General features: G+C 37.5%; 3 protein-coding genes across 3 annotated transcripts; 2 read left to right on the top strand and 1 right to left on the bottom strand.

Annotated features, from left to right (window-relative positions):
- The first annotated feature begins 565 nt into the window (after window positions 1-565).
- LOC111471943 (probable carboxylesterase 18) lies at window positions 566-1,775 on the top strand. The gene has a single exon (XM_023117622.1). It carries the CDS (start codon window positions 628-630, stop codon window positions 1,654-1,656), a length of 1,029 nt encoding a protein of 342 aa, XP_022973390.1. The 5' UTR covers window positions 566-627; the 3' UTR covers window positions 1,657-1,775.
- Window positions 1,776-15,591: 13,816 nt separating this feature from the next.
- On the top strand, window positions 15,592-17,432 carry LOC111471970 (RING-H2 finger protein ATL7-like). The gene is made up of 3 exons (XM_023117654.1): window positions 15,592-16,291; window positions 16,374-16,456; window positions 16,783-17,432. Exons 1-3 carry the CDS (start codon window positions 16,052-16,054, stop codon window positions 17,051-17,053), a joined length of 594 nt encoding a protein of 197 aa, XP_022973422.1. The 5' UTR covers window positions 15,592-16,051; the 3' UTR covers window positions 17,054-17,432.
- A 506-nt stretch (window positions 17,433-17,938) lies between these two features.
- Window positions 17,939-33,373, bottom strand: LOC111471969 (single-stranded DNA-binding protein WHY2, mitochondrial). The gene is made up of 8 exons (XM_023117653.1): window positions 33,243-33,373; window positions 30,559-30,674; window positions 30,053-30,156; window positions 29,851-29,943; window positions 27,859-27,953; window positions 27,598-27,671; window positions 27,053-27,141; window positions 17,939-18,318 (listed from the first exon to the last, which is right to left on the bottom strand). The coding sequence occupies exons 1-8, from the start codon at window positions 33,269-33,271 to the stop codon at window positions 18,199-18,201; spliced, it is 720 nt and encodes a 239-aa protein (XP_022973421.1). The 5' UTR covers window positions 33,272-33,373; the 3' UTR covers window positions 17,939-18,198.
- Between the last annotated feature and the right edge of the window lie 27,575 nt (window positions 33,374-60,948).

Raw genomic sequence — 60,948 nt, 5'->3', positions numbered from 1 at the left:
ATAAACAAGGAGAGAAGTTGTGTGGTACCCTTTGTACTTTCCCCTTTTCGCTTCTAAATTTAAGTTTTTTTGGCATACTCTTGTTCAAATTAGCCATCAACTTATGAAGATTTTGTTCACGAATCTCTTAGAATCATGAATATTTTTGGTATATTCTCCATTCAAATGAATCTAGATTCATTTGGTTCATCTTCCTATTGCTACATTCTTTCCTATTGGTACATGAATCATCTGAATTCATATTTGAGTATTAGTGTTGTCTTAATTCTTGTCTAAGAATTAGTATTATTATGCTATATAAAGAGATGTGAAGTCAGTCATTTTGAATTTTTCTAAAAGATAAAGTTGTAAGAGAGACTTTGTAGTGTGAGAATCTGAAAGATACAATGTAAACACTTTGATTATAACGATTGACTAACACATGTGGATGTATGAGCTTTTCTCCGAACCACGTAAATTTTTATGTCTGTTTGCTTAGTTTCTGTTTGAGAGTATCCAAAACTCCAAAAATGAGCTCGAAAATTTGAATGAAGCTTTGATCATTCATCAATTTTGAAGGTGAAGGACCCACATGAATGAATTCCCTATAGAACACACAAATACACTCATAGCCTAAAACAAACCAAAATGTCGTCTTCCCCTAAAATTCCAACCTCAACGCTCCGTCTTCCATGGAAGCACCGTCTAATGCTTCGTCTCGGTACTATAGCCACCAACACCTTTTGCCGATCCGATTTCACCATCAACCGTTGGCTCACCGGAATCCTTGACCGGAGAACCCCCCCCTCTTCCAAACCAATAGACGGCGTCTCCTCTTCCGATCTCCTCATCGACAAATCCCGCAACCTCTGGGTTCGAATCTTCACCCCCATCGACGATGTTCAATCCCTGCCGGTGATTTTCTATTACCATGGCGGCGGCTTCGCTTTCTCTTACGCTGATTCATCTCTTTACCACACCACCGCTCACCAATTTGCCAAACAACTACGCGCCGTCGTGATCTCCGTTAACTACCGCCTCGCTCCGGAGTTCCGATTCCCGTGCCAATACGACGACGGATTCGACGCATTGAAATTCATAGACGAAATCGATGATGGGACATTACCGGCGAGCGCAGATTTGGGGCGTAGCTTCATTTTGGGGGAAAGCGCCGGGGGGAATCTGGGGCACCACGTGGCAGTGAGAGCGAGCGAGTACGCTTTCAAGAAACTGAAATTAATTGGGTTTATAGCGACGCAGCCGTTTATCGGGGCAGAGGAAAGAACAGAGTCGGAGATTCGGCTATGCAATCAGCCGCCGTTGAGTCTGAAACTTACGGATTGGTTTTGGAAGGCGTTTTTGCCAGTTGGGTCAGACCGAGACCACGCGGCGGCGAATGTTTTCGGGCCGAACGGAAGGGATATTTCGGGAGTGGAGAAGTTTCCGGCGACGGTGGTGTTAGTGGGAGGGTTTGATTTGCTGCAGGATGGGCAGAGGAGGTATTATGAGGGGCTGAAGAGAATGGGAAAGGAAGTGAAGATGGTGGAGCTTCCAAACGCCATTCATGGCTTCTTTTGCTTCCCCGATCTGCCGGAATATTCCTCCATGATTCAGGCGGTGAGGGATTTCATCGCCGCCCAATGGCAAAACTGTAAAAAGAAAGGACTCGTAGTTTAATAAATTTCATGTGTCGTCGCATTACTGTCAGTGCACGTTATCCCTATTTTATTTTATTTTTTATTATTATTACTTTCTCTTTGTTCTATAATATTGGTGGATCCTCTCAATTATATCTCCATTTAATTTTTTTTTCAGTATTTAATTAACATATTAAGATCTTAAAAGTTATTGTATCACGAAAATTATTAACAATTATTATGTTTACAAAATTTAACGTTATTTATTACATGAAAAGTATTATTGACAATCTTGCATATAATGCAAGATAAACGTGGAGTTCTTAGTTGTTACCTTTTTATTTGTATATTTTTTATTTCATGATTATTTTCATGAAATAATCAAAGTTGTATATCTATTATTTTTTATTTTATGGTTTTTCTTGATGAATTAGATCTGAAATTAGATTAAAATGTTTTAGGAAGTCGTTTTTGTACTCCTTTTGTGAAGAAATTCAGAGGTGAAACTCATTAAAAATCGAAGTTCCAATTGAACTTCAAAAATGGTGAGTTATGAATTTTTAGCGAACTTTGAACGCATTTATTTCTCTCCATAGTCGTCAATGAAATAAAATAAAATCTATTTTTGTTGGAAATCTAGATTAAAGCTTTAGTTTTGGTGAACCAATTGAGTTAAATTGAATTACATCTAAAAAGATACAAACATTGGAAGAAACTAGGAAACACATAAAATAGTGAAATATTTGGGAAATAATTCATGAAACTCAAAAAAGCACGTGAAACGCATAGATAGGGTAGGAACGAATGCGTCAGGCGAAGTCGTGGGTATGTGTTAGGTGGGTGGTGGGTGGGGGGTGGGGGGATGTACGCATCGGGTACTAGCGACGACTGTGTCGACATACCAAAATTGTGAGGAATTATGTTCGCAAGGATTCGAATGCACGCAACAAGGGTTTGAGGAGCAAACAAGCGAATGGTACGTGTTGTCAAGGTCATGCTTGTCTAGGGTGTGTTGCTCATGGGTGCATCTCATGCCACATCGAACTTTTTTTTTTTTTTTAATTTCATGTTGTATTGTCTTACTATTGTATTTTTTGTTTGTAAGTCTTCTTAGCGAATTCATTTCTAGGTATGCTAGACCTAAATCGCCTCAAAATGAACTATAGGGGGGTGTGACTAGTTGTCAACTCATCTCCCTGATTTTGTATGAGCGTTCAGTGAAATCACGTTTAGGCCTGCCAGACGGGAATCACCTCAAAATATACTATAGGAGGATGTGACTGGTTGTCAAATTCTTCTTACCCGGAAAGTTATATGTTATTTAAGCCATTGTGTTGTCTTTTACTTATAGTTATATAACATTGTTTTCAAATTTGGCTTGACTCGCTTGGTGTTGGAAGTGAGTGTTGCACAATTGCAAAGTTCGGTGCCAAGAAAAGTGTGATTGTGACAAGTTGTATTAGAGCTTTGTTAGTTTCTTGACGCATTGAGACCGAAACAATGTCAACGAAAAAATCAACACCCAAATCACAAGCCGACTGACTTACCTTGATAGAGGAAAAAATGTTGTTCCTCAAAGAAGTCCCTAATACTGCTCGCTTCCTAGAACGATGAGTGACAAAATTGAATGAAAAAGTCGAGAGAATCAATACAATGGGCAATCACCTAGATGGGTGTCGATAAAAGAACTGATGTTTAGGGTGGTCATGCTAGAAGAAAGAGTCACCCAAAAAAGTAGCTCAAGATCTGTTGGTAGCCCTGAAAACTCTGTCGCACACAAGGAAGGACGTGACAAAGAGCTTGACAAGTTATAAAAGACCATGATGAAGTTGTTCAATGAATTAACTGATGAATTCAAAACAACGATTGATTTCATCAAGGGAGAGATAACTGTATGAACACCCGAATGAGTATGACAATGTGGGTCGTGGAGAATCTCACCCCAGGGCAAACTTATGCAAGACTTAACAAATTGAAGTTCCTGGATCCAAGAGCCTTTAAAAGGAATCGAGATGCCAAAGAATTGGAAACTTTATCTTTGACGTAGAATAGTACTTCAAAGCTAAAAGAGTCTGCATCGAAGATATAAAAGTTACGGTAGCCACAATACATCTTGTAGACAATGCAAAACTTTGGTGGTATTCGAAACTGAACGATATTCAAAATGGGTTATGCACCATCGACTCATGTGAAGACCTCAAGAAAGAGTTGTAGACTCAATTATTTTCCGAAAATGTTAAATTCATATAAAAAAGAAAACTGCGAGAACTGAGACAGACTGAAGGCATAAGGGACTACGTTAAATAGTTCTCAACTTTGATGCTAGATATCGGGGATATGTCGAAAAAAGACAAAATATTCTACTTTATAGACGGATTGCAACCATGGGCCAATACAAAAAAAAAAAAATATGAACAAAAGGTTGAATACTTAGCCACGACAATCGTTGGTGCAAAAAGACTCCTAGACTTTGGGCAGAAACTAGTTTCCAAAGAAAGAATAAACAAACCCAGCGCCAGGAACAAATCATATAAGCCACTGAGTCAGTGGAATGAAGGTCCCACGGACCAAATGGAGGCAATGACCGATCAAATGGGGGAATGGATAGACCTCCTCAGAATACTAATGTTGGACCATCTTGAAGAGCCTATCCTCAAAAGAACTATTCAACAACACCATTACAGTATCTGTTGTGTAAAGACCCCTACAAATAGCCCTAATGCTTTCATCGGGTGTCCCTCAGTGCACTCCAAGTGTCTATACAAGAGAGCAAAGACACGAGGGTCGAGCTAGCAATAGAAAAAAGGAAAGACCAAGACAACCTGAGAATGGGTGCGCTTAAGTTCCTGTTAGCCATTCAAAGGAAGGTTGACCCGAAGAAAGTAATGGAGAAGGAGTTGATGTTCATAGATGCGACAATAACTCCGGACCAAGCAAGAGCACATTGATAGACTCAGGCGCGACTCATAATTTCATTGTTGACCAAGAAGTTCGAAGATTGGGACTCACCATAGAGAAGGACACTGGAAAAATGAAAGTTGTTAATTCTGAAGCCCTACCAGAGTTTCTAAAAGAGTCCCTTGAAATTAGAGGCTTAGTTAGGACAAATGGATCTTGTCATTGTTCACATGGATGACTTCGAATGGACTTCGAATGGACAAATGGTACTTGGAATGGACTTCCTTCTGTAACACAAAGTCATCCCAATTTCATTGTCGAAATGCCTAGTGATTATCAATCGCAATCCCATAGTAATCCCTACAAGCATCAAACAACCAGATAATCTTAGAATCATCTATGCTATGCAATTGAAATGAGGGCTCACACGAGAGGAGTCCACATTTATGGTTATACCTTTGATGGAAGATGTGACCACTGCCGAAACTATTCTGAGTGAAGTTAGGGATGTCGTAGATAGTTATGCTGACATAATGCCAGAGAGCTTGCCACAAAAAATACCACCTTATCAGGGGTATTGATCACGAAATTAAACTCCCTAGGGTTAACCCTCTAGTGAAGAATGCATATTAGATGGCTCCCCCAAAGCTAGCAAAACTGAGGAAGCAACTAGATGAGTTGTTGGCTGCAGGATTCATCTTCCCCGCAAAGGCACCCTCTGTTTCCCCCCGTACTATTTTAAAAGAAGAAGGATGGGTCATTACGTCTGTGTATAGACGATAGAGCTTAAAACAAGGCGATTGTACGTAACAAGTACCCCGTACTGATAATATCTGACCTGTTTAACTAGCTTCACAGGGCCAAATACTTCGCAAAGTTGGACTTACGATCAAGTACTATAAAAGTATGCATTGCTGAGGGAGATGGGCCAAAGACCACGTGCGTAACAAGATATGAGGTCTTTAAATTTTTAGTAATGCCCTTCGACCTGATGAACGCCCCAACTACATTTTGTGCGTTGATAAACTAGGGTTTCCACGAGTATCTGGATTAATTCGTCGTTGTATACCTCGATGACATAGTTGTATAGAGCGCAACACTAGAAGAACACAAGATGCATCTGAAGCTAGTGTGTGTCAAGCTACGACAGAATCAGTTATATGTCAAGAAAGAAAAATGTGTCTTTACATAAACATGCATAAACTTCCTTGAACATGTCATGATGTAGACAAATCAGCATGGATAACGATAAGATAAAAGCTATCCAAGATTGAAAAACTCCCACTTTAGTATTCGATATACGATCCTTCTTGGATTGACAAACTACTATAAGGGATCTTTGAAGGGTTTTCACGAAGAGCCACCCCATTAACAAAACTCCTAAAGAAAGACCACCTTTGGTTGGGGTAAAATGAATGTGAAAAGGCCTTTGAAGATTTGAAGACAACCATGACCAGAGGCCCTGTCCTTGGCTTGGTAGACATTTCGGAGCCCTTTGAAATAGAGATAGATGCATCTGACTTTGCTATTGGCGGTGTCCTTATCCAATAAGTCCACCCCATCACCTATGAAAGTTGGAAGCTCAATGATGCAGAAAGAAGGTACACGGCCTCCAAAAAGGAAATACTCGCCATCATCGATTGCCTTAGAGTCTGGAGACAATATCTTTTGGGATCGCGCTGTTGGGATATGGAGCTTGAGAACTATTTATAATAAAAAAAAAATATGTTAGATATTTTATGGGTGGTTAAATCTTTTAAAGCTATATTTAGTAAATTGAAACCATATATATATCTATGTACTTTCTCCATTCTCTATTGTTATACGAAGTTATCAATATAACCTTTAGCCAATATTTCTCTCTGCACTTTATCTCCCCTATTTCTTTGTGTTCATCTTGATCGAGCGTATGCGTTGTTGTGCGATCCTAACAACTAGTATTAGAGCTAGGCGAAATTCACCACGATCTATGAAGATGTAAAGTTCAAATATTGCAATTGAGAAGTTCGATGAATCCAATTTTAGTTTCTAGAAGATGCAAATTGAAGATTATCCGTACCAGAAAGATCTTTACGACCCTATTGGTGGTGAAGCCAGATACCATGACTAGGAGTAGTGGAATCTCAAGGATCGTCAGACCTTAGGGTTGATCAGTTGACGTTGTCCAGAAACGTGTCGTTCAACATCATCATGGAGAAGACGACATCAAACATATTGAAGGCATTTTCAAATATGTACGAAAAACCGTCAGCTATGAACAAGGTGTATTTGATGCGGAGGTTGTTCAATCTACAAATGTCTAAAGGTGGATCTGTTGCGGATCATATAATTGAATTCAATATGATTGTAAGCCAACTGAGTTTTGTGGAAATTAATTTCAAAAATTTCAAACATGAAATTAAGGCACTGATTTTGATGTCATCTTTACCCGAGTTGTGAGATATTGTTGTTGCCGCGATCAACAGTTCTCGAGGATTTGAGAAGCTGAAGTTCGATGAAATTTGAGATGTAGGTCACAACTATAGTATTTGCAAACGAGAAATTGGAGATTCATCTGGTGGTGTTCTAAGTGTTGATGAAAAGGGAATAAGTAAATCGAAGGGGCTAAACAAGGGCGACCAAAATCAAAGAACTGTGAAAACTATCCAAACAGGCCAAACGTAACGTGTTGGAATTGTGGAGAAAAAAGTCACTTTTCGACCGATTGTACAAGACCAAAGAGGAAGCAGGATCACAAATCAGAAGATGATGATGATTCAATAAATTTAGCAGAAGACATTGGGGATGCTCTAATCCTTAGTGTGGACAGTCCGATTAAATCCTGGATTTTGGATTCAGGTGCATCTATTCATTCGTCTCCAAATAAAAAGTTGTTCCGAAATTTCAAGTCTGAAAATTTTAAGAAGGCGTATCTTGCCGACAACAAAGTCTTGGAGATTTAAGGAAAGGGGGATGTCTGCATAAAAACTCCAGCAGAAAATAAGTGAACATTAAAGAATATCAGATATATTTCAGTCTCAAGAAGAACCTGATCTCTATTGATTAGTTAGATAGCACAAGTAATGCAACAGAATTTAGGAAGAGTTCGTGGAAGATTGTGAAGGGTACTATGGTGATAAAATGTGACACAATATCTGGAACCTTATACACCATAGGGTGTATGAACATGACTGTTGTTGCTGAGAGTGCTTCAAATTCAAGTCTATGACATAATAGACTTGGACATATGAGTGTCGAATGAATGAAGATGTTTGGTGCGAAAAGAGTTTTGGAAGGTCTGAAATTTGTTGATATGAGTCATTGTGAGAAGTGTTTTATGAGCAAACAGAAACGAGTTAGCTTCACAAGGATGTTAGAAAGTTGAAGAGTTCAGTTAGAAATAGTCCATACACATGTTTGAGGACCATCCCCAATTCCATTACTTCGCATATCAAAGTTTTACGTCACCATCATTGATGATTTCAGTAGGAAGTTATGAATTTATTTCATGAAACACAAGTCAGATGTGTTTGCCACCTTCAATAAGTAGAAAGTTGAAGTTGAAAATAAGATTGCCTTGAAGATCAAATGTCTAAGGTCTGACAATGGAGGAGTTCTATGTCACCTTCGTTGATGATTTCAGCAAGAAGATATGAATTTATTTTCTGAAACACGGGTAAGATGTAATAATAGCCCAAATAAATAAATAAATAAATATAAAGAATTACTTAAAAAAAAATAATAATAACAAAAAAAACTTACCGACCTCTCTCCACTAACCTCTCTTCCCAATCTCATTCTCTCTCCTCAACCCACGATATAAGCACAAAAGTAAACAAAAAAAAAATGTTAGATTGAGAGATTTTGATATATTATTACCTTAAAATCCTATCTGAGATTTCTTTTTCGTTATGGATATAAGAAATTAATTTAGTATCAGATTTTTTTTCTTTTATCCAATATTTTACCCGTCATGTAATAATAAAATCTTATTTTCACGTATTCAATTAATTAGATTTTTGTTGGCAATTCAATCTCCCTTCTTTCGTGACATATTAAATCTAGTAATTGTGCATACATAATTCTTAGACATTATTTCATACATGACATGACATAGAGAATTTGTGTATCATAGATTTTCTTATTTCAAAACATATCATGACATATCATAGCATAACATAACATATCCTGACATGTCATAACATAACATAACTTATCGTTATATAGCATGTCATTTTGATTATATTATAATATTATTTGGCATATCATATATCAGAATATACATAACATCACATATCAAAGTATACCACATGTATGATATGTGTAGGGACCATTGAGCACGTGTCATACACATAAAGCAATTCTTCCTACCAAAAGAATAATGGATCCATTCAGTTGGTTGACCTTGGTGGCTTAAGTTGAAGTTACTAATGGTTCTTCTATCGACCTGAATCTATTATCAAAGTCCAATTCAACCTCAAATCCATCATCTTGATAAAGGGTTTGTTGATAGGCAGACCAGAAATCCATCATCTTACAGTGTCTAGGTGATTTTGGTCTTATCTCGCATTTTCAAGTCATTCGGGCTAATCCAATTCCCTAAGTGCACTCATGTCTAAACCTTTAATCACTATTTACGATTCTAGGGTGTTTAGTTTACATGAAACGTACTAAACTAGGTCAATGTGGAAATGGTTCTTGTTGTAACACTAAAATCTTAATTTGGTTCATTCATGCATGATTTGTTAGGGAGATATTTCTATCGATCACCTAAAGTATATAAAACATAATCTATAAACATTCATGCAAACTCAAAAGGGAGATCACATCCATCAATCACCCGAAGTACATATCACAACATCCCATCCTCATTTCTAATATAACGGAAAACATTAAAAATAGGCATGCACCTTAATTCTCATCCTCAGGGCATTTCGGTAATTTTTCATAATACTGATAACATTCTCATCTAAATTGATCATTATGAGTTCTAATCATGCATATTCTAACCACCTAAGGCAAGATAGAGTCGCATGCTAGTAGGTCCTAGCGATCCCTACAAGTATTACTTAACACACATAGCATTCTCATCTAAATTGACCAGATATGTTTGTTTCCTATTTAAAGTTGTAGAGTTAATCCATCTTTCGCATAAAATATTTTCATCTCTGATATACAATTAATCCAAGAGAATGTTTTGGAACGGATTATATTGATGTTCAAGATCAAGAGTAAAGAAAACTCATGATTCGAATCATTCCACAAGAGGTTTGATCAATACCACTTAAATGACTAATAGTTCTAAACACAATAATTTACAAAATAAAGCTTAACTTTCAACCAACCTAAAATAGAAACTCTATTCTTTTCAATTCTAATAACATGAATCACTATTTATAGCTTCGAAAATAAACCTTATAATATCTTATGGTTAATTGAAAATGTGTAACTTTCATGGTCATCAATACCATAGTGACCACTAACTAATTATGAGTTATAATTTAAAGAGAATTCTCTACCTCTTAAAAAAAGACAATAAAACCTTCTTAAATCTAAATCATCTATATGACATGATTAATATAGCTTATTTTGTATCAATCTCATTCCGTCATCATTGAGAAATAAGCAAGTCCAAAATTGGCCGTCGAAACTCCGCTTTCTAGTATGATTCTACTTTAACTTTTTTCACGGAAGTTGTGTGAAATTCTTCCAAGAACATCGTATCAAAATTTGAGAATGCAATTCCTCTTAAATCTCTCATGTCTAAAAAAAATCGATGATGAAAAAAATTCAAACCTTATCTCTCATTCTTCCTCGATTCAATATGGTTATGAATGGTTCAAGTGTCCAAACTAGATCTTCAAAAGGTTTGGAGAAGGTTTTGTTAGACCAAGAGGACCAAGAGCTCTCGAACGGTTATCTGTTTTAAATTTTTCTCTCAAACCGTAATTATATCTCTTCCTTTTCCTTTTTTTCCTCGTTAAAATCTAATTTCGGCCCTTCACACACCCTTCATTAGGAAAGGGAGTCGAAAGGACCATTTTCCTCTTTTACACCCTATTGAGAGTCGGTCTTTAAAATTCTCAATAAAATTTTGAAATTCCGAACTTTCAAGATAGAGAAACACAAAATTTACGTATGTGGGCGCCCATAGAATAGCATTGGAGAGGTGGAATGGAATGAAGTAAACTACCAATACTCCGCCCACAGTTAAACAACAACTCAATTTACGAGGTTAGCTTCTCATGACAAAACAATGGACATAAGTCTCCAAGCAACCATCCTCTGTCTGGTTGTGCGTTTAAGGATGTTACGTGGTGTGGTGTTTTTCTAAAGTTGCCTGCCTTTCACTTCAAACAACCCACTTTACAAATTACTCCCAAATAACCTATCTCACTCCAATTCAATAGATGAGGTAACAATGTATTCTTACGATTATTCTCATTATCCCTCGTTTATTTGGATGTTGCATATCTATTGGGTTTTGCTTTCGTTCGTCTCCGAACTATATCTTATAGAATAAAAGGAAGCAAAAGCAAGATCGATCGCACTCACATACCGACAAATAGAAATTAAAAGAAGAGAGACACAAAGATTTACTTGGTTCGGAGAGAAGAAGTTCCCCTACATCCACGGATAGTAGCCAATCACTATAACCAAAGTGTTTACAAAGTATATCTATCACACCTCACACTATAAAGTCTGTCTTACAAAGTTCCTCCAAATTGCCTCAAAACAATGCTAAACAAGTATTTATATAGACATAGCAATACTAATTTTCGTACATGAATCAAGATGATTCATATATCAAATGAGAATATGAATAAAAAAGGTTATGAACCAAAATAAATAAGAATATGGATCATGATTATGTGAAAATTATGACAATACATCTTCCAGACAAATTACAACAAAAACTTCGAAGAAAACTAGGGATTGGGTATTTTAATTAGCACATTTTAGAACGACAAAAACACGTAGCAAACGTTGGAAAGGTCGTGTTGTTTTCGGGACAAAATTAGGTGGAATTGTAAGTCAAAATTATCTTCTAATCTTTATTTTAATAACAAGGTCCTCCATATATAAATCATTATCTTTCTATATATGGACATGCCACATTGCAATATTCAACCCAATAGAGAAAACAAAAGAAAAGGAAAAAAACAAAAGATTTTTGAGTATTGAAAGCATATACCCAAAGATCTCATTATCTTCTTCCCTATGCCTTTCAAATGTCAAATTGCAAAGGCTTTATTGCATAAACCATGCTTAAAACTCTGGAAATTAATATAATTTGCCAGTAGGTATAATGTTTTGTTGCTTCCCTCTCTTTTTTTCCTATTAAAAAAATACCTCCATAATAATACACGTTTCATTTTAAATTATCGAGGGTGTATCTTAACAAGTACTAAACCTTTGAAGCGTATTTAATAACTTATTCAATATCCAATCTCCTTTATTAAATTTTAATTTTAACACCGTTTCGATCCAATTACTCAACCTAAACCATAAAAGTTCGATTGAGTTGAATTTTAGGAAACCAAAAAGTTTGGGTATTCACATATGACATTTGTTTATTAGGTCAACCCAACTAACCGAAATAGGGTTACAACTTAGCCTTACTCTACTTTTAAGATTACTATGAAAAATAACAATGTTTAACGTTTTATGATATCTTAGTTTTAATATAACAACTCAAGAACCCAATCTAACTCGAAAAGACTGGTTTGGGTTTCAATTTCGAATTAGCCTAAAAGATTTCGCCAACCTAACACAATCTATATAGGTGTCGTGGGACTAAATTTAAACGAGCCGACTATGGTATATAAGATTTGTAAACTCATTGGATGGATTATTAGAAAATATAATAAGATTTGAAGGAGGAGAGAGAAGGCAGCTAAGTTGATGTTTGGATTAGATATTTAATTAATGGCTAAAGAATTGGTCCATTCTAAATATTAAAACCATTTCCACATTTCATTTAGGAAGACCCTGAAAAACATAGTCAACAATATCACATAATATTGATTTAATAATAATCAAAGAAGGAAAATAAATAAATAAATAAATAAATAAATAAATAAATAAATAAATAAATAAATAAACAATGTTTATCTTCAATGCCTTAATGTTCTTTATGTTCCTTCCATATTTGGCCCTTTAGAACTCTGCCCCTTCGCCGCATACTATCCTCTTCTTTCTTTATTTTTCTACCTTCTAATTTGACCCTTTAGTTTCCAACGCCCTTCAACTTTTCAAATTATTTAATAACGTTTTTTTTTTTTTTAACCCGAGTAAGTTTAAATTATTTTATGCCAATTTCTATAGTATAATTTTAATTTATGATTGTTGAACTGCTTCGTAGAATTAAAATTTAGAGATCAGTGTTAAGCTAAGCTAATGTTAAGGGGTTAGAGTAGCTTCGGCCAAGGCCAACCAAGTAAGTGACTCTACCGTAGTTTAGTTATAATTGTGTACTGAATGATGATACGTGTCTGTGGCTTCGCATGTGTCATATGACGTATATGCAAACTGTTATGAAATGATATGTATATGAGATGTTACGCGAATTTTATGATGTATGCGGTAAATTGATATATTATGATATGATATGTTGAAGGCATGCTCGAGTTATGTTATGTGACTGTTACAGTATATGATATGATATGATATGTGCATGATGTGAATTGTTACGTGCAACGACATGAAAATATTAGGATATGACATATGTGCAACATGAATGATATATGATATGATTGACATGCAAATTGATAAATTTAATATAATAGGTCCCACTCATGATATGCATGTGTTTGCATTTAACTCCGATAGGGGGTCACTTACTGAGTATTTCTTAAAATACTCAAGCCACGTGCTACTTCTATTTCAAGTAAATACAAGGTATCCCGGTGCAGTTGGTGACAACATCGCAATTTGAGACTATGACACAAGCATAGGGTAGTTGTATTTTTAAAATATGAATTTATACTCTAAATTCATGATATAGGATGAACTTAAAGGGAATAGGAGCATGTTTAGTAAACCATCGATAACCGTAAAAATAACAAAAATCTCCCTATTAGACATTCTACTACGTTTTATGAGTCAAATGAACTCCAAATTACATGAAATTTTATGTTGTAACTATTTGTGATGATTTGAATGATTTTGACATTTTTGGGTATGAGAATGATATGCACGTTTTGAAATAGAGTAAATATGATTTATGTGAAGTCTAGGTTGTATCCTTAGAGCGTGAACTATAAACTTAACACCTATGAATTAGCTATAATGGTCTAACCAAGCCAAGCACGTTGATTTACTGACAATAAGCTTAATACAATGCCCAAATATTTAAATACCACTCCATGAAGTAAACTCAACCTTATCTAGTATGTGTCCTAAGTCATCCTAGACCTACTAGCTACTCGATGCACCACGATCTCATGTATTCCTCACCTCAAGTAGTGGAATATCCTACTGTGAATAACATGATGCCAACTTATGACCATATTACAAGGGAGGCAAGGAAATGTTAGGACCTAAATGCCAAATCTTGATTTCAAATCTTAATCCAAATCTTGGGCATGAGATACTATGTAGGAAAACGTCGGAATTAAATCCATATTTTGAATCCTAGACATGGATATTACTAGGTTACTGTTGTTAGTACCAGTCAAGTGATCTAGCAGTCCATCCAAGAGAGTGCTTTAGGTTCATGATTTATTGGGCGGAAAATGAAGTTGACATTTAGAGAGGATTCATGCTCCTTAATTGCATCATCGACATGATCAAGAGTCTACAAGTAGGCTACTTACTTACGGAACATTTTATATTCACTCTAATTCTTTACTATCTTTCAAGTAATGACTAGATGCAGGTCGAGGACTAAGCAGTCTGGAGTAAGCACCATAGAGACAACTTAGATTTGAGTTCTCCTATGTTATTTTTGTGCATTTTTGTTCCAGTATTATCCTTATGTGTATCGTTCTCCGTTTTGTATTTAAATTTAAATAACTATATTTTTGGTGTATATATACACATCGTATATGTTTTATGTTTTCAAATTCTAAAGTCATTCCGTTAAAAAAAACAAAAAATTACCATATTTTCATAACTCTCTCTCTCATCAATTCACGTCATGATCCATGCTTCAAAAGAAGGAATTCAAAAGTTCAGAGATATACATTATATATATATATAATATGGCCCAAGCAAGCTACTCTGTAACACATGCGTGTGTCACAGTGAGGGCGAGCATTTCGAGACGAGTGTCTAGGACGACTTCCTTTGAAATGAGTTTTTCAAGGACAGTACTGAACGACACGTGTGTGCCGATATTGCGCTCCAACCCACGTGTCAGAGGTTGAATTATGCACCCGCTATTTGAAACGTATGTCGTAAATAGTTTAGTAGGACACTTGTGAGTCTGATGCTCGAGAGAATCCAAATGGATGAATGTTCGGGATGTCCCAATGAGATGATCGACATATGGGCCAGTTCCCAACAGATGTGTTCGAGCAAGTCAAGATGGTCGATGTGTCCCGAGACATGGGACGACATCACGATGCATGAGTTGTGTTGTTCAGAACCGAGATGACAATGTTGTACGTCATATATTAGGAAAAAAAGGTTTTTTTTTTTATTATTATTAAAATGTCCAAAAATACATATTATTATCTTTCAGCATAAGGCATGCGGCACTTATAGACGATTAAAAGCATATACCCAAAGATCTCGTTCTCATTCAAAGGCCAAACTGAAAGGCTAATTAAGCACAAACCATGCCGTTGAACTAAGGAAATGAATTTAAATGAACTGTTAGCTATGAATGTGTTGTTCATTGAAGAAAGTCCAACGAAGCAAGTTCTTATTGCGATTAGATATTCCATTTTTGTTGTCATTTGCTCAAAGAAAATGACAAATTCTTCCATTGAAAATATTTAAAACCATTTCAATGTTCCATTTAGCAAGACTCCCAAAAAGATATTCAACCCATGTCGGATATTATTTGGTTTAGTATTAAAAGGAGAAAGAAATGATGTTTATCTTCAACCCCTTCATTTTCATTATAATATTATACAAAATCCTATACTTATAAGCCTTTGTTAGCCTTCTCCTTTTTGCATTCCAAATCCTTTTGCTCTTTCCACCTAACTTCCTTCCCCATTTCGCCCTTTACATCTTTGCGGCCGTTCAAACCCAACACTGCCCCTTCGCCGCATACTCATTTCTCGTTTCTTTATTTTCCTCACTCTGTTCTACTTCTTCTACTGATTTTGTTCTTATTTGGGTTCATCTAATTTGTAATTTCCCTCGTTGAAATCCTTAAATTCGTCCAGATTTGCTAATGCCTCCATTTTTCTTGCTATGATCTCTTGATTTCGCTGTTGAGCACATTTTATTCGGGTTTCTTTTTGTTTTTCTGGATCTGGGTATTGCTGATTATCGATAATATAGCTGAAATTTTCTGTTCTGGCTTCTGGGTTTTTTCCAAATCTGTAAATTATTTCTGGGTTTGTGAGATCTAGCACATTGGGCCTTTATTTTTTGTGAACATGGCTTACGACCATTTGGATCCATCAAAAGGCTATTCAGTTGCTTCTGGGCCAGGTCCAGCTTCAAAGCCTGCATCTGAAATGAAGATCTATCAGTTCTTTGTTTTCTGTATTCCAATTGTTGTCACATTCATTATTCTCCTCCTTTTCTATCTCCTTTATCTTCGTCGCCGAAGGGCTGATTGGAGCTCCATCCGAATGCGAACCTCCACTGCAGTCAACAACAATGACATCTCAACAGTATGGTCTTTTTTTTTGTGTATGTTCTTTGCTTTGTTCTTAATTATTAATGATTTTGATCGTTCCCTTGTTGTTGGAGCAGGCTGAAGTTGGGTTGAAGAAGGAATTCAGGGAGATGCTTCCCATTATTGTGTACAATGAGTCATTCTTTGTCACTGACACACAGTGAGTGGCTTTTTTCTTATGTCTGGTTTCTGTATTCTGGTTGTTTGTTGTCCTTATTCTTCTGATGTCTTGTTTGTGAACTTAGAATGAATTGAAGAGCAAGGGAACCTGCACTAGTTTCTTTTTAAATGAATAGTATCACTTCACTTTCTAAATTGATCGTTGATTCGTTTAGTTTTCGTGTCGTCTAGTTGATCTGCTTTCAAAGGAAAATTTGAAAATCACAAGATTATGAAAATGTGCTGTTTGAGTTTGGAATAATGAAGAGAGTTAGGTGTTGATGATAATTAAAGGGATATTGTTTGTGTGTTTGTGTGTTGCTGTAGATGTTCAGTCTGTTTAGGGGAATACAAAACAGAAGATAAGCTTCAGAAGATACCATCATGTGGGCACGTATTTCACCTTGAATGCATTGATCATTGGCTATCCAACCACACTACTTGCCCGCTCTGTCGCCACTCTGTCCTTTCTCCGTTGCCTCAAACGCCACATGTTCAGATCGATATGGGACTCGAGTCATTGAATGAACAGCAACACGAAGAAGCAACTCCTCCAGACAGTAATCAAGCTTGTCAACATACAACATCTCCGGTGTAAGACTACATTGGAGAGGGGGAAGAATCATTCATTGCTGCAGTAAAAAGGGATGCATCATTGGATAATTCATCGAGAGGAGACGACCCGAGGGAAAACTTGGTACATAAATAGCTGTTCGATTGCAAATTATCAATGCCATTGACCCTCTTTTTAGGACCATCACAACTTCACAGTACTTTGTTCCATATCCAAACAGAGCAGGAAGCTCTTGTTCTTTCTTAGCAACACCATTTAGCAGAATGGTTAAATCAATTCTTTGTTTTTGAGCTCATTGGGACCAACCTGGCAGAACAGACCCTACAAGACCAGACATGTAATCTATGTAGTCATAACATATATATAAATAATTTCCAGATTGTGATAAGGTTTTATTTGACTATTTGTCTTGGTGTTGTTTGGAACTGTCTTTGTCACTACAGAAAGATATTTTTTTTAAGTTATTATTTTTGGAGAAGAAGTTTCCTTGTTGGTGTGGCTAATATATATCTTTTAAGATATCAACAGATTAAATAATGGGCTTGTCTTTGCCTTACTGCCCGCCCATTAACTGATGGAGACTTTTTGACTTAGAAGTTCATATTATCATAATGTTATCCATTTGACTTCAGGTTTAGATTAGCATACATAGAGTCCATTTAGAACAATGGTTAAACATCTAGCTGACCTCTTTAAGAAGTATATAACGCTCGTGTGAATAGTTGATTTGCGTGTTCCTGTCCTATGTAGGTATAAACTGAATGAACCGTAACCAAATACTCAAATTTGTGCGATTGATACTCAAGTCATAATTTGTAAAGGTCAATGATATCATGCTTTTCTGTGTGAAGCAAATAGTTCAGAAGCTTTTTGAAACACGTTTGAAGTATCTATCATGTAATTTCATTATTGGAAATAGAAAGTTCCTCTTAGATACTTATACCAACAACGATTTAGTATTCAACACGAACTAGTGTTTCTGATTCGAAAGAGAGATTGTACGAACACATCCATCACTTGTGATAGTAGGGAGCCAACAAAATGAATGGATTTGTGTAACCAATTCTAGCTCCGAGAATCCATAGTGGATTGTGAAGAGTGTAACGTAATCAAATAAACTTCTAAAAGCAAATAACATTATCAGTATTCAGCACATCTTCTATGAAGATTCATCTTTCCCACTCTAAACTCAATCCTTCACGATTCACCTTATTTGGTTGAAAACCCTTTTCCATGCGAAGACTGGGTTTTGTCAGCCGATCCCAACCAAGAATGTGAGGCAGGGCAAACTATGAAAACGTCAAAACAATAAAACAGAAATAAGTTATCAAATGAATTAAACCCAAATGATGATTAGCACAGACGGAAGAAAATATCTAACAAAGAAGACACATGTACACTCCAATCTAGTAGCAATTTGATGAACACAGCCAAGATAACACGAGTTTGATTTTAGAATTTTAATATTGGGGTTTTAGTTGAGAGTTTATTTGAGTAGAGACAACAAAAAAAGGAAAAAAGGAAAGTCAAACCTCAGTTCTGGGGTGTTCAAAATTATGGTTTGGTTTGATTTTTTTTCGTAAACCCAAGTAGGTTGGTTCAGTACTCGGGTTGAGGGCCTTACATATCAAGTTGAACCAAACCAACCCAATGCCATTTTATTTTCTATTTTGTGCCCAGCAGCTCATTATGTTTAAGCTCAACATATCTTTAAGTAATTAGGTTTAGGTTGCTGGTCTACCTCTCGGCCATTGCTACGTCGCGCTTGCTCATGTCTCAAAATCACCCTCTAACTCACCACGCTGCTCCTCTCAGTCGCTCTACCCCACTGTTGTGGCACTCACAGTGTCGTTCAGTTGACTGTCGCTCTGCCCTTTCTTGGTTTCTATCTCCCCCCAACACCGGTATTGATAGTGACCACTAACAATTCTAATTTTCTCTCAGACCCGGCATCAGTGACTACTCTTTCATTGGTTTCTTGGTTATGCGTTTTTCTTTAGCCTTGCCTTTTGTTTTAATTTGTTAGGTATAGATGGAAATGAGTGATTTCAAGGATGACACACCAAATATTAGTTTTCAAAGGCATGTTCTAATTCTAAACCATTAGAGAGAGGGGTTAAAAGAATTTTGTAATGCTACATGTCTTAAGTTTGAGCTTCCCTTAAGAATAACAATAACTGAGACTAGCGAGTTTCTTGCAACTTATTCCTACTAGAAGCACTTGCTGGCACCATTCTGACCACACCTACAGCATGCGATTTCTTTGACACTTGAACCTAGATTCGCATTGGTTGTGGCCAAAATCACCATTTCCAGCAAGCCCCATTTGATATCAGGTCTTGAATCACCTTAGTTTAATGATGCACGCTCCATTTAGGCTTCAATCGAAGTACCAGTGATCAGTAAGGCTCGGGTTCGCATAATCAAACTCCAAAAGCACTAGCCAGTACATATTCAATTCTGTTTTAGAGGTTTGATAAGTGTTGATACTCCTTGGACACTTTTGGATCCTCTTTAGTGTGTGGTTTAGTCTTTTCAGCTCCGAGAGCATTTTAATTGCAGTTTCAGATCAATTTGAACACTCTAAAACGCCTTTCAGCGGAGGGATTGAATCCATTCTGGGTAAGTTTAAGGCAGTAAAGTTCTGTTCAAGCCTTACTTAATTTTAAGCACTTGAGATCGTTTTTTAATCCTCGGATGCTCTTGGTATGTAGCTTGGGCACTTCTAACAATCACCTATAACTTGGTAAGGATTGGATGGTAAGGTTTCATTTAGAATCACTCCTTTTGATTATCAAACTCAATTCCAACCTCTAGGCGGTGTTTCTCTAGGTTGGAACACCATTGATTTAATTTTGGATTGATCTCTGTAGTAGTTTCTACCTCATTCGTCTATTCAAATACGTGGAGCTGCTATATGTTTTCTTGTCTACTATATCAAGCGAAAGATATATCTCTCCATGATTTGTTATGTTTATGTTGAGCATGATGAATTGTGTAATATTGTACTATGGTTGTGTGATGATAGCATGATGTATCCTTGGGTTATCTGAGTTATGCATCATATGTTTGTTGTGAGCGTGTTGTTTTTTCCTTTTTGGGTATAAAACATGGTCTAAGAGCATGCCTAGGTAACATGCATTCTGGGGAGATTGTGAGATGAAGGTTAGGACCTTGTGAGTTACAAAGATTTGACTTCACAAGAGGGTCTAGACCAGCGAGCATCAACTAGACGTGGACATATAGAGATGAGCAAGACCAGAGAAGTGTCAAGGTAGCGTTGCTACATGAAGGTGGCTAGTGAGAGTTGGCTAAACTGCAGTGCCAACAAAGGCTGTGTGAAACGCTCTGACTTTGCTTCTAAATGAGGGTGAGGCCAAGGTGGCTCTATTTGGGGGGCACTCCCTAGCTCATGTGAGATATGCCGACGCCAGCTAGTTTGGCCATCGGCTGAGTCCGAAAGATAGGTGAAGGAGGTCCCAAGTGGGATAGCTCACAACCATGTGGCAAGTTGTTTTGTCGTGCTTATGCTGCGATTTTTGGAGATCGAAGGAAGGTCTATTAGTGGAAGTCCATAAGTAGTGTGCAAGTCCCATATTTGTTCTGATGTACGACGATTTCCCAACAAGTCAATTAGCAGCAATCTAGACTCCGCTTTCGTAAAAGTTGGTGCCACAAAGAGGAATTTTGTGATTGGCTTGCTAGACTCACCCTGAAGGGTGTACCGTTCAACTGCTCAAAGAATGTGTACTGGCTACGAGAAGTGCCAATGTTGAAGTTGGGGCAAGGTTGTCCCCAAGCGGACCACAAGGCGTTAGTAAGATAAGCATTTTGATAAAAGAGTAGCATAGAGTTGATATTTGTCCATCAACAGTTTCAGTGGGTCAAGTTGACAGCCAATCCAGAGTTTGGATTGTCATCGAGGACAATGTCGAGATTAAGTGGGGGAGAGTTCACAATCCATGGAGTGATTGTGCCCACGAGAGAGTCATCAAAGACGATGACTAGTTTAAGTGGGACAGAATGTCACAACCATACTATGAAGAAAGTAATTTATGACCCTCACATGCTATCATGACAATGTGGCAACACAAAGAGGTGCCCAATAGGCCACGCGAGGGTCGAGACAAGACAGGGCCGTAATGCAACCGAGAAGGATGGAGCATCATCCAACACACCATATAAGGTGTACATTGAAGCCAAGAGTGTCAAAGATAAACAAGCAAACAAGAGTGTCAAAGACAAACAAGCAAACAAGAGTGTCAAAGATAAACAAGCAAATAAGAGTGTCGAAGATAGGAATGTTGAAGGGCCGAGTAAAGCTTCGGGCCTTAACCTTGAAAGTCGGAGTTTTAGAAGAAATTTGGGTATGCGGTTCTGGAGTCAAGTTCATCCATATGAAATATGAAAGCTCACCAAATTTGGTGTCGATTGGACACTGGATGGATACTCCACAACACTATATGACCATTTTCAAAAATCATGTCTACACTTGTCGGTTGGAAATGTGATATGAACTACGACCAGAAATTTTCATACCTCAAGGTCCAATTACAAGGACGAGAGCCAAGAAGCTACAACAAACCTTGTACACTTATATTCAAGCTAGGGTGAGTTCATCAAAGAAAATTCTAGAAGACATTGGAGATCTCCATCATATGTTGTGTAAAGTTGAGCTTCAAGAAAGAGATGCATTAAATACACTTTAAGTTTCATTTAATGAACCCAGCTAAATTTATGAAACTAGTCCACAGATGACTAATAAGCACATTTCATTCATTGCACTATTTAGTTATAATTTAAATATTTGTTTCTTTTTCATATAAGAAGTATATTGTAACGTACCTAGGTTACCATATTCCACCCTTAACTAGCCATTTTAATATGGAAGTTATGGGTATTTCTACCATATTCCACCCTTAACTACCATTTTAATATGGAAGTTATGAGTATTTCTCATTTATCAGCAGTTGTAAAAGCTATATATGGAGGTTACGAGTATTTCTCATATATTAGCAGTTGTAAAAGCTATATATGGAGGTTACGAGTATTTCTCCTTTAGTAGCCAATTTAATTTGAAAAGCTATATATGGAGATTATGGATATTTCTCATTTATTAGTCCATTTAATTTGGGAGTTATGTGTCATATAGGTTAAAGTTTAAAAGCTATATAAAGCCTTTTCTTTGATTAGAGCATCAGGTTTTGGAATTAAAAAAAAATAGAATTTTTATTTATTTTAGCTTTGTTGAGAGCTAAGATTTTTTTTACAAATTCGTGTGTTTAGAACTTGCATGCTAGAGTCATTCAAGTGGTATTGATCAAATCTCTTGTGAAGCGATTCGAATCACGATTTTAGAAACGAGTTTTCTTTACTCTTGATTTTGATCATCAAGGTAATCCGTTCCATACTTTTCCTTGGGTTGATTCCATATTATTTGGTATCAGAGCTCTAGGCTCAAGATCGGATATATGTTTCCTTGCATTTATCTCTTTCGATTCTCATCTATATATATATTTTTTTCGGTTTGTGTAGTGTGTTGACATTTTGTCTAAACAATTATATTATTTTTATGCTTTAATTCATGTTGATATATTTTATAAAGTGTTAGATCTGTATCTCATCAACACTTTGTTTTCTTTAAGATCTTCTAAATCAATTTTCTTGTTGGTAAATTGATTAGATTTTGCCAATCAATCCGTTAAAGAAAGAAAGAAAAAAGAGAAAAAAAAAAAAAAAAAAGCTTATTGATGTTAAATGTTTCTTTTTTTTAACTCTTGATTATTATATGTAACTCAAATGATATGGAATCAACCCGAGGGAAAGTATGGAATGAATTACCTTGATGATCAAGATCAAGAGTAAAGAAAACTCGTTTCTAAACTCGTGATTCGAATCACTCCACAAGAGATTTGATCAATACCACTTGAATGACTCTAGAATAGTTCTAAACCCAAGAATTTGTAAAGAAAATCTTAGCTCTCAACAAAGCTAAAAAAAAAATAGAAATTCTATTTTTTTTTTTTTTTAATTCCAAAACATCACGTCTCTAATCAAAGAAAAGAAGGCTTTAGAACTTTAACCTATATGTCATATAACTCACAAATTAAATGGGCTAGTAAATGAGAAATACCCATAACCTCCCGCTAGTTAATGGTGGAATATGGTAACCTAAGTAGGTTACAATATATCCTAACTCCTATATGAAAAACAAACAAATATTTAAATTATAATTAAATAGTGCAATGAATGAAATGTGTTAATAATCTTTGGACTAGTTCCATAAATTTAGCTGAGTTCATTAAATGCAACTTAGCATTTACTGCATCTCTTTCTTGAAGCTCAACTTTACACAGCATATAATGGAGGTCTCTAACGTCTTCTAGAATTTCCTTTGATGAGCTCACCATAGCTTGAATATAAGTGTACAAAGTTTGTTGTAGCTTCTTGGCTCTCGTTCTTGTAATGGACCTTGAGGTATGGAAATTCCTTGGTCGTGGTTCATATCAAAATGCCTCAAAATGTACCTTAAGGGAAGACATGTTGTCAGCTCTCCACTATACCCCAAGCCCTGTGGTCTAAGCAAGCTACCATGTGGCACATTCGTGTGTCACAGTGAGGGCGAGCATTGTGAGACGAGTGTCTCGAATACCTTTCTTTAAAATGGATTTTTTAAGGACAGTGTCTAACATCACAAGTGTGCCAACATTGCACCCCAGCCCATGTGTCGGAGGTTGGATCATACACTTGCTATATCGTACGAAATTTGTAAATGATATGGCATGGACATGGAAAGGTTCAATACCTCCATAGGATGGATGTTAGGAATGTCTTGACATTATGAACGACACATGGACCCTTTCTTGATGGCATAACTAAGCAAGCTAGGATGGTCGACACCCCATGAATTATGATGGCATCAAGACATGTGGGGCCATGCTAATTGTGAATTGAGATGACATTGAGATGCGATGTTGTGTTGAGAGACTTCAGCCCCATGTAGAGGCATGGTCGAGTCGAATGACTTGGCCTAATGTAGAGGCAAGTCGACTAGAATCGCAAACAACTGAACATGTACGTACAAGCAGGGTGTGTGACTGAACAAGCTTGGATTCCATACAAGTTGTGTTTAGTTGGCGAAGACAAACCTCGCCTAAAGGTCCAACGAAGCCACAAATCCGGGCAAAAAATGAATGTGGAACTTGAGTTCCATCAAGGCTGGTCGTGAGTGTCAAGGTCATGATGCCACGCGGTTGAAAAATGCATGACCGTGACACCCTACACCTATGTCATTTCATGGTTCTTCTAATAAAAATGTGATTCGGTTACATCACTTTTGCAGGGTCATCCTATTTAAAGTTTTGAGAATTATGTTTCTAAATTCCTTTCAAAGAGTTTTCAATGTGATACATGTGAATTCACCAAATATACTCGTATATCTTTTCCCATAAGCCAAAATAAAAACTCTATCCATTTGATTCATAGATCAATATGGGAACCCTTAACCGTTCCAAGTATTTCTGGGGCTAGTTGGTTTCTCACATGACTATTTCTTCTCAAACAAAAATCAAAGGTTAGTAATATTATTCCTACTTCCACTCAAAGATTCAGACTCAATTTGGAGTCAATCTCAATCCAACTTTATCCCCATATTTTCAATCTCAAGAATAAGGCATTATTCATGATTTTTCTTGTGCTATTACACCGCAACAAAATGGAGTAGCTGACAGGAAAAATGGACACCTTTTAAACACTAACTGACCACGAAAACATGCCAACAACTTACTTGATTAATCGCCTCCCATCCTGAATAATCTAAGCCCAAAATAATTTCTTAACCAATTTCATCCTTACTTTCAAACATCAAATGGTCTCACACCCCGTATATTTGGGTTTATGTTCATAACACTCAGAGAGAGGTAAAAACTTAATCTGAGAGCAATAAAATGTGTTTCTAGGATAGTCTTCAACCACAAAGGGGAACTAATGTAAAAACCCTACATCTAGAAAGTTTACCCTTAAATTGATGTGATATTCTTCTCTAAGGTCTCTCTTCAGATGTAGAACATGGAGATTGAAGAGAGTCCTTGCGGAACTATTGAACCCCTGGATACACTAAATGAGTTGTTATTGAGTCCATGCCTACTATTGATTCTAATTATAAGTCTACTTCTACCACTGCAAAGTTACCAACAGAACCATACACTCCACCTCCATTGCTCTCGAGTATATTCTTGAAGAAAAGTCATTTCAGAATCGACACAAGTCCAAACAACCAACTCTACTCAAAATGAGGATGTAACACAAGTACCAATAGATGATAGACCCAGCTTTTCGAAAACCTACTAAAGAACGCACAAAACAACACTTACTCCCTATCAAACTATATCTCTCTTGAGAAAGACTATCTCCATCACACAAGAGTTTTATGGTGAGTCTAAATTCAGTTGTTATACCTAACACAGTTCCTGAGGCTTTATCCAAAAGAGTGGTAGGATACCATGAAAGAAGAACTGCATGCTCTAGAAAAGAATAACATGAGGGAGGTTGCAGAGAGGCTCAAAGAAAAAAATATAGTTAGGTGTAGGTGACTTTTTACGGTACAAGGTTGATGAAAGATTAGAAAGGTACAATGCAAGGTTAGTAGCTAAAGGATACACTCAAACTTACGATATAGATTACCAAGAGACATTTGTCCAAGTTGTGAAGATGAACACTATAGAAATATTGTTCAAATGGAAAAAGAACTTGAAGAAAAGAAATTTTATTCAAATCGAACAATTCTCTTGCATTGGAAATTCACTCTGATGCTACCTATGATGATTCAATAGTGGACAGAAGATTTGCTACGGGGTATTGTACTTTTCTTGGAGGTAATTTAATAACATGGAGAAGCAAAATGAGGTGGCTAGATCATCTATCAAATCAAAATTACGAGCTATTGTACAAGAACTATGTGATCTCTTATGGTTGCAAATAATTCTTGATAACTTACAAATTAAGTGAGAAATTCCAATGAAGATGTACTACTACAACAAATCAGCTATCAATATTGCACATAATCCTATCCATCATGAAAGGACAAAGCATATTGAAACTGATCAATATTTTATAAAGGAGAAATTAGAGGAAGGGATAGTACGCAACAGTTATGTGTCCTCTCAGCTTTAATTAGCAGATATACTAACAAAAAAACTTCACAACTCTCTGTTTCATGAGTTAATATCCAAGCTAGGAATAGATGATATATGAATGTCCTTGACTTAAGGCATAGATGATATATGAATGTCCTTGACTTAAGGCATAGATGATATATGAATGTCCTTGACTTAAGGCATAGATGATATATGAATGTCCTTGACTCAAGGCATAGATGATATATGAATGTCCTTGACTTAAGGCATAGATGATATATGAATGCCCTTGACTTAAGGCATAGATGATATATGAATGCCCTTGACTTAAGGCATAGATGATATATGAATGTCCTTGACTTAAGGCATAGATGATATATTAATGTCCTTGACTTAAGGCATAGATGATATATGAATGTCCTTGACTTAAGGCATAGATGATATATGAATGTCCTTGACTTAAGGCATGAGTTAATATCCAAGCACGGTATGGATGAATTATATCTATTCCTCAACTTCGTGTTCAAAGAGGGAAAGTAATATGGGAAGTAATTGAACCTATCTGTATCTAAGATTTACTGTTTCCTAATATTTAGGAATTCATTCAGATTAATATTACTTAGTATCTAGGGAAATATTTAACGTTTTTTTTTCTTTGGGGTACTAAAAGACATTCCAAAAGCATATAATTCAAAGTCTGTTCTATCCACTAGGCTGCTGTTTCCTATATTTACTGTTGTTTTTTTCTTTTCTTTTTTTTTCTTTTTATTTTTTTTTAATGACAAGATCTTCTATTAGATATCAACTCTGCTATAATGATGCTGCATCTAAATACAAATCAGTATATTCTGATGATCTAAAAGATAAATTAGAGAGATGCAATTCATACACTGCAAGCTGTCTTCATCACAGAAAATTCGCCTGCTGTGAAGGGAACACTCAAGAATTCTTTGGTACTTTGCGTGTTATTAACAACATCTGCAGAAAAGGGAAGAATATAAATTCAGCTGAGGATAAGTTCTTCATAGAAACAGTGACAGAAAATAAGTTGATCAAGAAAAATAGATTTAAAAATGAATAACCAAGCATCAGTACAGACAATCTATAAAATTGGATGATTGCTGAATAAGGTCTTATAGATTATAAAGATAAGCTCAATGTTTCGAAATCTAATCAGTAGAGTCACGATTTGCTTTGTCAAAACTCCCAACTGCCAAAGATCATGAAATTGAAAATTCCAACAACCTTTATTCCATATAAAATTGAGGAAGCAATAAACAAAGGACAACAAAAAAGGTACTCACGCACACAAAGCGTTCAGCTTAAAGCAAGCAAGACATTTTAATCCGACAGTGCATAACAAGTCAATATCTGATCTTTCAAATGAATTGACTTTAGCAGTGAACTTTTCTCTTTAATGTTTTGTATCCTTACTCAAAGAGATGAAATAGCCATTGCCATCTGCATGGGCCTTAATTGTTAAGCTCTTCCTTACTTGACCAGCAGTACTGCAAGAAATTACTCAACAAAATAAACCGAAAGTGCTGAACGTAAAATATTTCGTTGGTTTTTTGTTAATACCGTGTCGTTAATAAAGCAGCCTCATTTTATTTGCTTTTGTTCTTTTATAAGATATTTAATTATTTCTCTAAGAAATGGGTACTATATTGCATTAGAAATAGCAATGGAACCAACCTTGAAAGCATTCCAGGGTCATGGAAGAATTCACAAGAGTCTCTGGGACCCAAACTTATTAAAGTACCAACCTCTGTTGGGGACAATGAAAAGTACTGCAATATATAAATTGAATTAATCAGGAAAGATGCAGTATAAGTGAGAATATACAGTGAGACAAAAATATGGAAGAGTAGAATCCACATGTTAGATACATTAGAGTTCAACATATATATAATATGATGTATATAGGCTCACATTGAAGCTGTAAATTAAGAATAATAAAATTACAATAAACTGCAAATGATTAAGAAGCTTTTTGTGTTCACATATATCCTGTGACACTCCCTTAAGCTTGAGAAAATATATTAATTATCCTCAACTTGTTACAAAGGTAATCAATTCCAACTTCATTTAAAGTTTCCGTGAAAATATCTCCTAATTGCTCTTGAGTGACTTCAGATATCCAGTAGATACTAAATCTTATTGTATTTTCTCACAAACAAAATGACAATCAATTCAATATGTTTGGTCCGCTCATGAAATATTGAGTTGGATGCAATAAGAAGAGCAACTTAATTGTCATGCCACAACCTCTAACTCCAATATAGCCTAATTCAATCAGAGATGATGGACCAACATTATTTGATAGTGTCATATTTCTGTAGTTTATTCAACACTTGATCATGAGACACAGAAACTACATTTTGTATCTAATTCTTTTCATGAGGCCAAATTACTTCTAACAAAAAACACAAATAGTCAAAAGTCGATCTTCTAACTTCTTTTATCTTGCCCAATCGGCATTCAAAAAGCACTGGATCTTCGTATGATCATGTTTTTCATATAAAATTTCACGTCTAGGGATAGCCTCAAAAACCACAGAATGTTTTGTACTATAGTCGAATGATCCACTGTGGGTGAAGTCATAAACTAACTCACAATACTTGAATAAGTGATGCCTGGTCATGCCACCATAATGTAATTCAACTTTCCAACCAATCTTTTGTATCTCTCAAGGTCTTTAAACGGTTCTCCATCCTTTGTAAGTTGCAAACTAGACATCATTGGAATACTAGATGACTTGGCTCCCAATTTTTCAGTTTCAGATACTAAAACATATTCTCTCTGTAACATAAAGATACCCTTCTTGCTTCTCATTTCTTCCATACCCAAGAAGTAGATTAAAATTCTCAAGTCTTTAGTATAAAATGACTTTAAAGGAAAATTTTGAGAAATAACGTGTTTGATGTATCAGTTCAAGTGATGACAATCCCACTCTTGAAAGAAGCTTTGGAAAAACCATCACCAGCAAAGGGAAAGAAATCTCCTCAGGCAAGTCAATCCAAATATGTCGAAGAAGACGAAACGAAACTTTGCAAAGCTAAATCACGACATGGCTTCCTCCTTGAACCAAAAGAAGAATTTCACGAAACTCAAGACCACGGGCTTCTATCAATAGAGCAACTTTGGCCAGCATGAATGGAGAAATAGGAAGAGGAGCCTTCTTGTCACAATCATAAAATAATAATTCAAAAGCTTTCAAGAAAGAATCTTCAAGAACATCCAACCTTCATATTGAAATTCACTAGCTGAATGACAAATTCCACACTAAGCAAACTTTTGAAGGCAAACTCAAAAACATCATCACGAGGTGGAGGGTCTTGTCGTTGGGTGAATAACTCCTCTAGCTAAACCTAGAATTGGATTGGGAAACGTTAGGAGCATCATGGGTTTAGAAGGTTGACGGAATATCCCAAAGGTAATCGAAATATAAAAGGAGAATCCTTTGTTCAACCTACTTCCATCCCTCGTTAGTGTGTGTGATGTAAAGTTAATCCTCTAATGTAGTATAATTAATATTGCAATATGTAGTATAATTAATATTACAATAGAGGCTGTAACAATTCTCCCACATGCGTAGTCATGAAAGTTACTGATAGTACAATCTAAGGGAAACTTCCAGTAGACATCTGAACTACAAATACAAAGAATGGAGAAAGAAAAATTGACCTGTTTTTTTGTCCAATCATACTTGCGCTCCCCTATGGCAGGAAAGAACGTCAGCAGTACTGAACCACGTCGATCAACTACAAGACTCCCAGACTATAATACAATCATACAAAGAGTGAAAACAAAATTGATTTTACTTTATATATATATATTTATTTATTTATTTATTTATTTATTTATTTATTTATTTATCATTATATACCTTTAATTTAGTGAAAGTTGGCAGACAAGGAAACATTGAGACTCCAGCTTTGCCCTTATATACATTATAAGCAGCATAAACTCGGTCATTTTCATTCTTTGGGACTGCAAGAGAAAAACGTTAGGCCATTAGACACAATAAAGAGACTCATGTCTTGAAAACTTGGAAGATAAATATGAAAACTGTGTCCTTGATATATGGATGGAAAGGTTATGATGCCTTTCTCTCTTTCAGCTTCCACAATAAATACTTTTAGAGATACTCCTGGTGGCTGTTACTTTAGGAATGCCTTTTTAAAAATAAAATTGTAGAATCTTTTTCATGGAGTTTGTTTTTTTATCTAATCCCCACATGAAATTTCATCTTTTATTGAAATTACTTTACCTCATACCACCACTAAAAGCCTGCACTTAACACCGAAGTAGGAAAATTAAGGCATACAACAGTATATAACCAGCAGATTATATTTCAAAATGTATAAGAATTTTCATTGCTAAACAATGTACCTGTATGAGTAAAATTTTGTCTTGGAATGCCGACTCCAGATGAGAAAGGATGTGACCCAAAAGCATGGTCAACATGAACAGCTTTCTTACACACAACTTGTTCAAATAGCTGGTTCCTGTTTCCATGTTATATAATGACATATTAATTGAATTTTTAAGCATCTACAAAAGGAGGGGGAAACTAAAAGTAAAATTGGTCCAAAATCTGAGGCTATGTAGCATTATTATTAATCTACAAGTTCAGACCACTGAATGGAGAAAATTAGGCCATAAAATATGAGTTAAAGAAAACAGTTATACATCAAACATTTTTTATTTAATCATTTACATGTTCTTAACCAGTAAAAAGTTTAACAAGGAACAAACTTTTTATTAATAAGAGGAAAGTTACAAGGGAGTTCAAACACCCAGTCTGTCAAAAGAAAATTACCTAAAGATTCCAATAACCCTAAAAGAATGAGACAAACAGTTAAGAGAACAAGTGTTCCATCACTATATTGACATTAGGTCAAGATGTAGATAGAAAAAGGTTAGAGAATAACCAAAGATTAACTGTCATTTCATTCACTAAAGAGATATTTATAAATGTACAAGGTAAATCCTAAATAGGAGAAAATAAAACGACAATGAAGAGCAAGATAACTAATATATTTACAGAAACCATAACTATGCTAATAATAATAATAAATCCAAAAAATTTCAAAGAGACCCTGAAAAGGTGTGAAAATCTAAGCATATGATTCTCACCAAGCACTAGATCTTCCCAAAACAAGAACTCTAATACTAATGCCAATCTAGGAGAGGGAAGATTCTGCGCCAATCTCACTGTTTAGATATACTCTCCCAAGGACTTCTATGACTGCCATTTATTCTAGCTTTTGTGTGCCACCAAAAGTCTTCTTCTCCATGTATGCTTGCAATCATTTTGTGCTACAAATCATTATGGGCTTAAAAGAATCTGCAGGCCCATCTTACTAAGCTAATATGGCCAAAATTTGTACTCCTAAACTACTGATTCCAAAAAACCCTCCCCTTCTAAGACCAAATTCAATTGACAAGATGTTTTAGTTTTCCAACCCTGCTGCCCCTTTCACTCTTTTCTTTCCCTTCAATTTCCAAACAGATATTTCTTGGCATGAAGCAAAGTAAGTCATCCTCCTCTTGATAGTTGAAAACTATAGAATCTATCTACTTTAATCAGCACCCTTTGCATGAATGGAAGCCAAAAATCATCCAATTTCGGATTCCCACCAAGAGGCATAACTAAATAATGTATCAAGCATATCTTCACTTTACAATGGAATCTGATAGCTAGATGATCCAATATCATGTATCTCAAGATCCCTCAACTAAACCTAAAAACGGTTCAACTTTCCCCACCGAGATATTCCTAATATAGAAAAGAACCTAACCTTCCAGAGAAGCCATACCTTCTAGAGAACCCTTTCTTCCTGATTAACAGAAAAAGCCCAAAAAAACTCCTCCATCAACAGGTGACACCCTCAATTCGGAACTCAGGATATATAAAAAGACCAAAAAAAATCAACACCACACTTGGGGACGAGAAAGATTACTGCAAAAGAATGCAGTGCGAGTCTCCTGACATTTGTGCTTGCACAAAGCACACCACTAGCAGAGCACAAAGAAGTAAGATCTTTGAATAAAGATAAGCAACCATTCTTTAGAAAAACCTTACTTGTTTTGAAGTTTTCACCTACAAAGTCTCCCATTGTAAGACGAAACAACATGGGTGATAAAAGATTTACAGGAAATACATTAAGAGTATTGATGAACCGAAGGCGCTGGTTACAAGAATATGGAGAAAAATTAAATCCCTAGAGGCTAGAAAGAAGAGATCAAAATCCTCAAGACTTGCTTGGGAACATTTTGCAATAGGGTTCTATGTTTCAGAACAAAATTTAGTTAAAATATGTTTGAATATCTATTTTAAGAACTTATTGTTCATGTATTCTTATAAATAATCTATTTCTAGGTCGTGTGTTCGGGTCTTTGGGTGTAAAAGGAAAACCCTTGATTTCTTCAAAGTCTTAAGACTTGGGGCAGGTGCAAACTTTTTTTAAAAGGTGAGAAATAACAAAGTAAATCAAATGCATCACATAGACTATATAGTCAGGAAGAAGTATAAACACACTTCCAAAATAATCAACCAACTTATATACAGGAACCATTCTCTTGAAGGACAGGATTTCCCTTCAAACCTTGAAATCTTCCAATAACTCCGAGCATTTTAGAAATCATCAAACGCAACTTCATTTTCAAAACGAGCTTTCCGGAAATAAAAGTGCTAACACAAACATCGCAAAATTCCCAAGAAGGCAACTATAAAATATCCAACTGAAGGAAAACCATTAGACAAATAAACAAACAAAAAAAAAAAACAGTAGAAAGTAGAATCACTACCAGAAAAAGTTACGTTTCCTTGAACATCGAGGAGTGAGGGAAAAGAAAAGAATGGATGATAACGAACAGCATTGCCAGAAAATAGAAATGAAAGGTAACAAAAGAACATTGAGTCGCATAGGGCACAGGTGCGGTAAGAACATTGATTTTAAGAGTGATTTAGCAGACAGTTCAAGGAGAAAGTAGAGAAAGGCATTGAAAACCAAAGAGATAGTAGCACAGTGGTATGAAATGGAAGTTAAAAAGGCGAGAGGAGTCGATACCTGGACAACCATCGCTGTAGCTTCAACATCGTTCTTTGGCTTCTGGATGAGGTGAAAATGGAGGGTTAGGTCGGGAACTGAAAGAATGAGGGAAACCCGTTTGAATCCTTAAGACGGACAGTACGTGCCGATTAATAACCCCTCCAAGTTTTGTGGTAAGAAAATGCTCATATAAATAATTAATATTTAATTTTTTTCTTTTTACTAATAATATTATTATTTATACTAGAAAAATACATTAAATAAATATGGATGGTAATATATTAAATTTAGGAGCTCCTCGACTCAATTTAGGACTTATCCAAGAAATTAAAAAATAAAAAAATAAAATAGAGCATTGAGAGCACGAAAATCAAGATCCTAAAAACACCTTAAAGTAGCCATGTTAAAAAAAAATTTCTTCAAGAAATACTGGTCGGAATCGAGAGTTACTTTAATATGAATAGTTTAGCTTCATATGCTAAGAATATGCATGCTTAGGGTCTCGAACGATGAAAGAATAACATGGATTACTCAATATCCTGTCACGAAATCAGTTGTTTAAAGCACGAATCACAACGTAAATTGGTGCAAAGGAGTTATGAAAATACAATAAAAAGAAATTTACTTTTAAAAACAAGGCTCTAAAAAATTTTAAGATAAAATATACACAAATATAGACTAGATTTTCGAGGGTTTATAGAGCACGAATGGTACCATAAAATGAGATAAAAACACGCTATAAAAATTAAAAAAAAAAATAAAACAAAGGGAATTTAAAATATAATATACATGTTATTTACATTATATTCAAAATAGAGTATATTTAAACAAACAAAATATTTTTCTTTTTGTTTATTTGTAGTGGTGTGGCTTTCTATGGCTTCTGCTCCCTATCTACCTAAAAAACATGGAAAATATGAAGTGAGTACAAGATTCCGTAAGTAAGCTTCTTAATCGTATCCATAGTGGGTGCTAAGGTATACTATTCCTTGTTCTAACCATAAATTGGGCATGGTTTCTTGGCTTGTGGTCATGAGTCATGGTACATGGTCTATCGATAGTAGTTCCTAACATGTCTTTAGACTACTCTCCAAGAAAAATGGTCACATGATAGGTGAACATCATGAATGTGAACGTATCATCTTGTCAAAACATGGCCAAGAAATCCTAAAACATAGCTGGCATCTGTAAAAACACAGTACATGACATCCTATTTAAGTGAGGAAAACATGGAAATATGACATCGTGCTCAAGAAAAAAGGATGCAAGGTATCCCACCTAGATGAGGAAAACATGAATCTCCTCTCTATTCCCTTTTTTTTTTCTCTCATTTCTTTTCTTTTAGGTTTCTCTCCCTTCTTTTAGCTCATTTCTTTCCATGGATAGTTTCAAACTCAATCATTTCCCTCATTAGGCTGCTGGAAGTGATCGACAATGACCACAACAACGGCAGTAGAGGCGGCGGCGAGGATCATGACCGGAACGCAGAGGATTGGGATTGGGCGGCCCTGCTATCGCAATCGTACAACCAGAATGAACTGGACGAAATGTAGAGGAGCTGGCTTCTCGATCCGATGGAGGGGAAGAAAAACATATATGTTGACCTAGGTTGCGTAATCATGTCAAATAAGGCTTTGAAATAGGATTACCGATGGAAACAAGATGTGCCCATCCTTTTTTTTTTTTTTTTCCTGACCGACACATGGAACGGCTCCCCTTACAAAAGATTTTGTATTTTAATCAACTTTTTTTTTCTTTCTGTTAGTTGTTAAGTTTAGAAGCTTAGTGCTTGAAATGGGCTGAGTGGTTACTGATAGACATAGACATGTACTTATGATTTTGATGCATTACTCTTGAATTTGATTCTTTAGTGAGGTAAAATAGATTTAAGGGTCATTTAAATACAGAAGAACCATTGTTGTAGAATAGCTTTCACTTTAGTGTTAGGAGGGCATGTGTGGTTGCTGTAAGGAATGAAGGGGTGAAGGGGAAATCATGACCGTTAGCTCATTATGTTATTGGTTATTTGGATGAGAAATATAGATATAGACACGAGACAAAATTAATAAAACAAGGACATTTTGCACAACAAGCTGCTTTCCATTATCTTCACAAACGATTCAAATAAGTTTTTGTAGATACCCACATTTTGCTTAATTGTCTTAATTCACTTTGAAAAATATTTATCTAATGACAATTTTAATTAAAAGACTTTTATCAATTACGAAGAAGATTTCTAATCCTTTGTGTTCCCTCTTGATTTAAGATTTGAACCTACAATTTGTTAAAGTAGGCTGCACTATCACAACTAGTGCAGTCATCGTATATTTGTTTTGGTTTTAATGTTAATGATTTGTTCTTATACAGAGCATATATGGTTAGTTGTTGTGGAATGAGAGTGATGTTTCTCCGTCTTCTTTCTTGCATTTCTTGAATATTGAGTAATTGTAAACAAGTTTCTTCCTAGAATAGCTGGAAAATGAGATCACTCTAGAGACTTTACAACAAATTTCTGATCACACCATTGCATGTCTCTGTCGCCACAAAAAAACAATACCTTTGTAGATTTTAAATATAACATTTTGAACTAAAAGCTATGAAAAATTGAGCTACATTTTTTTTTTTTTGTACAATTTTTTTAACTCCCACCTACCATTTTCATTAATTATCCTCTTTCAAAAGGTTAGAGGGATGAAGATGAGCAGAGCAACAGTGACTTGAAGGAAGAGGTTTTCGAGATTTCATACCAGGAGCCTCCAAAGATTTAGGTAAGTTCAATCGGAATTGGTTGCTGTATTTTAGATTCTTGATGTTCAACTATGGATTTAAAGTCACTTCCTCTAATACTCTTCTCTATTTATGATTGTTTTGAATTTTAAAGTGGTTTTGGCCAGAGAAGATGTAGAAGTGTAGAGATACTTTGATTCTAAGTTTGATCTTCGTTTGAATGATGTGAATGTTTTGATTTTTGAATTTGAATTTATACAGCAAATTTCTCTCTATTTGATGATTATACATACATCTCAATCTGAAATTTGAAGAACTCTTTAGTTTTCACTTCTTTTTTTCTTTATAAATTTTTTTGGTAAGATTCTAACGCTAAATTGAGTTAAAAATTTACCTTTACTACTTAGGATTTGAGTGGTTATAATAGTGAAATCTTGTTTCTATTTTACTTATTTTTTTGTTCCATTATCTTATAAAATATTGTTTTAATATGTCAGCTGAAAAGTTCATAAGAGGATACTCATGAGCAAAGATGATAGAAGACTTACAATGCAAAGCCTTGACATGATAGCTACTCTCATTCATTGAACAACAATGCAGATAGTGGAGAATACTTTATCTTGTATCATTTGAATAACCCTTTCTTTTAGGAAATTATTGAATACATTAATTTGTAACGTAAATAGATTATAAAATTTCAATTATGAATTGAAGTCATGACATTTAGTGTTATGTATTTCATGTGTGTTTAGTTAAGGATAAGTACTTGGATTAAATTTTATTACAATATAATTAATTCAATGATATTTAAATATTAAAATAAATTTTGACCATAAAAAATAAAAAATAATAAATTCTATAAAAAATTATTAGAATAATTATAATTATTATAAATGATTAAATAACTTTATTATAGCATAATATTAAATTTATAAATATTATATTGTAGCGTTAAAAAAAAGCAATTATAAGTTAAAGATAACACAATATTATAGTTAAGTTAAACATATAATAGCAGTAATAAAAACGCTATAAAATGATTATATAACAATGTATAAAAACTATAACTTCATACTTTATTATAGCATTTATTATAGCTACAAAAAAACGCTATAAAATGTCTTAGACTTTTAATAACATGGGTTATCACGACATATGAAAAACGCTATAAAAAGTCTATGATAGCATTTTTCGTAAGCTATTGTATTGATTGTTTCTTGTAGTGGCTCATTGTAGTTCATTAGGATGTATAAATCTTAAGGTAACCAATAGGGACATTTTAGTAATTTAAAATTTAAATCTTGGATCGAGCTTCAAACATGATCCAATAGTTTAAAAATTATGCATAGACTTTAGGAATCATCAAATAAATCCTCTTATAAAATTTAATTTCATTGGGAGGTCATTTGGATAATAAATCAATGGTATGTTACTACATTAACTTTATGGTCATTTTACCTCCAAATTTCATATATAACCTTAATATGTTAATTTTACCTCTATTAAAATTTTATAAGTAACTTAGTCTATTTCGTAGATTAATTTAAGGTTACTTGATTCTCGAACAAAATGTCCAATTTTAGTACTTAAGCCACGGTTCTTGGCTTAAACCTTTCATGTTTCTTTAAATCTTGGTTAACTTACTTGTTCATTTCCAAGCGATTCCTACCAATAAAATTTAAGAAAAGACCAGTTTAGTTACGTGATGCCTCCTTATTGACTACTTCATTCCAAATGTCTTGAGTTTGAACTTCAGCTCTATTCTTGACATGTGTGGACATTTGCTTGATGCGTTCGTCCCTTCATTGTACATTGCTTGTACACCTACATTCGTCCCTTCGTTCAAACCATTTCACTCCTCGAGTTCTTCACCAAACTTGTTCATTTCCTAACGAAACTAAGAGATTTAGATTGGTCGATGATGAGAGAGTATCGATTGATTTAGACCTAAATTGGTCTTTGATAGGGTAGTACCTTGAGTCTTGAGTTTAACGTGTGCCAGTATTGTGTGTGAAATGGACGGGGGCCTCCCAACAGGGCTCCTACTCCATAAACTAGCTAACATAATAAGTAGCCATTTTAGACTTATTTCAAACCATATTTGTAGAGGTATCTTGATTTTCCCTCTAAAGTGAAGTTTTACTTAATATCGAGTAAATAGAAAGGATTAAGGACTTGAAGCACACGGTGCTTAAACTGAACGCTTTACTCAGTACGACCTAATAGAACCCAAAAATTAAGTAATTGATTAAATTGACCTATGAAAAGGATTCAGTTGAGCATGAATTTTGAAAATATGGTTAGAATTTGATTTAATGATGTATATGGAATTTAAAAGGAACATTAGGATGTTTAGGACTTAAATATCATCGAGGGTGAAAATGATAAAAATGCCCCCATCTTTTACTTCATTGTATGACTCGAATGAATTCTAAATGACATAAAACTTTGCATAGAATTGGAAGGATTTAATCCTGATTTTTACAAGTTTAAGTATGAAATTGATATACATGTGTTGGTATAGGACCGTTATGAGTAAGTTGAACATTTTGTGATCAGGATGTGCACTCAGATGAACTTCTTTGAGCATAATCCAATAACATAATACTTATGTCCTAGCTCTAAGAGTATAGTCAACCAAGAAGACTTTATTCAACAAGAACCACGAGCCTGTGACGTCTTGATAGCTAAGTATTACCCCACGAGATAGACCTAGCCTAGCCTAGTGATGACCTAATTCACCCTAGACCTCCATACCTTTTCGGAACGCCATGTGCTTACGATTCCTCACCTCGATAAGTGGGATGCCTTCCCTGAATGGTAGATGGCACGCATGATTATGCTTCTCCGATGGGTAGCATCACAACTCTGTTGTGACCATGTGATCTAGAGTGGTTTAGTTAAGGGAGTGTCCCAATTTTAGGATTTAGGACTGAGTGTGGAAGTAGACATGAACGTGCAAATAGGACCCATACTTTATAAATCCACCTTGAGAAGGACTAAGACTAGTATATGATTATGTATTGTGTGAAAATGGACATGGGCTTCTAGATAGGTCTCACGCTTTATAAAATTATCTTGAGAGGGACGAGGGACCACATGGGCACATAGGATAGGGCTTAGGTATAGACTAATCAAGGACTCAGGACTTGGGTTCTTAAGAATGAACGTTTATGCATGTACAAACGTAATTATCAGGTTAAAAGTGTGGTACCTTAGTTGCATCCATGGATACGATCAAGAGCCTACAAGTTGGTTGCTTACAAAATATTTTATACTCACTATAGAGTTTTACTATTTTTCAGACAATATCTAGATGTTGGTGTAGAACATGAGTAGTTGATTAATGGGGTACGTTAGTCCTATTCCATATACATATGATGCAATTGAATGAGAAGTTTTAAAGTCTTTGTGCACACTCACTTTTTGAGCTCGAGCATAATAGCCTTGTAATTCTTCGCACGTGTCAAATAGTTGCCACATGAAGAAGCGACGGTACTTTAGGCTCCTCTCATCGAAATTCAAATACCAAGCTTCATATCCCTTCTTGTATTTCAAGTATTCAATGGCCTTATATGGTTGTACTCAAGTAACGCAAACTTGACATCTTCTCACACGCAACGTCCTGTGACATTTGAGATTAGTATCCATTTTCCATGACAATTATGCCTTGGATATGGACAAACGATGCTATCAAACAAACCAATCTAGATATCAAAGCCCGCTCAAATTCATCGTAATCTTTGATATCATATGAAAATAATTCAGTACTTATCGAATATGTTCATGTCTAGTTTCATGCGAATATGATTCATTAATTGATTATTCTAAAACTTAAAAGGGAAAAAAATAAATAAATAAAAGTTTTTGGTTCGAAAATTTGACTCCTTAAAAGAAATATACCAACTTTATTGCAAAATGTAGTATAATTTTTACTTTTATCCTATAAAGTATAGTACGATTATTAGAATATATGACTAAATTTGGACATTATAAAAAACATATATTAAAACAGAGAATAAAATAATGTTTTAAAGATAAAATTTAACGTCCCCTTTTGTGTTTTTATAAAGTTGAATCTAGTGCCATCAAATTTTCCCTTTTCCCTGTTTGATTATTATTTTTTTTTTTTTGTTCATTTTGGATTTGTTTATAATTTTGATTAATTAACTTCTACCATTGGAAAAAAAAAAAAAATCGAATATAAAATCCATTTCTATTTAGATTCTACAAAATTATAGAGAGGTTCATTTAATCCGAGGGAGCGGGACGAGGATGTGGATTACATTCTTTATCTTAGTATCCACCTTGGCGTTGCACCAATCTTCGACCCGCCCTGCCCACTATTATATGTAAATAGTAAAACTACATTTGTATATGTATACCAAAGCTAAAGCATATATATATTAAAGTGCTGAACTTATACTAATATTAAATTTTGAATTTTTAAGAAGTACGTTGAATATTATATTATATTTTTTTTCTATAAAATATTAGTTTAGGGTGTTAGAGACCGTGGAGTGAAGAGACCAATTTGCCCTATAGTTGTGATAATAGAGATATGGGTGAGTGCAAAGCGAGCATAAATGTATGCTTCCACTATGGCAAGAGTGACAATAAGAAGATTGACAGCCTCTATAGAATACGATTGGAAGAGAACATAGCTTAAGGGTCTGGGCAAGGTAGCCGAGGAGGTTTGACAGAATAGAGGTATTGTTAAGGCAGCTATTAGAAAGAGGTCCAATAATACTGACACTATGGTTACAGATATTGTTATAATCATACTCTTGATAGCAGAGGACTTGCAATTGTGCGACACTCACTTTCTAATAACAAGTGAGCTAAGTCAATTCGTTCTTACGTCGCCTACGGCCAACCGACGTATGCTCGAGCCTCTGGCTTCGGTTTAAGAGAAGGTTTTAGAAAACGAGGGCAGAGAGAGATTTTCGAAAGAGACGTTAAATAAGCAAACAAGAGTAAAAACAACGGCTCACTGTATATAATCTCGGGTAGGGAGAAGTTGACAACTAGTCATATCCCCTATAGTACATTATAAGGCATTTCATGTCTAGCAGGCCTAAACATGATTTTTTCGAAACGTCATACTCCCTAGAAATATAAAAGAAAAACACTAGAACATGGAAAGACATAAAGGATTTGGCTTGCCATGGGCATGCTGCCATGGGCAACACGCCTTGGACGAGCATGACCGTGACAACAGGTACTCCACCTGTGCTTGACTTTCATGCATTTTTACTATTTGATTATGGATCCTCACACTTGTTTATATCTACTACTTTCGTACAATATGCATCATCAGGACTAGAGCCTTTAGGATAAAATTGTTTGTTTATGCGCGGAGAAATATTAATAGTTGATGAGCTAGTGTAGACATGTCAAATAGTAGTGCTAGAATGACCATTATATCTACTCTAGAGGAGAAGAAGCTAATTGTCCATAGTGCTTGGGCTTTATTGGCCAATGTTACTAATGTGAGACAAGAAGTAGGCTGTGTGGCAAAAGTGCCGGTGGTACAAAAGTTTGAAGATGGGATTCCTAGAGAACTGCTTGGGTTACCACCAGTGAGGAATATATGTTAGATAAAACCTGAGATTTTTTCCTTATTTAGATTTACTATTTAGATTTACACGTTTTTATTAGTTATTGAATACATTCGTTCAAACACATCAAATGGATTAACAAAGTAGGAAGTGGCACAGATTTAGTTGGCCACTCTCCAGCCATTTTTAGGATAAGTTAGATATTTAAATAGGTAAATCTCTTCATAAAATAAGCACATCATTTTAAGCAAAAGTCTTCAGCGCAATTATATCTCTCCATTCTTTTTAGCATCTTTATTTTCTTCTAACAACTTCCGTGAAACAATTTCCTCTCACCGAAAAGGATTTCAGTTGTCGATTGTCGAAAAACAACAATTGGTATCAGAGCCGGGTTGAAGCTATCAGTGGTATATCATTTCGGAGGAGCCAATCTTATCAACAGTCAAGTTGAATAGCTCAAGTGGTTAGAGCATCGACCTAACAACACCACAGGTCTCAGTTTGAGTAGAAGAAAATGCAAAGCGTGAAAACACACACATCGTAGGGTCCATCCTGGGTAGGCTCACTCACTCCTCCACGTCGTCATCGTGTGCCGGCATCTCTCCATCACTGCCACAAAGAGGTCGATGCCGTGATGACGGGCGTCAAAGTTGACGTTGAGGGAGTGATTAGGGAGACAACGACTACCATCGGACTGACAAGGTCCAACTACAACGAGTGCTATATTTACAGTCAATTCTCCCATTGGGTTGGTGTACAGCGAGTGCGAGAATCCAACATCGAGCAGATGCGAAAGAAGCTCTTAGAGATCCGCTTTAAGGATGGCGAATCTGTCGATGATTTTTCAATGCTGCAGGCCGTAGCGAGAGAGAAATTGTGAAGAAGATGTTGCAGGCCGTAGCGAGAGAGAAATTGTGAAGAAGATGCTGCAGGCCGTAGCGAGAGAGAAATTGTGAAGAAGATGCTGCAGGCCGTAGAAGCGAGAGCGAGATTGTGAGGCCGTAAAAGCGAGAGCAAGATTGTGAGGTCGTAGAAGCGAGAGCGAGATTGTGAGGCCGTAGAAGCGAGAGCGAGATTGTGAGGCTGTAGAAGCGAGCAGGCCGTAGAAGCAGGCCGTAGAAGCAGGCCGTAGAAGCGAGAGCGAGATTGGAGGCCGTAGAAGCGAGCAGGTCGTAGAAGCGAGCAGGCCGTAGAAGCGAGAGCGAGATTGTGAGGCCGTAGAAGCGAGCATGTCGTAGAAGCGAGAGCGAGATTGTGAAGAAGATGCTGCAGGCCGAAGAAGCGAGAGCGAGATTGTGAAGAAGATGCTGCAGGCCGAAGAAGCGAGAGCGAGATTGTGAGGCCGCAGAAGCGAGCAGGCCGTAGAATCGAGAGCGAGATTGTGAAGAAGATGCTGCAGGCCGAAGAAGCGAGAGCGAGATTGTGAGGCCGTAGAAGCGAGCATGCCGTAGAAGCGAGAGCGAGATTGTGAAGAAGATGCTGCAGGCCGAAGAAGCGAGAGCGAGATTGTGAGGCCGCAGAAGCGAGTAGGCCGTATAAGCGAGAGCGAGATTGTGAGGCTGTAGAAGCGAGAGCGAGATTGTGAAGAAGATGCTGCAGGCCGAAGAAGCGAGAGCGAGATTGTGAGGCCGCAGAAGCGAGTAGGCCGTATAAGCGAGAGCGAGATTGTGAGGCTGTAGAAGCGAGAGCGAGATTGTGAAGAAGATGCTGCAGGCCGAAGAAGCGAGAGCGAGATTGTGAGGCCGCAGAAGCGAGTAGGCCGTATAAGCGAGAGCGAGATTGTGAGGCTGTAGAAGCGAGAGCGAGATTGTGAAGAAGATGCTGCAGGCCGAAGAAGCGAGAGCGAGATTGTGAGGCCGCAGAAGCGAGTAGGCCGTATAAGCGAGAGCGAGATTGTGAGGCTGTAGAAGCGAGAGCGAGATTGTGAAGAAGATGCTGCAGGCTGAAGAAGCGAGCAGGCCGTATAAACGAGAGCGAGATTGTGAGGCCGAAGAAGCGAGCAGGCCATATAAGCGAGAGCGAGATTGTGGCGANAGCGAGATTGTGAGGCCGTAGAAGCGAGTAGGCCGTAGAAGCGAGAGCGAGATTGTGAAGAAGATGCTGCAGGCCGAAGAAGCGAGCAAGTCGTATAAGCGAGAGCAAGATTGTGAGGCCGAAGAAGCGAGCAGGCCGTATAAGCGAGAACAAGATTGTGAGGCCGTAGAAGCGAGAGCGAGATTGTGAGGCCGTAAAAGCGAGCAGGCCGTATAAGAGAGAGCGAGATTGTGAGGCCGTAAAAGCGAGAGCGAGATTGTGAGGCCGTAGAAGCGAGCAGGCCGTAGAAGCGAGAGCGAGATTGTGAAGAAGATGCTGCGAGCAGGCCGTATAAGCGAGAGCGAGATTGTGAGGCCGTAGAAGCGAGAGCGAGATTGTGAAGAAGATGCTGTAGGCCATAGAAGTAGAAGCGAGAGCGAGATTGTGAAGAAGATGTTGTAGGCCGAAGAAGCGAGAGAGAGATTATTGTGAAGAAGATGCTGCAGGTCGTAGAAGCGCGAGAGAGATTGTGAAGAAGATGCTGCAGGCCGTAGAAGCTCGAGAGAGATTGTGATGAAGATGTTGCAGGCCGTAGCGAGTGAGATTGTGAAGAAGATGTAATTGTGAAGAAGATGTAATTGTGAAGAAGATGTTGCAGGCCGTAGAAGCGAGAGAGATATTGTGAAGAAGATGCGATTGTGAAGAAGATGCTGCAGGCCGTAGAAGCGAGAGAGAGATTGTGAAGAAGATGTAATTGTGAAGAAGATGTTGCAGGCCGTAGAAGCGAGAGAGAGATTGTGAAGAAGATGCTGCAGGCCGTAGAAGCGAGAGAGAGATTGTGAAGAAGATGCGATTGTGAAGAAGATGCTACAGGCCGTAGAAGCGAGAGAGAGATTGTGAAGAAGATGCTGCAGGCCGTAGTAGCAAGAGAGAGATTGTGAAGAAGATACTGCATGCCGTAGTAGCGAGAGAGAGATTGTGAAGAAGATGCTGCAGGCCATAGTAGCGAGAGAGAGATTGTGAAGGAGATGCAATTGTGAAGAAGATGCTGCAGGCCGTAGCGAGAGAGAGATTGTGAAGAAGATGCTGCAGGCCGTAGTAGAAGAGAGAGATTGTGAAGAAGATGAGAGAAATTATGAAGAAGATGCTGCAGGCCGTAGCGAGAGAGAAATTGTGAAGAAGATGCTACAGGTCGTAGCGAGAGAGAAATTGTATTGTGAAGAAGATGCAGTAGGTCGTAGCGAGAGAGAAACTGTGAAGAAGATGCTGCAGATCGTCCCCGATCACCTCGAGTAGTCGCAATTTCAATTGAGACATTGCTCGACGTGAATGACTTAACGGTGGAATAGGTGATCGGAAGACTGCGTAACGTCGAGCAGCGGAAGAAAACAATGAGAGTCGTCTACTCCTCATTGAGGAGGAATAGCTTGCACACCTAAAGCTCCGCGACAACATCGACTGGGGAGCCAGGTCAACTGAAGGAGGAGCGAGTGTTCACTCAAATCGGTGAAAGAGGCGAGCAGCAAGAGCACCAGCGATGGGTCCTCGACACAGGGGCAACAAACCATATGACCGGGGCCAAGTCTCCGTTCTCCGAGCTTGATTCGGGGATTCGCAGGACGGTGAAATTCGGCGATGACTCCGTCGTCCAGATCAAAGGGCATGGTGACACAATCGCACTTTTGAAGGCAGCGGACTAGCGATTGTGCAACACTCACTTTCCAATGACAAGTGAGCTAAGCCAATTTATTCTTGCGTCACCTACGGCCAAGCGACGTATGATCGAGCCTATAACCTCGGTTTTAAAAGAAGATTTTAGAAAACGAGGGTAGAGAGAGATTTTAGAAAGAGACGTTATATAAGCAAGCAAGAGAGAGATAACAACGACTTATACAATATATAACCTTGGGTAGGGAGAAGTCGACAACTAGTCATATCCCCCTATAGTACATTCTGAGGCATAGTACATTCTGAGGCATTTCATGTCTGGCAGGCCTAGACATGATATTTTTGGGGCGTCATACACCCTAGAACTACAAAAGTAAAAACACTAGAATAAAAAGACATGATAAGGGTTTGGCTTGTTATGGGCATGCGGTCATGGGCAACACGCCCTGGATGAGCATGACCATGACATCCTCCCCCACCTAATTGATTGACGTCCCTATCAATCGACTACTTTCAAACCTTGCGATTTGGGTGGCAGCGGAGTTCAGATCTTCGGCGCGTTCCCAGCTGGTTTCCTCTGTAGGGAGATTCTTCCATTTGACAAGGAATTCACGAATCGTCCGTACAGGTCTTCCTATCTTCCTAACCCTGTCGGCTAGGATCTCCTCTACTTCTTTGGTTTCTTTTTGGTTTAGATCGATGTTCGGTCTCGTGATTCCATTTCGTTGGTCGTCGTCTGGGTCGGGGTGGTAGGGCTTCAAGTTGCTCACATGAATTACTGGGTGGATTTTCATCCATGCTGGTAGTGCAACTCGGTAGGAGGTAGCCTCGAGCTTTTTAAGGACTTAAACCGGACCTTCATTTTTTCGAACTAGTCTGTAGTCCTTTCGGCTGCGAAATCTAATCTATTCTGGTTTGAGCTTGATGAGGACTTTATCTCCTGTTCGAGATTGAAGGGGGCGACGCTTCTTGTCCGCCCACTTTTTCATATGCTTGGAAGCCTTCTCTAAATATGCCCGAGCTATATCTGTTGTCTGCTTCCATTCTCTTGTGAAGTTTTGAGCTAGAGGGGTTTTTCCTGCATAAGGATGATCAATAATATGGGGTAAGGCCGGTTGTCGTCCACTTACAATTTTGAAGGGACTCTTTCCTGTAGACGAGCATGTTTGACAATTGAAGCAAAATTGGGCGACATCTAATAGTTGTATCCAGTTCTTCTGGTGAGTGTCGACGAAGTGACGTAAGTATTCTTCGAGCAAACAATTGAACCGTTCTGTCTGTCCATCGGTTTGAGGGTGATAACTCGAGGAGATGTTTAAGGTTGTTCCCAAGAAGGCGAATAACTCAGTCCAGAATGTCCCAATGAATCTGCCATCCCTATCTCTGATGATGCTCGACGGAATGCCCTATAACTTTACAACGTGTTTGAAAAATAGTTGGGCTGTGAGTTCAGCCAAGCATAATTTGGGAGTGGGGATGAACGTCACATATTTTGAGAATCATTCTACGATAACTAAGATGGCGTCATATTCTCCGACTTTTGGGAGGTGTGTTATGAAGTCCAGAGACACACTTTCCCAGGGTCTTGTTGGTACATGTAGAGGTTCCAAGAGTCCTGAGACTTTGGCTTTCTCAACTTTGTCCTGTTGACAGATGAGGCACGTCTTGGTGTATTGCATGATGTCATCTCACATATTTGGCCAGAAGTACCCCTTTTTTATTAGGGCGTATGTTTTTTGCCACCTAGAGTGTCTGGCCCATAAGATATCATGACATTCCTGAATGAGCTTCTTCCTCAGTTCTCCCGTTCTTGGGACATATCCTTTCGTCATCAAGAGGTCTCCCTCAACCCAAAATTGTCGTGTTTTTCCAGCTTTAGCTAGTTCGACGATGGCTTTGGCCGATGGGTCTTTATGTAAATGTTCTTTGATGATGTCGTGCATCGATCCATCGATCTTACTTGAGTGAATATGGGCTAACATGCACAGGGTCGCATGTTCGCCCTTTCGACTCAGTGCGTCGGCTGCTTGATTATTGTTTCCTGCTTTGTGTTTGAACTTGAAGTCGAATTCGGCCAACGACTCCTGCCACCGAGCTTGTTTTGCCGTCAATTTTGGTTGATTGAAGAAGTGGCAAATAGCGCTGTTATCCGTCTTCACTACGAACTGCGATCCCAAGAGATAATGTCTCCAGACTCGTAGGCAATGGACTACAGCTAGTATTTCTTTCTCGAAGACAATGTATCTCCGTTCGGCATCATTGAGCTTTCGACTTTCGTAAGCGATGGGGTGGCCTTCCTGAATAAGGACCCCACCTAGGGCAAAGTCGGAAGCATCTATTTCTATTTCAAATGGCTTTGTAACATCTACCAACCCGAGGACAGGACCCCTCGTCATGGTCGTTTTCAGATCTTCAAAGGCCATTTGGCAATTATTTGACCACGACCAAAAGGTGGTCCTTCTTCAACAGCTCTGTCAATGGGGCGGCTCGTCGTGAAAACCCTTCGACGAACTGTCTATAGTAGTTGGCTAATCCTAAGAAGGACCGCACATCGGATACGGAAGTAGGAACTTTCCATTCTTGGATAGCTTTTATCTTATTGCTATCCATTTGAAGACATGTCCAAGGAAGTTGATGCATGTTTGTGCGAAGGCACATTTTTCTTTCTTGAAATACAGTTGGTTCTGCCGCAGCTTGTCAAACACCAGCTTCAAGTGCACTTTGTGTTCCTCTAGGGTTGTGCTGTAAACAACTATGTCATCGAGGTATACTATGACGAATTGATCCAAGTATTCGTAGAAAACTTGGTTCATCAGCGTGCAGAAAGTAGCTGGGGCTTTTGTCAAGCCAAAGAGCAATACTAGGAATTCGAAGGCCCCATATCTTGTTACACACGTCGTCTTTGGCTCGTCTCCCTCGACAATACATACTTGGTAATACCCTGATCGTAAGTCCAACTTCGTGAAGTATTTGGCCCCGTGAAGTTGGTCGAACAAGTCGGATATTATCGGCAGTGGATATTTGTTGCGTACCGTCACTTTGTTTAAGGCTCTATAGTCTATGCACAGACGCAACGTCCCATCCTTCTTCTTCTGGAATAGTACGGGGGCTCTGTAAGGTGCGTTCGTCGGGCGGATGAATCCCGCCATCAACAACTCATCTAGTTGTTTTCTCAATTCGGCTAGCTCGAGCGGAGCCATCCGGTATGCGTTCTTCGCTAGTGGCTTAACCCCGGGGAGGAGTTCAATTTCGTGATCAATGCCTCGATGAGGTGGTAATATTGGGTAAGCTCTCTGGCATTATGTCGGCATAGCTGTTTAGTACCTCCTTGATTTCATTTGGGACAGTTTCTTCGGTGGTCGCTTCTTCCATCAATGGTAAGGCCATAAATGTAGGTTCCTCTCGTGTGAGTCATCTTTTCAATTGTATGGCCGAGATCATTCGAAGATTACCTGGTTGTTTGATGCTTGCAGGTATTACTGTGGGGTTGTGGTCGGTGATCACCAAGCATTTTGCGAGTGGCATTGGGATAACTTTGTGTTCAAGGAGGAACTCCATCCCAAGTACCACGTCAAAGTCGTCCATGCGAACTACGACAAGGTCTAGCTCTCCTGTCCAATCCCCTGTTTTGAAAGGGACTCTTTTAGAAACTCCCATAATAGGCAAGGCCTCTGAGTTGACAGCTTTCATTTTCCCAGGGTTCTTTCCTATGGTGAGTCCCAATCTTCAGGCTTCTTGATCGGCGATGAATTGTGGGTCGCTCCTGAATCTATCAGAGTGCTCTTGCTTGGTCAAGAATTTATTGTCGCATCTACGAACATGAGCCCTTTTTCTATTATCTCCTTCGGTTCGACCTTCCGTTGGCTGGCTGACAAGAATTTGAGCGCGTCCATTCGAGGGTTGTTTTGATCTTTCTTCTTGTCTAGCATAGTCTCGACCCTGGCGTCATTGCTATCTTGAATGGACACTTGGAGCGTAATGAGAGAGGCTCGATGAGGACAGTAGAATACTTTATGGGGACCTTTACACAGTATGCATTGTAGAAGCGTCGTCTGGTGGTTCTTTTGATGGTAAGGTCCTCGGGATGTCCCCGCTTGGTTGTTATGAGGAGTTCATCCGCTTGGTCTGCCGTTACGATGACCTGGTGGCTTGTATGTTTTGCCCCCAGTGTTTCGGGCCGATGTCGTTCTCCTTTGGTCCTTGTTCTCATGTAGCTTTGTTTTGGCCCACGGCTGTAACCCATTTATAAAGAAGAACACCTTGTCCTTCTCTGATGTGCCCCTGATATCTAGCATCAGGGTTGAGAACTGTCTGACATAGTCCCGATATGCCTCCAGTATGTTTCAGGGCTATTAGTTTCTCCATTTCCATATGTCCTGCGTTTTTGGGGAGGAATTGGTTCCTCAACTCTTTTTTGAGGTCTTCCCACGAGTCGATGGTGCACAATCCATCCTTGATGTCTTGCACCTTCGTACGCCACCAAAGTTTGGCGTCGTCTATGAGATACATCGAGGCTACGATCGCCTTCTTGTCATCGGTACAAGCCGTTGTGGCTTTGAAGTACTGTTCGACATCAAAGATGAAGTTTTCCAACTCCTTGGTGTCCCGATTCCCTTTGAAGGCTCTAGGGTCTGGGAATCTCAGTTTGTTGGATCCTGCATTAGTTTGCCCAATCGTGACATTCTCCACGGCTTTCATGGTCACTTCAATTCGATTGCTCATGGTGGCCATCCTTTCTTGGTTGTCATCGATTGTTCTGAATTATCAGCTAATCCATTGAACAAGCTCATCATTGTATTTTGTAGCACGTCGAACTCTTCGCCACGTCCCTCTTTGTGCGAGACAGAGCTATTCGAATTACCAGACAGTTTTGGGCTGCTCGTAGGAGCAACTCTTTCTTCGAGCAAGGTCACTCGAAACATCAGTTCTGCGATTGGCAACCCATCCAAGCGGTTGCCCATTGCGTCGATTTCTATGACTTTCCCACTCAATTCGGTTACCCGTGCTTCCAGGAAGCGGAGGGTGTCAGGGACTTCTTTGAGGAACAACATTTCCTCCTCTATTAGCGTAAGCCGGTCGGCTTGTGCTTTGGGTGTCGACTTTTTTGCCGACATGTTTTCGGTCTTTGCAATGCCATGGAGCTAACAAAGCTCTGATACCACTTGACACAATCGCACTTTTGAAGGCAGCGAACTAGCGATTGTGCGACACTCACTTTCCAACAACAAGTGAGCTAAGCCAATTTGTTCTTGCGTCGCCTACGACCAAGTGACGTATAATCGAGCCTCTAGTCTCGGTTTTAAAAGAAGGTTTTAGAAAACGAGGACAGAGAGAGATTTTAGAAAGAGAGGTTTTAGAAAGAGATGTTATATAAGCAAGCAAGAGAGAGATAACAACGACTTACAATATATAACCTTGGGTAGGGAGAAGTTGACAACTAGTCATATCCCCCTAGAGTACATTCTGAGGTATTTCATGTCTGGCAGGCCTAGACATGATATTTTTGAGGCGGCATACGCCCTTGAACTACAAAAGTAAAAACACTAGAATGAAAAGACATGACAAGGGTTTGGCTTGTGATGGGCATGTGGCCATGGGCAACACGCCCTGGACGAGCAGGAACATGAACATGGCACCATCCTGTTCGTCGGCAAGCGAGGCAAGCACCACAAGCTGACAGACGTCTACTTCGTCCCGAGGCTCAAGGCTAATATTGTGAGTCTGGGTCAACTCGATAAGGCCGCTGCCACATTTTCATCAAGCGCGGGCTACTTAGGATCCGCGATGATCGACGACGGTTGCTCACGCAAGTTCGGTGCACGACAAACCACCTTTACATCCTAGAGTTGGAGATAGAGCAACCAGTCAACCTCTCGACCAGGTACTGGAGGATGGAAGACTTATTAGGAAGAGGTGAACCACCTGGAGAGCAACCAGTCAACCTCTCGGCCAAGTACCGGAGGATGAAAGACCTATTAGAAAGAGGTGAATCACCTGGACTGGTGGCGCATCAGCTCGAAGAACAGGTGGTCGAACAAGACGTGGAGTCTAGGCTCAAATCGGAGTTCAAACAAAATAAGGTAGATATACCACAGGTTTTATGAGGAGATTGTTAGATAAAACCTGAGATTTTTTCCTTATTTAGATTTACACGTTTTCATTAGTTATTGAATACATTCGTTTGACCATTTGACAAACACGTTGGATGGATTACCAAAGTTTTAGATGGCAATTTTGTAGGAAGTGACACAAATTTAATTGGCCACTCTCCAACCATTTTTAGGATAAGTTAGATATTTAAATAGGTAAATCTCTTCAGAAGAAATAAACACCTCATTTTAAGCAAAAGTCTTCCCCAATTATCTCTCTCCATTCTTTTTCGCATCTTTATTTTCTTCCAACAACTTCCAGTCAAACGATTTTCTCTCACCAAAAAGGATTTCAGTTGCCGATTATCTTTGCTAATTGTCAAAAAATAACAATATAGACTTCGCAATCGAGCTTTAACTAGGGATAACCTGATTTCTAAAGCACCTTAAACGATGACCCCTACTGAGTTGAAGGAGCAGTTGCAAGATCTTCTAGATCGAAGCTTTATCAAGCCAAGTGTGTCACTTTAGGGGAGCACCAATATTGTTTGTTAAGAAGAAAGACGAGACTTGCGATTGTGTATCGACGGTAGAGAATTGAACAAGGTGATGATCAAGAACAAGTATCCACTTCCTCGTATTGATGATCTATTTGACCAACTGCAAGATGTATCAGTGTTCTCTAAAATTGAATTACCAAGGTGACTTTCAAAAGTCGGTACAACCATTATGAATTCATTATGATGTTGTTCGGCTTGACAAATGCCCCAACAACAATTATGGATATTATGAACAAGGTGCTTAAGGGCTTCTTGGACATGTTTGTTGCAGTCTTTATTGATGAAATATTAATATATTCTAAGAGCGATGGAGAGCACGAGGCATACCTGTGCAAAGTATTGTCGATGTTGAAAGCGCATCAACTTTACACAAAGTCTTTTAAGTGTGGGTTTTAGCGGCAGCAAGTGGCTTTCTTAGGACATGTCGTGTTAGGAAGTGACATCTTAGTGGATCAAGCTAAAGTTGAGGCAATCATGGATTACCCCGACCTACCTCAACAACAAAAGTGAGAACCTTCTTGGGTTAATAGGTGACTTATAGAAGATTTATCCAAGGCTTCTCTAAGATAGTTGCTAGCCTCACCCAGTTAACGAGAAGGGAAGGTGTGCTCAAGGAACAACACTTGTGACAAAGTTTCAGGGAAATTAAGAAGTGACTAGTGACAACACGGGTACTTGTTGTGCCAGACACTTTGGGCAACTTTTTGGTTTACAATGATGCATCGGGAAATAGGCTAGGTTATTTTCTGATGTAGAATGGTTAGGTTATAGCCTATGCCTCGAGACAATTGAAAGAATATAAGAAGAATTACCTGATACATGACCTAGAGGTAGCAACAATAGTGTTTGCTCTGAAGATATGGCGACAGTGTACGACGAGTGTATCCAAATCTTCACCCACTATAAAAGCCTGAAATATTTGATTGCTCATAAGGAACTTAAGAGGAGGTAAAGATGCTAGTTTGAGTTAGTCAAATTCTATTACATTGAGATAATATATCACCAAGGTAAACCCTAAACCTTAATGTCGCACCATATGCCCTAAGTAGAAAACAACTTATTCTTCATCTTTGGTTACCCGACAATTGAGATTGCAAAAAGATATAGTTAGAGTTGGAATAGAAGTAGTGACAAGAGGTGCCGTGGGAAGGTTGAGTCAACTATGAGTTCAACAAAACCTAAGATAGGAGATCATAGATGCTCAAACTAATAACCCCGGCTTATACTCGATTTGCCAAAAGGATAAGATATAAAGAGAGTAAGGTTACTGTATCGCCTCTAATTTTCTTAACCTAATTAGTGAGGTCAACTCATGCATGCTTAAGTCATATATGCGGAAATTCATAATAAACATCTTTAAAATAAAATCATGGACTTGCATATTCAGTTAAAACATGAAATTAAACCTAACATAGTTTTAAATATAAATCAAACTGCAATAAAATACCTAACAACTACTCATCTATATTCCATGCGACCTATAGACTACTAATTTAAAACTCAAAGCAACAACGACTTTATTATGCCCTATTTTGAAGTCCAGGATCTTCCCAACATTCAGTGTCATCTATGCATAGAAGCTTTATCTTTATCTGAAACTGATAGCCTGTGACTTGAGTATATTATGAAATACTTAGTAAGTCACTCCACTGTTGAAGTTAGATATGCAAACACATGAAATACATAAGTGAGACTTATCATTTATAAACATAGCATAACCTTATGTTCTTTCCAGTTCCCAACAGGATTGGATGCATGATACTTTCCCATACACGGCCCACGTATGCGCAATGGTCCCACCATGTGTGCTCGAATACGTACCCTCTAGATCTAACTTGGTCGGGCACAATGCATTACACGTCATCGAACGCCACAAAAAAAGCAAGGCTCACATGATATCATGACGACCATAACTATCCAACGTACGTGTCCGTACTAATATACTATAATGGAAAAAATATTCCGATGCACATGACATACATTCATGAGATCCCATGAGTTACATTTCATAACATAACGTTCATTTCATTTTCTCTCTTATCTTTCATAACATAGCTCATAAATGTATCATGTATGCATGGCAAATAGCTCAAAATCCAAAAAAAAACTTTACAGGTAAGACATAAATTTTTATACCTGGCATTTCCGTTCATTCATTAAAAATAATGTAATGAATATACATGCATACGTGACATACGTCTCATACCAATACATAAAACATACAAACATCACATAACATAAGCATTACATTATGGTACTTGCAAAAGCCACAAGGCAAGCATCATCTTAAATCAAACAATAAGCTAACTCTAACAGTAAGGTCATTTACTTGGTTGGCATTAGCCGAACTAATAATTTTCTAGTCGCCTTGAAACTATATTCCAGCACCATACTTCCCACCTGTAACAAATTCATATAACCTGTTAAGGGTCCATTAGTAACTTAACCTAGCTAAACATAATGATTAATTCTAATATAAACCCTAAACCTAATTAAACTTGGTAACTAGGAGTCTTTCTGATTTAAAATGTCTTAAATAAGATAAAGAATGGCTTTAGAAGGTTTATAAACCTAGAAATCGATATATTTGTATACCAAGCCGTCTAAGCTGAGAAGCCAAGCCGTCGGAGCCGAACCGAAAACATCCTGTGCCGAGCCAAGATTGTGCTCGACTTGCAAGCTGGTCACATGTCAGACACGTGTGAGCCGAAGGAAAACGACGCAAAGTCGAGGAGCATGGACCGAACAGGTTGCAGGCTCGGCTTCACTATGGCCCACTGGATTCCTTGTACGTCTGGGCTTGGGTCACAAATAACTTGGCTAAGGTGATGACGAGGCTGCAGATCCGTCTGAGCTAAGCTATAAATTGGTATTAAATTTTATGCCCAAAATATTTTTAAATAAATAAAAAGAAAATGAATTGTTAATTCAGTAGAATATCGAACTTGATTAATAATATATAATTCGAGAATAGGAAGAAGATTACTCATAAGACATCATTTTATTTCATTAGTAGTAGATCATCAAATCAGTTACAACATGTGTGACATAGATATGATGAGTTTAAAAAGAAGTTTGATCACTTCTTTAACATACACGCTTGAATGATTCAAATATCTTGTCTCTTCCGCAGTCAGAGTGACGCTCGAGCACAATAGCTTCATACTTTTCTATACGTCCACAACAGCGTGCCACTTGAATATGAAGGCGGTACTTTAGGCTTCGCGCATCAACTTCCAAATACCAAGCTTCATATACGTGTCTATATACCAAATTTTCCCTATGTCGATTGTTGTACTCTTGCACTGCAAACTTTGCAATTTCTTGTATGCAAGGTGAATCGAGATGTGGGATTGATACCCATTTTCCATGACAATGATGCCCTAGACGTGGACGACCATGCGGGTCAAATATACCGACGTTGATGCCGAAGTTTAGTCCAATAGGCATTGTGATGTTTGATATAGTATGAAAAGAGTTTGTGATGGCTTGCTTGGTTTAGTAGTGAGTATTTATAGAAGTGTAGGTAGTAGACCATAAGGTATAAATATAATAAAACGGATAATCTAAATGTCTAGTTATTGGGAATATGATTCTTGGACGTTGAGGGAGTAAAAGAGAAAGGTTCTTGGTTAAAGGGTTTGATTCCTCGGAAGGCATGATCCCATTTGCATATTAGTTGTAGAATATGTATAATTTAACGTACTAATCTTATTGGCTTTCAGAACCGCCGTCCAGCAAACCAAGTTTAGTAGATAGCCCATAAATCAATTTTAACTCCACAAATTGCTACAAACTATGCACTTTGTGAAGACATTTGCTGTATTTTCTGTTGTTAAAATCATTAAGAACTTTACCTCACCATCTTAAATCACTTCCCTTAAAAAAAAAAAAAAAAATAGATATATATATAAGCTTTGTATTCTGTCACTGCAAGAAATCGTGGATATGATAGCTTATAGAAAAATGATATTTTAGACTTTTTTAATAGTGTTTTTGTTTGTTTGTTTTTTTTTTTTTTTAACTTTTGATACCCATGTCATTAAAGATTTTTTATAGCGTTTTTGTATAGTTATAATGGATGCTATGATAAAATATGAAAATATAGCTTATATAAGATGCTATGAAGACATTTTATAGTGCTTTAGTTGAAGTTTAATGTAAGGACCGGGCGGCCAAAAAGTAAGTTTTTCACGAAATAAAACAAAGAAAATTTGAAACATAATATACTTTATATTTATATGGTAACAAAATAGTGTTTATATATATGACAGATTTAAAACACAACATAATAGTTAAAACAAAAAATAAGAAACGATACAAAACATTTTAAAACAAAAAGGGTTGAGGACGACGAGTGAGGCTTGTCTATGAGACCTGCTCCAGAGTCCGCTTCCGATCTCGACTAGCTCCTTATTTCCTGAAAAAAAATGGAAAATAAGGAATGAGTACAAGACTCAGTAAGTAGCCTACTTGTAGCCTCTTAATCGTGCCATTGATATGTTTGGTACTACACTCTATCTTGTTTTGTTTTGGTTCTTGTGGTAAATACTTAGCCCCTTAGTTCTTTTCTTGATTTAGGGTTCTTATCACGCTCTATCCAGAGGACTTTGATCTTTGGATTTTGAAACTTTGGTTATTCTCTAAGGGTCTTAATACTGTGGTTCTTAGTTCTTGTCTTTCGAACTTGGATCTTGATCCATGTTCTAGACCTTAATCTTTATTTTGTTCTTGGTACTTTCTAGGTTCTTATTTTGTTTTTGATTCATTTCCTAAGAGACTCCCTCTAGGATTTACGGTATCAGTCATGAACTTAACAACCTGTGTCTAAGGCTTCATCCGTTTTATAGAAGTGTAGATAGTAGACGATAAGGTTGACACAGAGGAACAATATAATAAAACGGATAATCTAAATGTCTAGTTATTGGGAATATGATTCTTGGACGTTGAGGGAGTAAAAGAGAAAGATTCTTGGTTAAAGGGTTTGATTCCTCGGAAGGCATGATCCCATTTGCATATTAGTTGTGGAATATGTATAATTTTAACGTACTAATCTTATTGGCTTTCAGAACAGCCGTTCCAGCAAACCAAGTTTAGTAGATAGCCCATAAATCAATTTTAACTCCACAAATTGCTACAAACTATGCACTTTGTGAAGACATGCCTTAACCTACGTCCAAAGCTTCGTAGTCTAAACAACCTGTGTCTAAGGCTTCATGCGTTCCAAGTGACACAGTCTTAACCTACGTCCAAAGCTTCATAGTCTAAACCCACACCTTAGGGCTTGCCCTTTAATACAGTCTAAAAACCTACTTCCAAGGTTTCATGCATTCCAAGCCGCATAGTCTAAAAACCTACATCCAAGGCTTCTTATGTTCAAAGCGATGTAGTATAATCCTACATCTAGGGTTTGCCTTGTGGTACAACCTGAATACCTATGTCCAAGGCTTCATACGTTCCAAGCGGCATAGTTTGAATACTAAGCTTAAGGCTTCATGTGTTCCAAGCGGCATAGTCTAAGTCATGAGCATGCTGTATCGTGGAAGGTCTTAGGAGGTTCTTGATTCGTGGTTAAGGTAGTTTACTCTTTTCTTGTTCCATTGTAGCCTTAGATTACTCCCCATGATAGATCATAAAAGTCACGTGATCGATGCATATATGAAGATGGCATCATGCAAATTTTTGGGTACCCATAACATGGTGCAGGACATCTCATCAAGGTGGGGGAAACATGAGGCCAAACATGACATCCTGCAAAGAAAACATGGTGCAGGGCATCCCACCTAGAAGAGGAAACATGAGCCCTTGAAAGTACCGCTTGGTGGAAGGTCATGGGTCACATTGAACATAATTAGAGTATTATCTAACATTCTTGAGTTTCTGAGTTTGAGGACCTTGGTCCCTTATCCTTGAGTTGTACTTGTTGTATTTGACCCACGATCAAAATTGGAAATCTAGATAAATTCAAATTTATTGATAATCTCCTAAAATCTTAATAGTTTGAATATTTGAATTATATCTCAACTATTTTAAATCATATCTTCATTTTGAATACTTTGAATCATATCTCAACACTCCCCCTTGATTCAAAGTTGCAGATGTCAAGTACAAAGCTTTTCTTTTGACAAGGCCTTCGTAAGTATGTATGCTTTAACCCGTACAATGTCTGTCTCAGCTTGTATACCTTTGTTCTTTGTCTTCCTTTATGAATCCCTCTAGCGGTGTTACATAAACCTATTCTTGTAAATCTCCATAAAACTTTTCGTTTGGTAGATCAACCATATCCCATGTTCCATCTTTCTTAACGGACTGCATCTCTACTTCCATAGCTTTCTTCCAGTCTTCTTTTTCAATTGCTTCTTCATAATTCATAGGGTCTGAAATAGTAAGAGCAAATTGACATGATGCATATATGTCAGCTAAAGATTTATACTTCCTTGGAGGTGTCTCATCTGAAAGTTCTTTAAGAGAAGAATTGTTGTTCAGTGATGCTGAAGATGATGAATTTGACACATTTTGTGTTGCAGTGGATGCACTGAAAGATGCACTGGAGTTGACCTTATTTCTTCATTTGGGAGAAACTTCAACTGTAATCTTTTGCTGCTCCTGTTCTTTACTCCAATCCCAACTCACGATTTCATTAAATATTACATCCCTTCTAACTAAAATCTTTTCACTGAGGGGGTTGTATAATTTATATGTCTTTGATTGAGTACAATAGCCAATAAAAATGCATTTTTCAGATTTTTCATCAAGCTTTTGACGAATTTGAGAATGTTTCAAAGCATAAGCAACACAACCAAAGATTCGTAAATGACTTATAGATGGTTTCCTTCCATGCCATGCTTTATAAGGAGTTCGATTCATAACAACCTTTGTTGGTGAGAGGTTTAATAGATAAACAGATGTTGCTACAGCTTCTGCCCAAAATTGGTTTGGAAGTCTCCTTGCTTGTAACATACTTCTTGCCATCTCCACAATAGTTTGATTTTTTCGTTCAGCGATTTCATTTTGTTCGGGAGTGTAGGGAGCTGTTAACTCCCTTTGGATGCCCTCTTCTTCACAAAAGAGATTGGAACTCTTTAGATATGAATTCGCCACCTCTGTCTGTGCGAAGAACTTTAATGTGATAGCCACTTTGGTTCTCCACCCTAGCTTTAAAAATCTGGAACTTTTGAAAAGTTTCTAACTTATGTGGTAGGAAGTAAATCCAGCTCATGCGACTATAGTCATCAATGAATAGTAAAAAGTATATACTCCCACCCAAGAACTTCGTTTGCATTGGCCCACATAAATTAGCATGAATTAGTTCTAGATAATGTGAAGCTCTTTTGGCTTTTCCAACGGGAAAGGACTTCCTAGTCTGCTTGCCATAAACGCATCCTTCACACAAATTAGTTGAATCAATTCTTGGTAATTCGAAAACCATACCTTTATCCCTGAGTATTTTCAGGCCGTTCATATGAAGATGTCCATATCTGAGATTCCATAATATTGAGTCATCTTTTGTGCTAGCAGTAAGAGCAAAATCCTCTATGTTAGAAACATCTAGTGGAAACGTCTTATTTGAAGTCATGAAATCATGGCAATTTGAACTTTATGGCCTGATTTCTTATGTGTAATAACACGTGTTGTCATCAAATAGAACGAAATGTTCTTTTGTTATCAATTGTCCAACACTCAATAAATTGTACCCTAAATCAGGTACAAATTGAACATTATCTAATTGTTTTATCTTACCATGACTGGTTTCGACTTTCACTGTACCTTTTCCTTCAATCTGCATCTCTTTTGTATTTCCAAGTTGCACCTTAATTTTTTGAGTCTCATCAAGCTCTTTGAATAAGGATTTGGTGTCTGTCATATGGTTCGAGCATCCGCTATCAACAAATCATAAGTCACCTTTTTTTGGATTAGTATCCATGCACGCTATAAACAACTTTTCTTCTTCTTCTTCATTCTCTGCTGCAAAATTCATTCGTTGATTTTTATACCAACAATCAGATTTTGTGTGCCTATACCTTCTGCAATGGTAGCATTGTATGACATTCCTTTGTTCATTGAATTGTCCCTGTCCATCACTTCTCTATCTACCCCTATTATCACGACCTCCAAGGAAGTTGCAAAATCCTCCTCTTCCACGACTTCTACCTGCTAAATGAATATTTTCTCTTTCGTTGTTTTCGTTGTTGGTTGTCTCCTTCACTTGTAGTACCTTTTCTTCGTTCCTTTCTGATGCTCTATTGATTATTGCCTCATGAGCCTGAAGCGAGCCCATCAGTTCATCAACGGAGAGTATGGATAGATCCTTAGCTTCTTCTATGACAGCCATCACATGGTCAAACTTTGAAGTCAAGCTTCTCAACACCTCTGCAATAATTGTTTCGTCTGAAATTTTCTCTCCATAGGTACGCATCTGACTAACTATTGCCATTGCTCTTGACAAAAAATCAGCAATTGATTCGCCATTCGTCATGAGTAGAGTTTCAAAATCACGTCTTAGGGATTGAAATTTATTGTTATGACCTTTGAATCTCCTAGAAACTCCTTCAGTAGAATTGAAAATGCCTGCTTTGATGTGGTTGCTGCTGCAATTCGTGAAAAAATAGTCTCATGAACTGCTTGCTGAATAATGAATAGAGCCTTCGCATCGTTTTTCTTGGTTTCTCTTAGTCTCTTCTTTTCTTCTATTGTGGGTTCTAATACATCAACAAACCCGTGCTCCACTAAGTCCCATATCTCTTGCGATCTGACCAAGGTCTTCATCTTGATGCTCCACCACTCATATTTCTCACTATTAAAGATTGGTAACAACGGTGTAGAGGAAGAAAAACCAGCTACGACCATTTTTTGTTTTGTGAAAGAAAATAATCACTCATCCTCGTGTTGAAGGAACTAGGCTCTGATACCACAATTGTTGGGAAAAAGGATAGTGAAAGAGATATGAAAAGATAAAATAGATGAAAGTTGGACCACAATTGTTGGGAAAAGGGATAGTGAAAGAGATATGAAAAGATAAAATAGATGAAAGTTGGAGTGATTTATTATTGTCTACTAAGCTTAAAAGGGTTAACCAAGAGTATTTATAGGCTTATACACTGGACTC

This window comes from Cucurbita maxima, unplaced genomic scaffold, assembly GCF_002738345.1.
Source record: "Cucurbita maxima cultivar Rimu unplaced genomic scaffold, Cmax_1.0 Cma_Scf00061, whole genome shotgun sequence".
Classification (NCBI taxonomy): Eukaryota; Viridiplantae; Streptophyta; class Magnoliopsida; order Cucurbitales; family Cucurbitaceae; genus Cucurbita; species Cucurbita maxima.
This window is presented reverse-complemented; position numbering and strand designations above follow the sequence as displayed.

What these genes read in the sequence shown, in the direction of transcription:
- LOC111471943 (XM_023117622.1), top strand. Translation starts at nt 628, where the DNA reads ATGTCGTCTTCCCCTAAAATTCCAACCTCAACGCTCCGTCTTCCATGG.
- LOC111471970 (XM_023117654.1), top strand. Translation starts at nt 16,052, where the DNA reads ATGGCTTACGACCATTTGGATCCATCAAAAGGCTATTCAGTTGCTTCT. An exon ending in ACAACAATGACATCTCAACA is followed by an intron (nt 16,292 to 16,373) that starts GTATGGTCTTTT and finishes TTGTTGGAGCAG; the next exon opens with GCTGAAGTTGGGTTGAAGAA. An exon ending in TTCTTTGTCACTGACACACA is followed by an intron (nt 16,457 to 16,782) that starts GTGAGTGGCTTT and finishes GTGTTGCTGTAG; the next exon opens with ATGTTCAGTCTGTTTAGGGG.
- LOC111471969 (XM_023117653.1), bottom strand. Translation starts at nt 33,271, where the DNA reads ATGTTGAAGCTACAGCGATGGTTGTCCAG. An exon ending in ACAAAATTTTACTCATACAG is followed by an intron (nt 30,157 to 30,558) that starts GTACATTGTTTA and finishes TTTCTCTTGCAG; the next exon opens with TCCCAAAGAATGAAAATGAC. An exon ending in TGGCTATTTCATCTCTTTGA is followed by an intron (nt 27,142 to 27,597) that starts GTAAGGATACAA and finishes CCTTTTCTGCAG; the next exon opens with ATGTTGTTAATAACACGCAA.